Source organism: Dendrobates tinctorius, unplaced genomic scaffold (assembly GCF_039654945.1).
Source record: "Dendrobates tinctorius isolate UK_male_01 unplaced genomic scaffold, ASM3965494v1 ptg000258l, whole genome shotgun sequence".
In the NCBI taxonomy this organism is placed as follows: domain Eukaryota; kingdom Metazoa; phylum Chordata; class Amphibia; order Anura; family Dendrobatidae; genus Dendrobates; species Dendrobates tinctorius.
This window is the reverse complement of record NW_027361925.1, coordinates 701,652-773,740: the sequence shown is the minus strand read 5'-3', so window position 1 is coordinate 773,740 and position 72,089 is coordinate 701,652. Positions and strand designations below refer to the sequence as shown.

General features: G+C 45.1%; 1 protein-coding gene across 1 annotated transcript; it reads left to right on the top strand.

Moving 5' to 3' along the window:
* The first annotated feature begins 29,141 nt into the window (after positions 1-29,141).
* LOC141069311 (uncharacterized) lies at positions 29,142-45,086 on the top strand. The gene is made up of 4 exons (XM_073558764.1): positions 29,142-29,304; positions 36,052-37,196; positions 41,658-41,855; positions 44,345-45,086. Exons 2-4 carry the CDS (start codon positions 36,065-36,067, stop codon positions 44,515-44,517), a joined length of 1,503 nt encoding a protein of 500 aa, XP_073414865.1. The 5' UTR covers positions 29,142-29,304; positions 36,052-36,064; the 3' UTR covers positions 44,518-45,086.
* The last annotated feature ends 27,003 nt before the right edge of the window (positions 45,087-72,089 follow it).

Sequence of the window (72,089 nt, the reverse complement as noted above, 5' to 3'; positions counted from 1 at the left end):
CCTCCGAAATGCCGCCAAAGAGGGTAAAGAAAAGTATGGGTCAGATGTCAGATCCTTCGTAGAAAAGGACTTCTACGTAGACAACTGTTTGAAGTCCACACCGACAAATGAGGATGTAATCAATCTATTAAAAAGGGCCCAAGAAATGCTCGCTCAGTCTAACCTAAGGTTACACAAGATTTCCTCCAACAGCCGAGAGTTAATGGAAGCCTTTCCCTCTCAAGACTATTCCAGAGATCTAAAGGACCTAGACCTAAGCATCGACTCTCTTCCCATGCAGCGGAGTCTTGGATTGCTTTGGGATCTGAAGACAGATGCCTTCACCTTCCAGATCAGTAAAGACGAGAAACCCTTCATGCGCAGAGGAGTTCTCTCTTTTGTGAATAGTCTATACGACCCCCTGGGATTCATAGATCCAGTAACTAACCAAGGAAAAATGATGCTAAGAGACTTCACCCAAGACACTTCTGATTGGGACGATCCACTTCCAGCAGAAAAAGACCCGTGGGAAGAGTGGAGGAGTTCTTTTGAGGCCTTGACTGACCTTCGAGTGAAACGACTATGCTCCTGTGCCGTCCACAGAAGTCAAGACACAAAGACTTTGTATCTTCTGTGACACATCAGTCAAAGCGATTGCAGCAGTAGCATACCTCAAAACCATACACATGAACGAACAGATCCTCATCCGATTTGTAATGAGCCGGACTAAACTGGCACCACTCCGTGAAAACACGATACCCAGACTGGAACTCTGCGCTGCTGTCCTCGCAATTGAGTTGGCCAAGCTTATCTCAGGTGCGATGAATCTTGAGTCCAAAGATGCAGAGTTCTACACCGATGGCAAGGTGGTACTGGGATACATCTGCAATGAAACGTGACGCTTTTATGTCTACGTCAGCAACCGGGTACTGAGAATAAGAAGATCCACCTGCCCTAATCAGTGGCACTATGTGCCTACTCACCTCAATCCTGCAGACCATGCGACTAGGTTAATTTAACCCCTTAACGACCGCCGATACGCCTTTTAACTGCGGTAATTAAGGGTACTAAAACCACAGCGCCGTTAATTCACGGCGCTGTGATTTAAGTGAATAGCGCCCCCCAGTGTCGGATTTTCTCCGGGGTCTCGGCTGCCAGGGGTAGCCGAGACCCCAGAGAACATGAATCAGTCGGTTTTTACCGACCCCCGCTTTTGCGATCGCCGAGGAGATCATTTGCATATTCCCAGTGCCTTCTGGGATAAGTGAAGAGTCTCCGCGAGCTCAACGATCACTGGGTTTTGGCCGTTGCAGCTGAAAAGAGGAAATCAGAAAACCAGGGGAAGAGTCTTGAGGAGATCATTTGCATATTCCCAGTGCCTTCTGGGATAAGTGAAGAGTCTCCGCGAGCTCAACGATCACTGGGTTTTGGCCGTTGCAGCTGAATTTTGGCTCATCTTTCATCGTTTTTAAGAAATCTCAAGATGGAAGAGGCCAGGAGCCATTTGGTGAGCTGCATTTCTTGCTACATGTTCACAGATTTACCAGTGGAAAAGCCAAACTTCACATGCCACAAATGCAAGCTTGTGACCCTGTTGGAGGAAAAGTTGCAAAATCTCGAAGAGAGGTTAGCTACGTTGAAGATCATTAAGGAAGGTGAAAAGTTCTTGGACAGAGCAGAATTATCTCTTCATGTTACAGAAAGAGAAGAAATTCAAAGTGCACCTGAAGAAACAGAGGAATGGAGACATGTGACCCAGAGAAGCAGGAGGATCAGGAGGCAGTCAGCACCCATACTGCTCAGAAACCAGTACCAGGCTCTCACGCAGGAAAATGATGAAGAAATACATCAGGATAAGACTTTGCCAACAAACAGCAACCTTGTACGCCTTCAGAGTCCTCCTGGATGGAGAAAGAAAAATGTTGTGAAGAAGAAACGGAGAGTGGTGGTCATGGGGGATTCCCTGTTGAGAGGAACAGAGGCCGCTATCTGCAGACCGGATATAACTTCAAGAGAAATGTGCTGTCTTCCAGGTGCAAAAATTAAAGATGTGTCTGACAGGATATCAGGACTCTTCAGACCTACAGATGACTACCCATTCCTGCTACTACATGTGGGGACAAATGACACCGCAAGAAATGACCTGGAAACCATCTGCAGAGACTTTGAAGACTTAGGCAAGAAAGTGAAAGAACTGGGAGCGCAGGTGGTCTTCTCTTCCATCCTCCCAGTGGATGGCCATGGAACAAGGAGGTGGAATAAGATTCTGCAGGTGAACAACTGGCTACGTCGATGGTGCCGTCAGCAACGATTTGGATTTCTGGATCACGGAGTGAACTACTTATACGATGGACTACTTGCTAGAGATGGGGTGCACCTTACGAAGACTGGAAAGCATGTATTTGGAAGTCGCCTTGCTACACTTGTAAGGAGAGCTTTAAACTAGAACAACATGGGAAGGGAAGCAAAAGACCAGAAAAAGCCTTACACCTGACAAATGCTATTGAGAACTTTGCTATTAGAAGTGGAAAGGAAGAACAAAGACGAAAGAATCTAATTAATAAAAATATTGGAGAAAGAGAAACCAATCACAAACTAAAATGTTTCTATACTAATGCACAAAGCATGGGCAACAAACAAGGAGAATTGGAACTACTAACACAGGAAAAGAAATATGATGTCATTGGAATCACTGAAACTTGGTGGGACAATACACATGATTGGAATACAAGACTAGATGGATACAACTTATTTGCAAGAAACAGACTTGATAAACGAGGAGGGGGTGTCGCATTGTATGTTAGAAACGCGTATATCTGCACAGAGATTGAAGCTTCAGAGACTGGGAGTTCTGTGGAAACTGTTTGGGTAAGAATACAAGGACAGAACAATGGAAAGGACACCATTGTAGGCATTTACTACAGGCCGCCTGTGCAAGCTGAAGCTATGGATGAACTCTTTATGCATCAAATGGCCAAGTTCTCCAAAAAATATGACATAGTTGTCATGGGAGATTTCAACTATCCAGACATTTGTTGGGAATCTCTCTCAGGCAAAACTAACAGGTCAAGGAAATTCTTATCCTCTCTTGCTGACAACTTTATCTTCCAAAAGGTAAGGGAGAAAACAAGGGGAACTGCTACCTTGGATCTAATCCTTATAAACAGGGAGGAAATGGTTGAGGAGGTAAAAGTGGCTGGGACCCTAGGAGGTAGCGACCATGCTATTTTAGAATTTTGGATAACTAGAGGCGGAAGACCTGTGAAGACTCAGACGTCAAGGTTAGATTTCAGAAAGGCAGATTTTAAGGGATTCAGAAAGAGAATTGGAGGGATCCAATGGCTGGATATCCTTAAAGACAAAAATGTCCAGGAAGGATGGGAAATCTTAAAAAATGAAATTCTCAAAGCACAGTTGTTAACAATTCCGAAAAGAGGGAAGAATAGGAAGCATTTAAGGAAACCAGGATGGATGAACACAGAACTTAAGCACATGCTAAAAAGGAAGAAAAAAATGTTTATAAAATGGAAAGAGGGAGGCATATCTAAAGAAGAATATAATGCTGTCTGCAGAACCTGCAGGGCACAAATCAGATTATCTAAAGCTGAAAATGAATTGAGGCTTGCAAGAGATGTCAAAAGCAATAATAAAGGATTTTGGGGATATGTCAAAAGTAAAAGAAAAGTCAAAGATGCTATAGGATTTTTACAGGATGAAAATGATGAAACAGTAAGACAGGATGTTGAGAAGGCTGAACTTTTAAATTCCTATTTTGCATCTGTTTTCTCTCAGAAAGGAAATGTAACATCAACTGTTATTCACTGTCCTATTAAGGGAATAGAAGAATCCAGGATATCTATAAACAGAAAGATAGTGAGGAAACACTTAGCTAACCTAAATGAATTCAAGTCTCCAGGTCCAGATGAATTACACCCCAGAGTACTGAAGGAGATAGCAGAAGAAATTTTTGAACCCCTCTCCATAATCTTTGAAAATTCTTGGAGAACAGGAGAAGTGCCAGAAGACTGGAGAAGAGCAAATGTTTTTCCTATCTTCAAAAAGGGGAAGAAGGTGGACCCAGGCAACTATAGGCCAGTGAGTCTGACTTCTATACCAGGAAAGATCTTTGAACAAATTATTAAACAACATGTATGTCAATACCTGGATAAGAATGAAGTGATTAAACAGAGTCAGCATGGGTTTGTAACTAATAAGTCATGTCAGACTAACTTAATTTCCTTCTATGACGGTATCACTGATTGGGTGGATCAAGGAAATGCTGTAGATATAGTATATCTTGACTTCAGCAAAGCATTTGACAAAGTCTCTCATACAATCCTTATTGAAAAAATGACTAAGTATGGAATGGACAAGGCAACTGTTAGGTGGATTCATAACTGGCTTAGTGATCGGACCCAAAGAGTGGTCGTAAATGGCTGCACATCCAGTTGGAAGAATGTCTCAAGTGGGGTACCACAGGGCTCTGTCCTGGGCCCTGTATTGTTCAACATCTTTATCAACGATTTAGATGAAGGAATTGAGGGTAAACTGATTAAATTTGCTGATGACACAAAGCTAGGAGGGATGGCTAATACTAGAGAAGAGAGAGAGGATTCAAAAAGATTTAAATAAACTGGAGAAGTGGGCAGCAACTAACAGAATGGTTTTTAACAGGGAGAAATGCAAAGTACTACATCTGGGCAATAAAAATGAAAAAAGCATATATAGAATGGGAGGAATAGGGCTAAGTGACAGCACATGTGAAAAAGACTTGGGTATACTAATAGATCACAGACTGAATATGAGTCAACAGTGTGATGCAGCAGCAAAAAAGGCAAATGCAATTCTAGGATGTATTAACAGAAGCATACAGTCTAGATCACGTGAAGTCATTATTTCTCTCTACTCCTCTTTGGTCAGACCTCATCTGGAATATTGTGTCCAGTTTTGGGCACCACATTTTAAAAAAGACATCAACAAACTGGAGCAAGTTCAGAAAAGAGCGACCAGAATGGTGACCGGTCTGCAAACCCTGTCTTATGAGGAAAGGTTGCAGAATTTGGGAATGTTTAGTTTGCAAAAGAGAAGACTGAGAGGAGACTTAATAGCTGTCTACAAATATCTAAAGGGCTGTCACATTGTAGAAGGATCAACTTTATTCTCATTTGCACAAGGAAAGACTAGAAGCAATGGGATGAAACTGAATGGGAGGAGACACAGATTAGATATTAGAAAAAACTTTTTGACAGTTAGAGTGATCAATGCGTGGAACAGGCTGCCACGAGAAGTGGTGAGTTCTCCTTCAATGGAAGTCTTCAAACAGAGGCTGGACAGACATCTGACTGGGTTGATTTAGAGAATCCTGCTTTGAGCAGGGGTTGGACCAGATGGCCCAGGAGGTCCCTTCCAACTCTACTATTCTATGATTCTATGATTCTATGACCGCAAAAAAAAAAAAAGCCGCGATTTTACATTTAATTTCTCTCTCCTCTCATGTGATCGCACATCAGAGGAGAAAGAAATAGGGTCCCCAATCCCCCCCCGGTACCTCTCCGTGGCCCTCCGTCCCCTCCCGGTGGTCCCACGTCCCGCCGGTATCCTCCGATGGGCGCCGCCATCTTGAAAATGGCGGGCGCATGCGCAGTGCGCCCGCCGGGAATCTGCCGGCTCCGGCTGGCAGATTCCATTCATTATTTTGATCACTATGATAAACGATCATAGTGATCAAAATAAAAAAAATAGTACATAACCCCCCCGTTTATCACTCCCTTATATAGGCCAATATAATGAAATAAAGAAAATATTTTTTTTTTCAGTTTTCCATTAGGGTTAGGTTTGGGCTAGGGTTAGGGCTAGGGTAGGGTTAGGGTTGGGCTAGGGTAATGTTAGGGTTGGGCTAGGGTTAGGGTTGGGCTAGGGTTAGGGTTGGGCTAGGGTTAGGGCTAGGGTTAGGGTTAGGCTAGGGTTAGGGTTGTGCTAGGGCTAGGGTTAGGGCTCGGGTCACGGCTAGCGTTAGAATTAGGGTTAGGGCGAACTAGGATTAGGGTTAGAATTAGGATTAGGGTTGGGATTAGGGTTAGGGTTGGGATTAGGGTTAGGGGTGTGTTGGGGTTAGGGTTGGAGCAAGAATTGAGGGGTTTCCACTATTTGCCAACTTTGGGGGTCTAAAAATTGGGGTCTAAAAAATCACTTTTGTGGAAATAAAAAAAGACTTTTTATTTTCACGGCTCTGCGTTTATAAACGTTTGTGAAGCGCTTGGGGGTTCAAAGTGCTCACCACACATCTAGATAAGTTCCTTAGGGGGTCTAATTTCCAAAATGGGGTCACTTGTGGGGGGTTTCCACTGTTTAGGCCCATCAGGGGCTCTGCAAGCGCAACATGATGCCCGCAGACCATTCCATCAAAGTCTGGATTCCAAAATGGCACTCCTTCCCTCCCACATATGGGGTATCGGCGTACTCAGGACAAATCGCATAACAACTGTGCGGGTATGATTTCTCCTGTTACCCTTGTAAAAATTTGGGGGCGAAAAGATCATTTTTGTGGAAAAAAAATGGATTTTTTATTTTCACGGCTCTACGTTATAAACTTCTGTGAAGCACTTGAAGGTTCAAAGTGCTCACCACACATCTAGATAAGTTCCTTAATGGGTCTAGTTTCCAAAATGGGGTCACTTGTTGGAGGTTTCCACTGTTTAGGCACATTAAGGGCTCTCCGAACGCAACATGGCATCCGATCTCAATTCCAGCCAATTCTGCGTTGAAAAAGTCAAACGGCGCTCCATCCCTTGCGAGCTCTGCCGTGTGCTGAAAAAGTGGTTTACCCCCACATATGGGGTATCGGCGTATTCAGGAGAAATTGTACAACAAATTTTGTGGTTGATTTTCTCTTTTAACCCTTGTGAAAATAAAAAAAAAATGGTTCTGAAGTAAATTTTTTGCAAAAAAAAGTTAAATGTTAATTTTTTCCTTCCACATTGCTTTAGTTCCTGTGAAGCACTTAAAGGGTTAATAAACTTCTTGAATGTGGTTTTGAGCACCTTGAGGGGTCTAGTGTTTAGAATGGTGCCACTTTTTGGTATTTTCTGTCATGTACACCCCTCAAAATGACTTTAAATATGATGTGGTCCCTAAAAAAAATGGTTTTGTAAATTTTGTTGTAAAAATGAGAAATCGCTGGTCAACTTTTAACCCTTATAACTTCCTAACCAAAAAAAATTTTGCTTCCAAAATTGTGCTGATGTAAAGTAGACATGTGGGAAATGTTATTTAGTAAGAAATTTGTGTGACACATCTCTCTGATTTAAGGGCATAAAAATTTAAAGTTTTAAAATTGCAAAATTTTCTAAATTTTCGCCATATTTCCGTTTTTTTCATAAATAAACACAAGACTTATCGAAGAAATTTTACCACTAACATGAAGTACAATATGTCACGAAAAAACAATCTTAGAATCAGTGGGATCCATTAAAGCGTTCCAGAGTTATAACCTCATAAAGGGACAGTGGTCAGAATTGTAAAAATTGGCCTGGTCATTAAGCTGCAAACTGGCTCTGTCGCTAAGGGGTTAATAAAGTTCATTATCTTCCTCTGCCCTCTTGTGGAAAAATAAAGTATTGCACAGGTTCAAATAAGAGGAAAATACATGTCCCTTTCTTCTACATCAGAATTTCCCCCATATATTACCCCCCATCCCCCTAATTTCCCAATTTTTTCTTGTATATTTCCCCATTCTCACCTTACCTATTCCTATTATAATATAAATCAATAAAAATATTTGAAAACAACAGAATTTCAATTCTAGTAATAACATAAGTAGCACAGAGAAGGCCCATGTGAGGTCGGCCTCAGAGGGAAAGAGGGGATTATGGTCGACTCAAATACGATCCTCCGCAGATCTATCTATGTATTACATGCCCCCATATGGAAGACGCCTTGTAGGCGAAACGGCGCTGTCGGGGTGGTAGCACGGGCGCATAATGCAACATATCTGCATTAATGTAAGTTATCTGCTTTCATGTGCACTTTGCAGCAGGCAGGTTGTTCATTAACTACTTAGTTTTCATTCTTATTGGCACTTTGTAAGCTATACTATATGGGTCTTTAGTATGCGGCATATTTAAAATGTCATGATCATATTCCCTTTTACTGAATCTTTTGAGTTATATTCCAGTCACTTGACTTTAATGTTATTTATTAGGTTCTTATATGATTATAGCACTTTACATTTTTTTGCATCTTTTTTGCACATCTTTTGTCCTGGAACCAAAACAATATTTCTTTCTGCCAGGATATACTGTATGACTATACCAAATGTACTTTAGACATTTGATAGCTGCTTAAAGCCCATATTGTCCGATTTGCCCCTCTGCTACCTTTTAAATGAGTTTTCCGTTATATGCAAAAAAAAAAAATTGGCACATAATTTTTAATTGTATTATTTAATAAAATATTTGATATTTTAAATGTCTTGAGTTGTTGCCTCATTTTCTCCTTTAACTGTTTGGGGATTTTGTATTAATCGACTATGTAAGAGGTTAGGCTACATATTTGTAGGATTTTGTGAAACATACAGTATATATAATACATGCAAAGTGAAAGAAAATAGGGAAAAAACACATATATAGATATGATGCAGATGTACAGAAAATAAACACACACATATATAGATACACACACATATATATGTATATATATATACAAACACACATATATATAGATACACACACATATATATATATATATATATATATGTATATATATACAAACACTCATATATAGATAGATACAGACATATATCAATAGATACACATACTGTATATCTATAGATAGATGCGAAAACATATACCGCTCTGGCAAAAATTAAGAGACTAATGCTACATTTTTTAGCTTGTCTTATTTTTCTCTTTATAGGTATATTTGTGAGTAAAATGTAAATTGCTCTTTTATTCTATAAACTCCACACGTTTTCGAATTTCCAAGCACTAAATTTTGTATTTATTTTCAGAAAATGAGAAATGGTCAAAATAACAAAACAATGCAGTGCTTGCAGGCCTCAAATAAAGCTAAGAAAACAAGTTCATAATCATTTAGAAACAACAATACTAATGTTTTAACTCATGAAGAGTTCAGAAATCAATATTTTCTGGAATAACCATGATTTTTAATCACAGCTTTCATGCGTCTTGGCATGCTTTCCACCAGTCTCTCACACTGCTTTTGGGTGACCTTATACCACTCCTGGTACAAAAATTGAAGCAGTTCTTTGATGGCTTGTGACTATCCATCTTCCTCTTGATTACATTCCAGAGGTTTTCAATGGGGTTCAGGTCTGGACATTGAGCTGACCATGACAGGAATTTGGGGATTTACTGTGGTGATCCTTTATCCACACATTGATTGACCTAGCTGTGTGGCATGGCGCATTGTCCTGCTGGAAAAACCAGTCCTCAGAGTTGGGGAACATTGCCTGAGAAGAAGAAATCAACTGTTTTTTCCAGGATAACCTTGTATGCGGCTTAATTCATACGTCCTTCGCAAAGATTACCCTGCCTAATTCCAGCTTTGCTGAAGCATCCCCAGATCATCACCGATCCTCCAATAAATTTCACAGTGGGTCCAAGACACTGCGGCTTGAACACCTCTCCAGGTCTCCATCTAACTATTAGATGACCAGGTGTTGGGCAAAGATGAAAATTAGACTCGTCAGAGAAGATTACCTTACTCCAGCCCATCCTTATGATGTTTGGCAAACTTCAGCCTGGCTTTCCTTTGCTTCTCTTTGATGAAAGGTTTTTTTCTAGCTTTTCATGACTTGAGCCCTGCCTGTAGGAGCCTGTTACGAACTGTTCTTGCCGTGCACTTCACCCCAGCTGCCATTTCTTTTGTTGGTCACTAGATGTCATCCTGTTGTTGCTGAGTGACATTTGAATAAGATGACGGTCATCCTGGTCAGTGGAGAGTCATTTTCGCCCTCTGCCGGTCTGTAGCTTTGTTGTCCCCAATGTCTGCTGCTTGACCTTGCTGTAATGGACTGCCATCTCAGAAATTTTAAGGATGGAGGCAACATGACGCTCACTGTATCCCTCGGCTAGTAAAGCCAGAATTGAGCCCTTCATTTTCTCACTAAAGACTTTTGTTTTCAACTCCTTTGGCATGGTTAAAAGTTATTTTTTCATTCCTATTACTTTTGGGATATTACTAGCACTTGTTTTGCGATCCAGCTTGTCCTATTGCAAGAGGATTGTGAACACCACAGCAGGGTTTTTTATACTTTCCTTCATTAAATAAGATTTGGATCAGGCGATCACCTAATCAGAAGCACATTAAGTAGAATGAGGTGTACTCTGGTTGGAATTCAAGTGACACTGGAATGGAATGGCTGTCAGACATGTAGAGAAGCTGATTTTTATAAAACAGTGCAGTGGTCTCTTAATTTTTTCCAGAGCTGTATATATAGATACACACACACACACATACACACATATATAGATACACAATGTGAGGGGTTGTCACGCTTGGTAGAAGCCTTCAGGTAGACTCAGGAGCATGTGCACTTGAAAACACCTGTGGGTTTATTACATGCCAGACTATATCTATATATATATACACTCACTGGCCACTTTATTAGGTACACCTGTCCAACTGTGTGTTAAGACTTAATTTCTAATCAGCCAATCACATGGCGGCAACTCAGTGCATTTAGGCATGTAGACATGGTCAAGACAATCTCCTGCAGTTCAAACCGAGCATCAGTATGGGGAAGAAAGGTGATTTGAGTGCCTTTGAACGTGGCATGATTGTTGGTGCCAGAAGGGCTGGTCTGAGAATTTCAGAAACTGCTGATCTACTGGGATCTTCACGCACAACCATCTCTAGGGTTTACAGAGAATGGTCCGAAAAAGAAAAAAAATCCAGTGAGCGGCAGTTCTGTGGCCGGAAATGCCATGTTGATGCCAGAGGTCAGAGGAGAATGGGCAGACTGGTTCGAGCTGATAGAAAGGCAACAGTGACTCAAATTGCCACCCGTTACAACCAAGGTAGGCAGAAGAGCATCTCTGAACGCACAGTGCGTCGAACTTTGAGGCAGATGGGCTACAGCAGCAGAAGACCACACTGGGTACCACTCCTCTCAGCTAAGAACAGGAAACTGAGGCTACAATTTGCACAAGCTCATCGAAATTGGACAGTAGAAGATTGGAAAAACGTTGCCTGGTCTGATGAGTCTCGATTTCTGCTGCGACATTCGGATGGTAGGGTCAGAATTTGGCGTAAACAACATGAAAGCATGGATCCATCCTGCCTTGTATCAACGGTTCAGGCTGGTGGTAGTGGTGTCATGGTGTGGGGAATTTTTTCTGGGCACTCTTTGGGCCCCTTGGTACCAATTGAGCATCGTTGCAACGCCACAGCCTACCTGAGTATTGTTGCTGACCATGTCCATCCCTTTATGACCACAATGTACCCAACATCTGATGGCTACTTTCAGCAGGATAATGCGCCATGTCATAAAGCTCGAATCATCTCAGATTGGTTTCTTGAACATGACAATGAGTTTACTGTACTCAAATGGCCTCCTCAGTCACCAGATCTCAATCCAATAGAGCATCTTTGGGATGTGGTGGAACGGGAGATTCGCATCAGGGATGTGCAGCCGACAAATCTGCGCCAACTGTGTGATGCCATCATGTCAATATGGTCCAAAATCTCTGAGGAATGCTTCCAGCACCTTGTTGAATCTCTGCCACGAAGAATTGAGGCAGTTCTGAAGGCAAAAGGGGGTCCAACCCCTTACTAGCATGGTGTACCTAATAAAGTGGCCAGTGAGTGTATATCTATATCTATATACAGTATCTATATAGATATATATATAAAGCTGCGTGTATAGCCCCGCCCACGCTGCATTGCCACACTCACTCTAATATCCCACATCATCCCGTCAGAGCCATCGGACTACTACCCCTAATATCCCACATCATCCCGTCAGCCAGAGCCACTGGATTACTACCCCTAATATCCCACATCATCCCGTCACCCAGAGCCACCGGACTACTACCCCTAATATTCCACATAATCCCGTCAGAGCCTCCGGACTACTACCCCTAATATTCCACATCATCTCGTGAGAGCCACGGGACTACTACCCCTAATATCCCACATCATTCCATCAGCCAGAGCCACTGGACTACTATCACTAATATCCCACATCATCCCATCAGAGCCACCGGACTACAACTCCTAATTTCACACATCACCCTGTCATCCAGAGCCACAGGACTACTACCCCTAATATCCCACATCACCCTGTCAGCCAGAGCCACCAGACAACTACCCCTAATATCCCACATCATCCCATCATAGCCACCGGACTACTACCACTAATATCCCACGTCAGCCAGAGCCACCGGACTACTACCTCTAATATCCCACATCATCCCGTCAGAGCCACCGGACTACTACCCCTAATATCCCAAATCATCCCATCAGAGCCACCGGATTACTACCACTAGTATCCCATTCGTGCAGTTAGACACTGGACTACTACCATTAATATCCCACATTATCCCGTCAGTCAGAGCCACCGGACTACTACCACTAATATCCCACATCATCCCATCAGAGCCACCAGACAACTACCCCTAATATCCCACATCATCCCATCATAGCCACCGGACTACTACCACTAATATCCCACGTCAGCCAGAGCCACCGGACTACTACCCCTAATATCCCACATCATCCCGTCAGAGCCACTGAACTACTACCCCTAATATCCCAAATCATCCCATCAGAGCCACCGGATTACTACCACTAGTATCCCATTCATGCAGTTAGACACTGGACTACTACCATTAATATCCCACATCATCCCGTCAGTCAGAGCCACCGGACTACTACCACTAATATCCCACATCATCCCGTCAGAGCCACCGGACTACTATCCCTAATATCCCACATCATCTCGTCAGACAGAGCCACCGGACTACTACCCCTAATATCCCACATCATCTCGTCAGCCAGAGCCACCAGACTACTACCCCTAATATCCCACATCATCTCGTCAGCCAGAGCCACCGGACTACTACCCCTAATATCCCATATCATCTCGTCAGCCAGAGCCACCGGATTACTAGCCCTAATATCCCACATCATCCCATCAGCCAGAGCCACCGGACTACTACCAATAATATTCCACATCATCCCGTCAGAGCCACCGGACTACTACCCCTAATATCCCACATCATCCCGTCAGCCAGAGCCACCGGACTACTACCCCTAATATTCCACATCATCCCGTCAGAGCCACCGGACTACTACCCCTAATATCCCACATCATCCCGTCAGCCAGAGCCACCGGACTACTACTCCTAATATCCCACATCATCCCGTCAGCCAGAGCCACAGGTGTTATGATTGGGTCACCGAGGAGGAAAGCAAGACCAAGCTAAGTGTCACGGCCCCTGGCCCTGCCGTCTCGGCCCCCGGGCCCCCTGCCACGCTCCCCGTCAGGTCTCCCAGCGCACGCGGCCATACTTACCGCGTCCGGCAGCCGCGCTCCTCCCAGTCCCGACGTCTGCTTCTCTGTGCGGCCCGCGGCTGGTGACGTCACCGCGGGCCTCGCGCATGCGCCGTAGGCCGCGGTCGGCTCTCCCCATCTGACCCGGCCTCCGGCGGCGCCCTGCCCTGATAGCGCTGCCGGGCCAATGGGAGCGCAGCGGCTGCTATATCAGGTCGTCCTCCCTTAATGGAGGCGCCTGACCGCTGTTGTTCATTCAGCACTTTTGGGTCCATGCGCTCGCCTGTCATCAGGCTCCTTGAGCTAATCTATCTTGTCTCCTCCAGTTCCAGTCCTGTGTCCGTTCCTGTTCCAGTCCTGTGTCCGTTCCTGTTCCAGTCCTGTGTCCGTTCCTGTTCCAGTCCTGTGTCCGCACCTGTTCCAGTCCTGTGTCCGTTCCTGTTCCAGTCCTGTGTCCGTACCTGTTCCAGTCGTGTGTCCGCACCTGCTCCAGTCCTGTGGTCGTACCAGTTCCAGTCCTGTGTCCGTTCCTGCTCCAGCCCTGTGTCCGCACCTGCTCCAGTCCTATGGTCGTACCGGTTCCAGTCCTGTGTCCGTTCCTGCTCCAGCCCTGTGTCCGCACCTGCTCCAGTCCTGTGGTCGTACCGGTTCCAGTCCTAAGTCCACACCTGCTCCAATTCCGGGATCGCACCTGTCCTAGTCCTGGGTCCGTACCAGCTCCAGTCCTGTGTCTGTACCTGTTCCGGCCCAGTCTCCGTACCTGCTCCAGCACAGCCTACCCGACTCCGTACCTGCTGTCCATCACAAGCCGTACCAACCCGGGCTCCAGCTCGCGGTCCAGCTCCAGTCCAGTCTACCGGATCTATTCCGAGCCGCCCCTCTTGGTTCCGGCTACCGTGGCATTCGAACCCCCGGACCTGCGCCTAACGGTCCCTGTATATGGGTCGGCCACACCTGGTTGCTCGTTCGGGGTCCCTCGGTGCTACGGTCCAGAGAGTCCACTCCGGAGAACTCCGCTCTGCCTAGTGCGGTGTCCCGAGTAACAGTGCGGTCAGGCCATGGATCCCGCCGGAATTTCTGCTCCCGGTCAAAAGGAGTTGCTCTTTTTACGGGAGAACCAGGGGCGCATCATGTCGGTCATGAAGTCCATGGAGTCCCGTCTGTCCACCCTTCAGGCAGCCGATCCCGGGAATGCCGCTCAGCTGGCTGGTCTCCAGCAGGAGTTGAGCCAGCAGCGGGACGCTCAGTCCCATATTTTGTCCTATATGGCCTCAGTAGACAGTCGCCTGGGAGATCTCCAGTCCGCCGCCGCAGCCTCAGCCGTCCTCCCTAATCCCGCTCCGTTTCCCTCTCCTCACTTGGCTAAACCACCCCGGTACAGTGGGGACCCCAAACAGTGTAGGGGGTTCCTAAACCAGTGTGGCTTGCATTTCGAGCTCCAGCCTCACCAGTATCCCTCCGATAGAGCCAAGGTGGCCTTTATCATGTCCCATCTGGAGGGAGAGGCCTTGTCCTGGCTAAATCCACTCTGGGAGAGGGACGATCCCATAGTCTCTAGTATTCCGGTTTTTCTGGACACGTTTCGTAAGGTGTTCGATGAGCCTGGACGAATAGCCTTGCTTACGGAATCACTCTTCAACCTTCACCAGGGTTCCCTTACTGTCGGTCAGTACGCCATTCGGTTCCGCACCATGTCCTCAGAGTTAGGATGGAATAACGCGGCATTGGTCGGGGCCTTTTGGCGGGGGTTGTCGGGCAGAATTAAGGATGAGTTAGCGGGGCGGGATACTCCTACCACCCTCGAGGACCTCATCTCCCTGGCCACTCGAATTGACCTCCGGTTTCAGGAGCGCGCCCGGGAATCAGCGAGGGACAGGAGACCCATTCGGCCTGCTCCGACCGCTAGTCGGCCCTTTAGCCCACGCTCGCCCGGTCCTGTACATCCTCCGCCTCCCGAGCCTATGCAGGTAGATCGGGTCCGGATAACTGAGAGACGTCAGAGGGAGAGACGGGAACAGGGTCTCTGTCTATATTGTGGAAACGCATCCCACTTCATCCGCTCTTGTCCTGAGAGACCGGGAAACTCTTCCACCTAGGCCAGGTAAGAGAGGTCGTCCTAGGTGATTATGAATCCTCTCAGCCCCTTACACTTTCTGTTCTTTTACTTTCAGGGGAGAGGCGTGGATCCGAGGTGGCTTATGTGGATTCGGGCTCAGCAGGCAACTTCATCCGGCGTGAAGTGGTGGATAAGTATCGCATTCCCGTGGTCACCCTGAAGAACCCCCGGCTTCTCGCTTCCGTTGACGGCAGACCGCTACAGGAATCCATCACTGCGGTCACGAAGTTGTCTTGCAAGTCGGCGCTCTCCACCGAGAAAAAGTGGCCTTCTACGTATTGCCCGACCTGTCTCATGCCATCCTTCTTGGCCTCCCGTGGCTACGGACACACCAGCCGGTACTCAACTGGTCGACCGGGGAGGTCTTACGCTGGGGAGATCCTTGTCATGGTTGCTGTCTGAACCCCATTCATCCGGTCGTTCCCACCCGCCCACCTCAGGAGCTCTCGGGACTCCCCTCAGCCTATTGGGCTTATGCCGACGTGTTCGACAAGAAGGAGTCGGAGGTTCTCCCACCACATCGGTCCTTCGATTGCCCAATCGAGTTAATTCCTGGTTCTACTCCTCCTAGGGGCAGGATATATCCCCTGTCTCCTGCGGAATCCGCAGCCATGTCTGAATACGTCGCGGAGAACCTCGCCAAGGGATTCATTCGGAAGTCTTCGTCTCCTGCGGTCGCCGGGTTCTTCTTTGTCAAAAAGAAGGACGGTTCTCTGCGCCCTTATATCAACTATAGAGGATTGAACAGCATCACTATCAAGAACCGGTACCCGCTCCCTCTTATCCCAGAGTTGTTTGACCGTCTCAGAGGGGCCCGCATCTTCTCCAAATTGGACCTCAGGGGGGCGTACAACCTCATCCGCATCCGTGCCGGCGATGAATGGAAGACCGCCTTTAACACCCGTGACGGCCATTACGAGTACTTGGTGATGCCCTTCGGTCTGTGCAATTCCCCTGCGGTGTTCCAGGAGTTCGTCAATGAAATCTTTCGGGACCACCTGTACTCCTGTGTCGTAGTATACCTGGATGACATCCTGGTCTTCTCCCCAGATCTTCCATCTCACAGGAGGACCGTCCGCCTTGTTCTTCAGCGTCTTCGGGAGAATCATTTATATGCCAAAATGGAGAAGTGCCCGTTCGAGCAGACCTCACTGCCTTTTCTGGGTTACATCGTCTCTGATGCCGGACTGCAGATGGATCCTGAAAAACTCTCCGCCATTCTCAAGTGGCCTCGTCCAGTTGGCTTAAGAGCCATCCAACGTTTTTTGGGGTTTGCCAACTACTATCGGCAATTCATTCCGCATTTTTCCACACTCTCCAAGCCGATCTCTGCCCTTACCCGTAAGGGGATCCCTACTAATTCTTGGACACCCAAAGCCGAAGAGGCCTTCCAGTCGCTAAAACAAGCGTTTTCCACGGCTCCCGTTTTGATCCGTCCAGAGAGCGACAAACCTTTTGTGCTGGAGGTGGACGCTTCCTCGACTGGCGCCGGGGCTGTCTTATCCCAGAGAACTGGTTCGGGCCGCCTACGTCCCTGTGGTTTCTTCTCCAGAGCCTTCTCCCCAGCTGAGTGTAACTACTCGATTGGCGACCGCGAGTTATTGGCCATCAAACTGGCATTGGAGGAGTGGTGTCACCTTCTGGAGGGAGCTGTCCATCCATTTGTTGTTTATTCTGACCACAAGAATCTAGCCTACCTCCAGTCCGCCCAGAGACTCAATCCTCGACAGGCTAGATGGTCCCTGTTTTTTGCTCGTTTTGATTTCGAGCTGCACTTTCGCCCCGGAGACAGGAACACTAAAGCCGATGCCCTATCCAGGGTCTTTCAGCCGTGTGAATCTGGGGAGGAACCATCCCATGTTATCGAGCCCACGAAGATAATCACAGTGGCTCCGCTGACACTGCTGTCTCCACCCCCGGGCAAAACTCTTGTGCCAGAGAACGTCAGGAGGAGAGTTCTTCTGTGGGGTCATTCCTCCAAAGTGGCTGGCCATGCCGGAATTAGGAAAACCCTGGCCCTCATAACACGGTATTACAGGTGGTCCACTCTTCGTCAGGATGTGGCGGACTTCGTCGCCTCCTGTTCTTCTTGTGCAAGGAATAAGACACCTCGTCGTTCTCCTTTTGGCCTGCTGCTTCCGTTACCGATACCGAAGTCTCCTTGGGAAAGTATCGCCATGGATTTTATCACGGATCTGCCCCGCTCGTCTGGCTGTACGGTGATCCTTGTGGACCGCTTTTCTAAGATGGCGCATTTCCTTCCGTTAAGTGGCCTTCCTTCCGCACCTGCTTTAGCCAAGATCTTCGTTCATCAGATTTTTAGATTACACGGCCTTCCTCAACGAATTGTGTCAGATCGTGGAGTACAGTTTACGGCTAAATTTTGGAGGGCGCTTTGCAAGCTTCTGGACATATCCTTGGATTTCTCATCTGCCTATCATCCGCAGACCAATGGGCAAGTGGAACGAACTAACCAGACGTTGACTGCATACCTTCGGCATTTCTCCAACGCCCATCAAGATGACTGGGTTGAGCTGCTTCCATGGGCGGAGCTCGCCTATAATAATCATGCCGGCGAGTCCTCTACCAAATCACCTTTTTTCGTAGTATTTGGAAAACATCCTAACATACCTCTTCCTGTCACCCCAGCCTCCGAGGTACCGGCAGCCAATTCCCAGTTCCAGGAATTCTCTGAGATCTGGTCCGAGACCAACGCAGCCCTCAAGAGAGCCAGCGAGCGAATGAAGAGACACCCAGACAAGAGAAGGCTGGACCCCCCACCGTTTCACATTGGGGATAAGGTCTGGCTTTCGTCCAAGTACATCCGACTGAAACTACCCTCTTACAAGCTGGGCCCCCGGTACATTGGTCCTTTTGAGATCCTGAAACGAGTCAACGAAGTCGCCTACAGGTTGAGGTTGCCTGCTTCGCTCCGTATCCCGAACACCTTCCACGTCTCTCTCCTGAAACCTGTGGTCCTAAATCGGTTTCATCCGGCTCCTGCTCCAGCTCCTCTCCCGGTGGGTTCGGATGACACCTTCGAGGTAAGGGATATTCTTGCCATGAGAAGAGTTAGAGGGAGAACCTTTTTCCTTGTTGACTGGGAGGGTTTTGGTCCTGAGGAGAGATCCTGGGAGCCCCGGGAGAACATCAACGCTCCCCGCATTCTCAGGAGATTTTTTGCCAACCGCAGTAGGGGGCGGCGTGAGGGGGAGGCTACTGTCACGGCCCCTGGCCCTGCCGTCTCGGCCCCCTGCCACGCTCCCCGTCAGGTCTCCCAGCGCGCGCGGCCATACTTACCGCGTCCGGCAGCTGCGCTCCTCCCAGCCCTGACGTCGGCTTCCTTCTCTGTGCGGCCCGCGGCTGGTGACGTCACCGCGGACCTCGCGCATGCGCAGTAGGCCGCGGTCGGCTCTCCCCATCTGACCCGGCCTCCGGCGGCGCCCTGCCCTGATAGCGCTGCCGGGCCAATGGGAGCGCAGCGGCTGCTATATCAGGTCGTCCTCCCTTAATGGAGGTGCCTGACCGCTGTTGTTCATTCAGCACTTTTGGGTCCGTGCGCTCGCCTGTCATCAGGCTCCTTGCGCTAATCTATCTTGTCTCCTCCAGTTCCAGTCCTGTGTCCGTTCCTGTTCCAGTCCTGTGTCCGTTCCTGTTCCAGTCCTGTGTCCGCTCCTGTTCCAGTCCTATGGTCGTACCGGTTCCAGTCCTGTGTCCATTCCTGCTCCAGCCCTGTGTCCGCACCTGCTCCAGTCCTGTGGTCGTACCGGTTCCAGTCCTAAGTCCACACCTGAGAAAACAAAAACACAAATATCCTGAACTAAAAAGTAAAAAATATACTGCAAATAATGCATAAAGGTAATAATAATAAGGGTATTTAGTAAACATAATTTTGATCAAAATAATGTATAAGCCATCCCGCCATGTCACGGCAACCCTTGTGGGACAGTCCCTACTCTAGTATTTAAAACCTTTTCACTTGCCAAGTGGCGTGAATGTGAATAAGAGTCGAGCGGCTGAACCACTAGTAACAGCTTAGGCCAGACTGCAAAACAAAAACACAAATATCCTAAACTAAAAAGTAAAAAATAGGTTTTAAATACTAGAGTAGGGACTGTCCCACAAGGGTTGCCGTGACGTGGCGGGATGGCTTGTACATTATTTTGATCAAAATTATGTTTACTAAATACCCTTATTATTATTATTACCTTTATGCATTATTTGCAGTATATTTTTTACTTTTTAGTTCAGGATATTTGTGTTTTTGTTTTGTTTTCTCTGGTTAATGGTCATGTGTTAATATGCACTTACATTGTGCATACACATTTACTTACTTTTCTCAGTTCAGATTTGTTTTTTACTAAGTCCACACCTGCTCCAGTTCCGGGATCGCGAAAACCAAAAGCAAAACACAAAACAAATATCCTGGAATAAAAAAGTAAAAAAATATATTGCAAAAATTGCATGAAGGTAGTAATAATAGTAATAATAAGGGTATTTAGTTAACATAATTTTGATCAAAATAATGTAGAAGCCATCCCGCCACGTCACGGCAACCCTTGTGGGACAGTCCTTTTTTTTACTTTTTTATTCCAGGATATTTGTTTTGTGTTTTGCTTTTGGTTTTCTCTGTGTAAAGGTCATGTGTTCATATGCAATTACATTTTGCATGCACATTAATTTACTTTTAATGCTCAGACCCAGTTTCTCAGTTCCAGGATCGCACCTGTCCTAGTCCTGGGTCCGTACCAGCTCCAGTCCTGGGTCTGTACCTGTTCCGGCCCAGTCTCCGTACCTGCTCCAGCACAGCCTACCCGACTCCGTACCTGCTGTCCATCACAAGCCGTACCAACTCGGGTTCCAGCTCGCGGTCCAGCTCCAGTCCAGTCTACCGGATCTATTGCGAGCCGCCCCTCTTGGTTCCGGCTACCGTGGCATTCGAACCCCCGGACCTGCGCCTAACGGTCCCTGTATAGGGGTCGGCCACACCTGGTTGATAGTTCGGGGTCCCTCAGTGCCACGGTCCAGATGGTCCACTCCGGAGAACTCCGCTCTGCCTAGCGCGGTGTCCCGAGTAACACTAAGCCACAGAAAACCAGAGAGGTTGGTAACTAAGCGGATTGCAGACCCCTGTGTTAGGAGTGGTGTAACGCACTAAATAAAATTATAAATAAAGTGCGTTCACCGCTCGGGGTCCACCGTGCGGTAGATGGTAAGACCGCTGCTAGGTGGTGACAGAAGGTATCTGGCGGTAGAGTGCACAGGGTTCAGACTTCACCCAGATGCACTGAACAAGCTCTGTTGCACACACAGAGCTGCAAGCATACACAAGCTCTGTTACACTCACAGAGCTGCAAGCATATACACATGTGTAATAACGCTGAGTCAGTTTAAATGTCACAGGAGCTCAGCGACACAGACGCGGTATCTGGTCACAGGAGTGGCCCTAGCTGACGGCACCAACTCCGTCTAGACCTACCGTGGACGTCTGGAAAATAGGGCGTTGCACGTGTGAACGCACCTAGTGCTGCAACTGCAGAGCGGCGATAACTAAGCCGCTGAAGAAAAACCACTGTCAAGCAGGCGCAAGCTGACGCTAGCTGCTGAGCGCTGGAGCAAAGGCGCTCTGGCGCTAGTACTGGCTCTAACTCAAACTCTCACACATTCGTAATAACCAAGGAATGGGGGTTTCAAATGAGTCATTCACCAGTCCATGCATCCATCAACAAACACACAGCAGCAAGTATGAATATACTAGCGCATGGCGGAACAGCCATGCGTGCTTATTATAGCGTACGGGACCTGCCGGAAATCTCCAGTACTCCAATAGGAGCCAATTGGATTCAGAGCATGACCTGAGCACCTGACTCCCGAACTCCAATAGGAGCTCGTCCTGTGAGCATGCTCAGAAGCTGGCACAAAGGACTTAGCCTCTGGAGATAAATGTGAGGACCTGGGTTTCTGAATAGGTATGGCAGAACTCAGATTCCTAACATGGCCCCCCCTCCCTGAGCCTTCCGACCCACAAGCCTGTGCCCCACAGTGGCGTAGGTCTTTGACTCGTCCGAAGGCGAGGCTGGTGTCCTGGTAGGTGGCACGATAACCCGGGACACGTGGAAGGCATCGGTGGAGGCAAGATCACCAGGTCTAAGAAGGGACACCTGGGAGATGGCAGGAGCGGGAGTGACAGTGGGACGCCACCGTGTGTTGACGGTCGTCACCACACTCTGCCTAGGAAGGCTATGCCGAGCACATGAGGTGCATGCCTGAATGTACCTCTTAACGTCCCGAGCCCTGTGTGGCCACCAATACGCACCAGCCAACAGCTTCGTGGTTTGCATATATCCACGATGGTTGTGCGCATTGGACACGTGTGCCCACGCGAGAATCTTAGGCCGGAGATGAGGAGGGACGTCGTCCGGCACGGAATCTGAGCATTGCGGGGCGCTGTCTTCCTGGGAAGCAGCGTGTAAACGGTGACAACCGCAAACAGACTCCTGAGCTGAAGGTGTATTAAATGTGGCACGAGACACCTCCATGGGCTCTGGGGGTAGAACCTCTGGTTCAGGCAATTCGAGACGCAGAAAAAATTCGGGAGCCGGAGTACCTCTCCGTTTGGAGTCGGCACACTCAAATCTGCGCTCAGAAAAAAACGGAGGTCAATGCGTGAGGAGATCGATATTAACTCCTCCAGGCTAGTAGGGATCTCTCTTGTAGAGAGAGCATCCTTGACATGCTCCGCTAATCCCCTCCAAAATACAGGGATGAGGGCCCTATCAGATCACTCCAACTCGGACGCCAGTGTCAGAAAACGTACGGCATACTGGCTCACCAAGAGGGATCCCTGAGTGAGTGCGAGTAGTTGTAGAGAGGTGTCGTGCGTGACCCGAGGACACCTGCTTGATAGCCATAAGCATGTGAGCTGCGGTCCGAATATCGGGATCGCCACGCTCCCACAAAGGCGTAGCCCATTCCAGAGCCTTACCCGACAGTAGGGATATAATAAATGCCACCTTGGCCCATTCCGAAGGGAATTGTTCAGCCAGCAGCTCCAGATGGATTGAGCACTGGCTGATAAAACCCCTACAGGAGGTGCCATCGCCGGAAAACTTATCGGGCAACGGGAGGCGGGTAACTGTCGGCGCAAGGGTGGACACGGACAGACGCGCTACCGCATCAGTTAAACCCTGGACAGCAGCATCAGTGACTTGAGCAGCAGAGAGAGACTTCTCAAGAGCGGCCACCCGGTCGCCAAGCTGCTTAATGCATTGCAGGAGCTGTTGCTGCTCTGCCATCATAGCCAGACCCTGGCACTAGTATAATGTTAGGAGTGGTGGAACGCACTAAATAAAATTATAAATAAAGTGCGTTCACCTCTCGGGGTCCACCGTGCGGTAGATGGTAAGACCGCTGCTAGGTGGTGGCAGAAGGTATCTGGCGGTAGAGTGCACAGGGTTCAGACTTCACCCAGATGCACTGAACAAGCTCTGTTGCACTCACAGAGCTGCAAGCATGCACAAGCTCTGTTGCACACACAGAGCTGCAAGCATACACAAGCTCTGTTGCACACACAGAGCTGCAAGCATACACAAGCTCTGTTGCACACACAGAGCTGCAAGCATACACAAGCTCTGTTGCACACACAGAGCTGCAAGCATACACAAGCTCTGTTGCACACAGAGCTGCAAGCATACACAAGCTCTGTTGCACACACAGAGCTGCAAGCATACACAAGCTCTGATACACTCACAGAGCTGCAAGCATATACACATGTGTAATAACGCTGAGTCTGTTTAAATGTCACAGGAGCTCAGCGACACAGACGCGGTATCTGGTCACAGGAGTGGCCCTAGCTGACGGCACCAACTCCGTCTAGACCTACCGTGGATGTCTGGAAAATAGGGCGTTGCACGTGTGAACGCACCTAGTGCTGCAACTGCAGCGCGGCGATAACTAAGCCGCTGAAGAAACGCCGCTGTCAAGCAGGCGCAAGCTGACGCTAGCTGCTGAGCGCTGGAGCAAAGGCGCGCTGGCGCTAGTACTGGCTCTCACACTCAAACTCTCACACATTCGTAATAACCAAGGAATGGGGGTTTCAAATGAGTCATTCACCAGTCCATGCATCCATCAACAAACATACAGCAGCAAGTATGACTATACTAGCGCATGGCGGAACAGCCATGCACGCTTTTTATAGCGTACGGGACCTGCCGGAAATCTCCAGAACTCCAATAGGAGCCAATAGGATTCAGAACAGGACCTGAGCACCTGACTCCCGAACTCCAATAGGAGCTCGTCCTGTGAGCATGCTCAGAAGCTGGCACAAAGGACTTAGCCACTGGAGATAAATGTGAGGACCTGGGTTTCTGCATAGGTATGGCAGAACTCAGATTCCTAACACCCTGATCCTATCCACATAACTAGCAGTAGCCGTGGAGCGTACCTACGATGATCCTAGATGCCTCGACACAGCCGGAGAGCTAAATAAGCCAAAAGCAAAAAAGGGGAAATCTAAACTGCCCCAGAGCAGACCCCAAAGGAATAGATAGCCCCCAAACATATATTGTAAGTGAGACAAGATGAAAACACAAACGCAGGTTGGAAAATTGACTGAGCAAACAATGGGGCCCACAATAACTAGACAGGACAGGAAAGGAAAGACTCTGTCTGCAATCATGCAAAAAGCCCTGCAAAAAATGTCCAACACGTCTGATAGAAAAATACTGAAGTCGCACGACTTCGCCCACTATATCAGCACTCTGGTATATTCTGAAAGCAGAGCAAAAAGAGGCCAATCTAATAAGGGACAAAAACAAACTGGCACAAGCAGTAACATATGGATGGAGATTCAGCACAGCCCCAGCCGAAGCTGGCTGACCACACAAAACTGAAATAGACAAAACCAGATCAAATGTGAACAATAGTGAAAGAACACTTAGCTGAGCATGCGGGGACTTAGCTGGAAGCTAAGACCTCAGGAGGCAGGAAAAAATCACCAGCAGGGATAGAGGGAGTCGGCTGTCTTAAATCCAGTCAGAAACTCCAGATCTCCAATCGTCCTCCTCATTATCAGGTGGCAAGCCTCTGTTAATCAGATCAGCTCCATTACCTCCAGTAACCACCAGAGGGCTAGTAACCAGAGGTAGACCAGAAAGCGAATTCACGACACACAGGATTACTACCCCTAATATCCCACATCATCCCGTCAGCCAGAGCCATCGGACTACTACCCCTAATATTCCACATCATCCCGTCAGAGCCATTGGACTACTACCACTAATATCCCACATCATCCCGTCAGCCAGAGCCACCGGACTACTACCCCTAATATCCCACATCATCTCGTCAGCCAGAGCCACCGTATTACTACCCCTAATATCCCACATCATCCTGTCAGCGAGAGCCACCTGACTACTACCCCTAATATTCCACATCATCCCGTCAGAGCCACAGGACTACTAACACTAATATCCCACATCATCCCGTCAGCCAGAGCCACCGGACTACTACCCCTAATATTCCACATCATCCTGTTAGAGCCACCGGACTACTACCCCTAATATTCCACATCATCCTGTCAGAGCCACCGGACTACTACCACTAATATCCCACATCATCCCGTCAGCCATAGCCACTGGACTACTACCCCTAATATCCCACATCATCCTGTCAGAGCCACCGGACTACTACCACTAATATCCCACATCATCCCGTCAGCCATAGCCACTGGACTACTACCCCTAATATCCCACATCATCCCGTCATAGCCACCGGACTACTACCACTAATATCCCACATCAGCCAGAGCCACCGGACTACTACCCCTAATATCCCAAATCATCCCATCAGAGCGACTGGATTAGTACCACTAATATCCCACTTCATCCCATCAGCCAGAGCCACCGAACTATTACCAGTAATATCCCGCATCATCCCTTCAGAGCCCCCAGACTACTAGACCTAATTTCCTACATCATCCCGTCAGCCAGAGCCACCGGACTACTACCCCTAATATTCCACATCATCCTGTCAGAGCCACTGGACTACTACCCCTAATATCCCACATCATCCCGTCGGAGCGGCCGGACTACTACCACTAATATCCCACATCATCCCATCAGCCAGAGCCACCGGACTACTACCCCTAATATCCCACATCATCCCGTCGGAGCGGCCGGACTACTACCACTAATATCCCACATCATCCCATCAGCCAGAGCCACCGGACTACTACCACTAATATCCCACATAATCCAGTCATAGCCACCGGACTACTACCACTAATATCCCACGTCAGCCAGAGCCACCGGACTACTACCCCTAATATCCCAAATCATCCCATCAGAGCGACTGGACTAGTACCACTAATATCCCACTTCATCCCATCAGCCAGAGCCACCGAACTATTACCAGTAATATCCCACATTATCCCGTCAGAGCCCCCAGACTACTAGACCTAATTTCCTACATCATCCCGTCAGCCAGAGCCACCGGACTACTACCCCTAATATCCCACATCATCCCGTCAGAGCCCCCAGACTACTAGACCTAATTTCCTACATCCCGTCAGCCAGAGCCACCAGACTACTACCCCTAATATCCCACATCATCCCATCAGCCAGAGCCACCGGACTACTACCACTAATATTCCACATCATCCCGTCAGCCAGAGCCACCGGACTACTACCCCTAAAATCCCACATCATCCCATCAGCCAGAGCCACCGGACTACTACCCCTAATATCCCACATCATCCCATCAGCCAGAGCCACTGGACTACTACCACTAATATTCCACATCATCCCGTCAGCCAGAGCCACCGGACTACTACCCCTAATATCCCACATCATCCCATCAGCCAGAGCCACCGGACTACTACCCCTAATATCCCACAACATCTCATCCTGTCAGCCAGAGCCACCGGACTACTACCCCTAATATCCCACATCATCCCGTCAGCTAGAGCCACCGTATTACTACCCCTAATATCCCGCATCATCCCGTCAGCCAGAGCCACCGGACTACTACCCCTAATATCCCACATCATCCCGTCAGCCAGAGCCACCGGACTACTATCCCTAATATCCCACATCATCCCGTCAGCCAGAGCCACCGGACTACTATCCCTAATATCCCACATCATCTCGTCAGCCAGAGCTACCGGACTACTATCCCTAATATCCCACATCATCTCATCCTGTCAGCCAGAGCCACCGGACTACTATCCCTAATATCCCACATCATCTCGTCAGCCAGAGCCACCGGACTACTACCCCTAATATCCCACAACATCTCATCCTGTCAGCCAGAGCCACCGGACTACTACCCCTAATATCCCACATCATCCCGTCAGCTAGAGCCACCGTATTACTACCCCTAATATCCCGCATCATCCCGTCAGCCAGAGCTACCGGACTACTACCCCTAATATCCCACATCATCCCGTCAGCCAGAGCCACCGGACTACTACCCCTAATATCCCACATCATCTCGTCAGCTAGAGCCACCGGACTACTACCCCTAATATCCCACATCATCCCGTCAGCCAGAGCCACCGGACTACTATCCCTAATATCCCACATCATCCCATCAGCCAGAGCCACCGAACTACTATCCCTAATATCCCACATCATCTCGTCAGCTAGAGCCACCGGACTACTACCCCTAATATCCCACACCATCCTGTCAGCCAGAGCCACCGGACTACTACCACTAATATCCCACATCATCCCGTCAGCCAGAGCCACCGGACTACTACCCCTAATATCCCACATCATCCCATCAGCCAGAGCCACCGGACTACTACTCCTAATATCCCACATCATCCCATCAGCCAGAGCCACTGGACTACTACCCCTAATATCCCACATCATCCCATCAGCCAGAGCCACCGGACTACTACCCCTAATATCCCACATCATCCCGTCAGCCAGAGCCACCAGACTACTACCCCTAATATCCCACATCATCCCATCAGCCAGAGCCACCGGACTACTACCACTAATATCCCACATCATCCCATCAGCCAGAGCCACCAGACTACTACCCCTAATATCCCACATCATCTCGTCAGCTAGAGCCACCGGACTACTACCCCTAATATCCCACATCATCCCGTCAGCCAGAGCCACCGGACTACTATCCCTAATATCCCACATCATCCCGTCAGCCAGAGCCACCGAACTACTATCCCTAATATCCCACATCATCTCGTCAGCTAGAGCCACCGGACTACTACCCCTAATATCCCACACCATCCTGTCAGCCAGAGCCACCGGACTACTACCACTAATATCCCACATCATCCCGTCAGCCAGAGCCACCGGACTACTACCCCTAATATCCCACATCATCCCATCAGCCAGAGCCACCAGACTACTACCCCTAATATCCCACATCATCCCATCAGCCAGAGCCACCGGACTACTACCCCTAATATCCCACATCATCCCATCAGCCAGAGCCACCGGACTACTACCCCTAATATCCCACATCATCCCGTCAGCCAGAGCCACCAGACTACTACCCCTAATATCCCACATCATCCCATCAGCCAGAGCCACCGGACTACTACCACTAATATCCCACATCATCCCATCAGCCAGAGCCACCAGACTACTACCCCTAATATCCCACATCATCCCATCAGCCAGAGCCACCAGACTACTACCACTGTCACCCCATTTTTGGCCTCTGAGCTGCAGCCACCGCCATCAGGGGCTTATCTACAGCATTCTGTAGATAAGCCCCTGATGAAACCTGAAAGATAAGAAAAACAAGTTAGATTATACTCACCCGGGGGTCCGGTCCGGTGCGGTGGGTGTCGCGGTCCGGCGCCTCCCATCTTCTAGAGATGACTTCCTCCTTCTTACTTCTGCCGCGGCTCCTGCGCAGGCGTACTTTCTCTGCCCTCAGTAGGAGGCGCCGGACCGCGACACCCACCGCACCGGACCGGACCCCCGGGTGAGTATAATCTAACTTGTTTTTCTTATCTTTCAGGTTTCATCGGGGGCTTATCTACAGCATTACAGAATGCTGTAGATAAGTCCATGATGGCGGTGGCTGCAGCTCAGAGGCCAAAAATGGGGTGGCAGATTCCCTTTAAACAGCTCTGGTGAAATGAAAGATGCTTAGTGATTGGGTGGGGCTATGTGGATTGGGTGTGGCCAATACAAACATACATTCATTTTTACATATAGAAATAAGTCACAGTGTTAAAAACAAAACACAGGCCTCCATATGAGGCTGAAGTTGGTTACTTATTGCTCAGTTTGACGAATAAGAAACCAACTTCAGCTCCAAATAAGAAACTGACAAACAAGACACCAACTTTATCCTCGTATAACTAACATCACAAATCAGGAGAGAAGCTAAATAATGAGCCACCATGTAAACTGCTGTAACCATGGCAACAAATATGGCGGCTACAGCTAGCATTAAATTACTGTCCACGGCAGCCAGTCACAGTACCTGTATCATTTTTTAACCTCCACTGGGGAAATAAAAATGGGATATGATTGGCTTCGGCTGGTAAGCCCGCCTCTTACTGCACCGAACGAGTCTGCGAGACCTGAAAACTCCGTTACCCTGGAAACCGCCCAGAGCACGATAACAACAGCGCCGCCCAGAAGTGACGTGACCCGAGGCGGAGCACGGCGATGTGACCTGAGGAGTGCGGGACGCCGCGGCACAGGTATGACCGTGGAGGTGACTGCATACCGGGCGTCAGGGAGACGAGGCCGACATGTAATGCCGGGCCCACTTATGTGAGCACTGGCCCTAGAGCCTCACACGGCAGTGTCCGGAAATCAGACTGCAGAGGGCGCTGTGCTGCCGTCATATCCCGAGCAGGAGGGAATCCTCACAGTGTGACGTCACCATGTGTATGACGTCACTATACAAGCACAAGGAGTAAACCGCTTCCGGCCTGCAGCCGCTCAGCCCTTTCTGCACATTCCACCCACTTAAGTGTGAAGGGTGAAATCCCTGATAAATTCTGCAGGAAATCGACCGGATTCAAGTTAGTCTGCAGTTCGACTTTAGCGATTAGCTTTTCATCTATGGTGCACCAAATCATGAAGAAATTAAATCTAGTGGAAATCGTCACAAAATCCGTGTATTCATTTACATGTGGATTATGCCCTAGGTTTACAGTGAAAGTTCCACACTTTGTAGCAGCCGGTCCCGGGTCCTGAGCTCCAGTCAGTGTGTAGCAGCCGGTCCCGGGTCCTGAGCGCCAGTCGGTGTGTAGCAGCCGGTCCCGGGTCCTGAGCTCCAGTCAGTGTGTAGCAGCCGGTCCCGGGTCCTGAGCTCCAGTCAGTGTGTAGCAGCCGGTCCCGGGTCCTGAGCGCCAGTCAGTGTGTAGCAGCCGGTCCCGGGTCCTGAGCGCCAGTCAGTGTGTAGCATGTAGCGGACGGGTCCTGAGCGCCAGTCAGTGTGTAGCAGCCGGTCCCGGGTCCTGAGCGCCAGTCGGTGTGTAGCGGAGGGTCTCGGGTCCTGAGCTCCAGACGGTGTGTAGCGGAGGGTCTCGGGTCCTGAGCTCCAGACGGTGTGTAGCGGAGGGTCTCGGGTCCTGAGCTCCAGACGGTGTGTAGCGGAGGGTCTCAGGTCCTGAGCTCCAGACGGTGTGTAGCGGAGGGTCTCAGGTCCTGAGCTCCAGACGGTGTGTAGCGGAGGGTCTCAGGTCCTGAGCTCCAAACGGTGTGTAGCGGAGGGTCTCAGGTCCTGAGCTCCAAACGGTGTGTAGCGGAGGGTCTCAGGTCCTGAGCTCCAGACGGTGTGTAGCGGAGGGTCTCAGGTCCTGAGCTCCAGACGGTGTGTAGCAGACGGTCCCGGGTCCTGAGCTCCAGTCGGTGTGTAACAGCCGTTGTTGGGTCCTATAATGGTCCATAGACTGCCACTTTGACCTGGCTGAAGCATCAGACCCTAGTCCTTCCATGACACCCCAGCCACAAAAACTTCAAACGTGGCTTAGGTTACATCCCCAAGGTAAATTTTTGATGCTGCAGATTTTCTGCACTCATTAAGTAAAATGTTATTTGCATTTTTGCAAAAATATGCAGTATAAAAAAAATTAACAAAAACTCATTCATGTAGTGGGAATGTAGCCTTATTGTTCCATCTCTCTTGGAATCAGTCAAATGGTTGGACAGATGGCTCACATTCACCCCTTAAACATTTAAACATTTGTTAAATTTGTATGAAGAAGGTCACTGAACTGCAGTGCATTGAATAGTGTCTTTCAATACTACCATTTGTCCTGCAAAACATAAGTCTTTGTACGGCAGTGTAGATGGGGAAAATAAAAAAGTAATGGCTCCTGGAAGCAGGGGAAGAAATAACGAAAGCGCAAACCTGAAATACATCTTCATCCTCTAAAAAGAATCTGTCATGTGATTTTTATTTTTTTTTTGGGGGGTGGCTTGGGTCGCCCTTCCTGAACATGTAACTTTTATTGTTGTAGCTTCTTTGGTTTTCTTGCTGTAAGCATCGGAGAATTTACAGGTGCGCCTGCCTGTCAAACATATGTACACATGTGGTCAAAATTGTTGGTACCCCTCGTTTAATTACAGAAAAAGCCACATTGGTCACAGAAATAACCTGAATCTAACAAAAGTAATAAATAAAAAATCTATAAAAATGAACAAATGAAAGTCAGGCATTGCTTTTCAACCATGCTTCCACAGAATTTAAAAAAAAAAAAAAATAATAAAATTCATGAAATAGGCCTGGACAGAAATGATGGTACCCCTGAAAATAATGTGACAAAAGGGACATGTTAAATCAAGGTGTGTCCACTAATTAGCATCATAGGTGTCTACAATCTTGGAATCAGTGAGTGGGCCTGTATACAGAGATACAGATACCTACTGTGCTGTTTGGTGACATGTTGTGTATCACAATCAACATGGACCAGAGGAAGCGAAGGAAAGAGTTGTCTCAGGAGATTAGAAAGAAAATTATAGACAAGCATGTTAAAGGTAAAAGTTATAAGACCATCTCCAAGCAGCTTGATGTTCCTGTGACTGCAGTTGCACATATTATTCAGAAATGTAAGCTCCATGGGACTGTAGCCAACCTCCCTGGACATGGCCGCAGGAGGAAAACTGGTGACAAATCAAAGAGACAGATAATACGAATGGTAACAAAAGAGCCCAGAAAAGCTTCTAAACAGATTAAAGGTGAACTTCAAGCTCAAGGAACATCCGTGTCATATCGCACCATCCGTCGTTGAATGAGCCAAAGTGGACTTCATGGGAGATGACCAAGGAGGACACCGTTGTTGAAAAAAAAATCATAAAAAAGCCAGACTGAAATTTGCCAAACTACATGCTGACAAGCCACAAAGCTTCTGGGAGAATGTACTATGGACAGATGAGATAAAAATTGAACTTTTTGGCAAGGCACATCAGCACTATTTTCACAGACTGAAAAATGAAGCATATCAAGAAAAGAACACTGTCCCTACTGTGAAACATGGAGGAGGTTCTGTTATGTTCTGGGGCTGATTTGCTTGCATTTGGCACAGGGTGTCTAGAATCTGTGCAGGGTACAATTAAATTTCAAGACTATCAAGGGATTCTAGAGAGAAATGTGCTGCCCAGTGTCAGAAAGCTTGGTCTCAGTCGCAGGTCATGGGTCTTGCAACAGGATAATGACCCAAAACACACAGCTAAAAACATCCAAGAATGGCTAAGAGGAAAACATTGGACTATTCTGAAGTGGGCTTCTGTGAGCCCTGACCTAAATCTTATTGAGCATCTTTGGAAAGAGCTGAAACATGCCATCTGGAAAAGGCAACCTTCAAACACGAGACAACTGGAGCAGTTTGCTCTTGAGGAGTGGGCCAAAATACCTGTCGAGTGGTGCAGAAGTCTCATTGACAGTCACAGGAATCGTTTGATTGCAGTGATTGCTTCCAAAGGTTGTGCAACAAAATATTAAGTTTAGGGTACCATCGTTTCTGTCCAGGCCTATTTCATGAGTTTTTCTGTGGAAGCATGGTTGAAAAGCAATGTCTGACTTTAAGGCTATGTGCACACGTAACGGAACTCTCGCGGAAATTACCGCGAGAGTTCCGGAATTCCATTCCGCGGGAAAATTGCATTTTAAATTCCCACCGATTTTTCCCGCGGAAAAACTAGTGATTTGCAAGCGTAATTAGCTTGCAGAATGCTAGCGTTTTCCAAGCGATCTGTAGCATCGCTTGGAGAACTGATTGACAGGTTGGTCACACTCGTCAAACATAATGTTTGACAAGTGTGACCAACTTTTTACTACTGAGGCCGCCTATGCAGCATCAGTAGTAAAAGATAGAATGTAAAAAAAAAAAAAAAAAAAAAATGGTGTTATTCTTACCTTCCGACGTCCCGTGCAGCCGTTCCCAGTAATCCTTTGCGAAAATGCCCGTGATGGCGTCCGTTCTCGCGGGATCGCGATGTCTCGCGAATGACCACGAGACTTTGCGATCCCGCGAGAACGGACGTCATCGCGGGCATTTTCGCAAAGGATTACTGGGAACAAGAGCGTGGAGAGAAGCGGGAAGGCTGCGCGGGACTTCGGAAGGTGAGAATAACAATATTTTTTATTTTAAATTCTGTTTTTTACAGGGATATGGTACCCAAAGCCTGGAGGACAGTCTCCTCTCCTCCAGACCGTGGGTACCATCCGCAATTGTTCTGCTTACTTTCCGCATGTTGTACACAGCCACATGCGGGAAGTAAGCGGAACAATGCATTCCTATGGGTGTGGGATCGCCGCGATTCCGCAAAATTAATGAGCATGCTGCGGTTTTTACCGCAAAGCGATTCCGCCGCGGTAAAAACCGCAGCATTAGCACAGCATTGCGGAATCCCATAGGAATGCATGGGATGCTTATTTTTCGCGTTTTCGCTGCAAAATCGCGCGGTTAAAATTGCCGCGGAAACACGAAAAAAACACCACGTGTGAACTCAGCCTTATTTGTTAATTTTCATAGATTTTTTATTTATTTTGTCAGATTCAAGTTATTTCTGTGACCATTGTGGGTTTTCTGTCATTAAACGAGGGGTACCAACAATTTTGACCACATGTGTATATCCAAAATTAATATGTACTGCTCCCCACACCTATATTCTCTCCCACTCCTCTGTGCCAGTATCAGCAATAGTAAAAATCCACCATCCGCAGCTATTCATCCACCATCTACCTGCTGCCTGAGTCGGAAGCTGCAATAGGCTATATGTCTGCAGGTACCACACAGTATATAGGGGGGACACATGGATGGCACCATTGTGCACACACAGGGGACCACACTATGTAGAGGATCGCTGCATAGGTGTCGGGTTAGGGCAGCTGTATCTGTCATCTGGTGGATGCCGATAGTAAAAATCTGCCTATCGTTGACTCTGACGCAGAGGGGTGGGCGAGATTATTGCCGTGTGGAGCAGTGCATATTCATTTTGTATTTACATATGCTTGACCACCAGGAGCGCAGCTGTAAATTCTGAAACTGTACAGTGCCCCCCTGTGACATCACCATGCAAACATAAACTGTACAGTGCCCCCCTGTGACATCACCATGCAAACATAAACTGTACAGTGCCCCCCTGTGACATCACCATGCAAACATAAACTGTACAGTGCCCCTCTGTGACATCACCATGCAAACATAAACTGTACAGTGCCCCCCTGTGACATCACCATGCAAACATAAACTGTACAGTGCCCCCCTGTGACATCACCATGCAAACATAAACTGTACAGTGCCCCCCTGTGACATCACCATGCAAACATAAACTGTACAGTGCCCCCCTGTGACATCACCATGCAAACATAAACTGTACAGTGCCCCTCTGTGACATCACCATGCAAACATGAAATGTATTATGTAGCAGTGTTAAATCTGAACACAAAATCTGCTGTATTACATGGGTAAATTAATATGTCAAACCAGAGCTGGAATTGTAAAATGCTGAATTCAATATTAGACTTGAAAAGGTCTTCGAGATCTATTGAAGTTCCCCTGTCAGCAGGATTGTGCACAGTAACCTACAGACAGTGTCAGATCGGCACCGTTATACTGATTACAATGATACCTGGTGATGAAATCTGTCTTGAGGTTGTTGTGTAATAATTATTTTCAGTTAATGAAATGCTCGTGCTGGGGGGGGGGCTGTTGGCGAAGCTGTGGGGGGTCTTTATGTGATGCTCTGCTTACATATTCATCTGTATGGCTAATGACATGTCACTGATCCCTCACTGACCTGTCCTCTATTTTACATCCTGAATATAATATGTATTGGGGGGGGGGGAATATCACATTCAAAGGCAGGCGGTGGCACCTGCGTTGCAGCATGATCACATCTATAATATGCATTAAATTATTTTACTTAGTGATATACATTTATTCTGGGGGAAAGAATTCTGTCTCAAAATGGAACCAGCTGCCCCTACACCATAGAATCCATCAGCAATCTGATAGATGCTACTGCTCTGAAACCACTGGTGCCATTTTGCTGGCGGGAAATGAAACTTTGTCTCCACCAAGATGGCGTAGGCGCCATTTTGAGATGGATTTTTTTTTTTTTTTTTTTATTCAGAATAAATGTATATCTCTAATTAAAATCATTTAATGTATATTATAGGTGTGATCATGCTGCAGCGTAGGTGCCGCCGCCTGCCTGCTAAATGTGATTTTTTTTTTTTTTTTTTATTTATTTTTTTTCCGCACATATTATATTCAATATGTAAAATAGGGGGCAGGTCAGTAAGGTATCAGGGCCCTTTCAGAAGCCATACTGATGAATACCTAATCAGAGCACCACATGAAGACTTTTCTGAAAGTTTCTGAAGTTTGGTCTTACCGCATTTAGCGGTTCTTTTGTTTGTGTTTGTGTTTTTGTACATGTGCATTTTTTAAAATGGACTAAGTCCCTTTTTAATCAAATTAAAATAAAGTTTATTAGTTTTAATTTCTAGTATTTGTCTAGCTTGCTGGTGAAGATATTATTTCTAGCTAGTAGATCATTTGCTGTAAACCACCACATGAAGACCCCTACAGGCCGCCCCAGAGCACGAGCATATCATTAACTGAAAAATGAATATAAAGATTACACAACAACCACAAGACGGATTTCATCACCAGGTATCAGTGCAATCAGTATAACTGCGCCGACCTGACACTGCCTGTAGTTACTGAGCGCAATTCAGTGACACGTTCCCTTTAATGTATTCAGTTTGCATTGTGAAGTCTGGTGACATCCACTTTCAATAATTACAAGAAATTGCCTTTACATTTTCCACTATGTGACTTGTCATGTCGTTGGCAGGGGATTTATTTCTGAATGCCATTTTTTGCCGTTTTGTAATCAGACATTAGATCGAGGTCCTCGCTGGCAGGATTTTCCACTTAGACTACATATGTTTAGATCTTTTCACAGTGTTTTTTTATTGTATATAGGTGTGGACTCATCATGGAGAATTATGAGAAAATATTGAAAATTGGGCAAGGTGCCACAGCAGAAGTGTTCCTCATGAGAAATAAACACAATAAGAAGATATACGCAGTGAAGAAGATCAAATTAGATGCATCCAAACGACTGAGAACCAAGGCGTGTGTACTACAAGAAGCCACCATCCTACGTAAACTTCTACACCCAAACATTGTAGTGTGCCATGAGCACTTCTGTGATTCAGACGAGGAACATGTTTTTATTGTCCAGGACTATTGTGATGGAGGAACCCTGGATGATCACATCAAACAGGGGAAAGGAGTTTTCTACTCAGAAGCTGTCATCATGGACTGGTTTCTTCAGTTGACGATGGCTATTCAGTACATCCATTCCATGAAAATCCTTCACAGAGATATCAAGACTTCAAATGTCTTTCTTACCAAAAAGGGCATGATTCGTCTTGGGGATTTTGGCATTTCCAAGGTAATGAACAGCACCTTGGATATGGCAAGCACATGTGTGGGCACACCTTACTACCTCAGTCCAGAGCTGTGCCAAGATATTCCATACAGCTCGAAATCTGACATTTGGGCCCTCGGTTGTTTACTTTATGAAATGTGTGCCCTAAAACCAGCATTTGATGCAACCAATTTAATAAGCCTCTTTTACAAGATTGTCAAATGTGACTATCCTCCACTGCCAGACTGCTACTCAGCCGAGTTACAATCATTGGTAAAAAACATTTTAGATAAGTGTCCAGAATCGCGGCCTAGTGCAAACAGCATACTGAGCTTTGAGTTTGTTCAGGAACATCTTAAACAATTTATCCAAAAACACGAATTTCACCTGTACAGACAGAGCTTGGAACAGAAACGCAATCGGGAGGTCTATCCTCTAGAAAATCGGAGCAAAACCTCATTGGCATGTCATGGGGTAAACAAATCGGAGGCACGGTGTAAATCTGTCCCACCCACCTCCTATAAGCCAGATGTTGGTTCATGTGAGTTGTGGGATCACGATGAGTTATCGGGTACCGGGGATAGGTCGGATTATTCAGAGGACTTTGATAAAGACAGTAGTTCTTCCATAGAAGAGGATCTTGAGGGTGAAACTTGCCTTCTGCATCAGAATGATGACATTCCAGAGGAGATCGGTAAGTCCGGCAACAGACGAATGGGATGGTGTCTGTAATTGGCAATCCAAAGCTCGGACTATTCCTACTGTCCATCTAAGACTATAGAGTAATGCATAAGTTATTGCTTGTGGTAAGGTAGTGAGGATCAGCGGTAAATGCAGGGCTTCTAGTGCTATATGGGTTATGATGTGAAGAGGAAAGATAACTAACTGTCATTTAATTTCTCAGCACAAGTAATATAAATACTTTAGAAAGCTTTCAGACTGTTTTTTAATCCCAAATACCACTCGTGACTGTGATCCTGTGATGTACTGTGCATTTCAGCAGGCCTACATCTGCAGTGGAAACCCTCATTTTTGTTGTGTGGGTCCGCTGAGTACATGGAATAATTCACTTCTTAGACCGAGTGTGTTAAATGGCACAATCACAGATTGACAGCAGCATTTAAGGCGTTAACAGCATTAATTGAAGCTTGGCACCAATTTCTGCTGTTTGAGGCATTTGCCGTGTGTGAACCAGCGTCAGCTCCCGAGCTCTCACCGCACACCAATACTGTGTCCAAAATGGATATATCTGTCAAGGAGTGTAAAGGGAATAAGAACAAGGTCCGTTTATTCTCCGCTAATGATCCGGTACGGACTGTGTAAAATATAACCCTTTATTGAAGTTTGTGTGTGGTATGACGCTGGTAAATATCTGGATTCAATTGTCAATCAATGGCCTAGTTAGTTAGAAGAAGGGGATAAACAGATGAGCAGGTGCTCCTCATCTCACACCTTTGCCTGGGGGAAAAAACCCATATGTGGAATCGGATCGAAATATGCTCTCCGGTAAGGGGTGTGATAATGTGAGCAGTAGTCCATTTAAGCCCATAGATGGAGGTCATAATAAGGAACACTTGGTTTTCACATTATGGTTTTATCGTATTTTGGTGTTTTTTGTTTGTACTCCCTAAATCACACAGATTTTTACTGCCAATTGCCACAGTTTTGTGATGTGATTATTGGCAATGTGGTTTTTACTGGTGAAACAGTTTGAAAATGTGGTTTTCTCTGTGCTGACATTCCCACCATCATCATGGGCGACCTTACTATCCCCACTAACACCTGTCAGTCGGCAGCCTCCAAGCTTCTGTCCCTTGCTTCATCCTTTGGTCTTACCCAGTGGTCTTCCGTAGCCACCCACGCAGACGGACGTACACTAGACGTCATTTAGGCTGGTTTCACATTTGCGTATCTGTACACAGCGTTTGATCCACATAGATCCGCATGCGTCATGCGTACATATATTTAACATGGTGTGCGCAGGAACATATGTTCACTTGCGGATGCGTATGCATGCGTTGTTTGGCGGTGTGCACTGAACACAACATGTTGCATTTTGTGAGGCGTCAAATATGCGCAGCCATACTGTCTATGGGAACACATTGGTACGCAAGGAAATGCGTACGCATGCGTTCAATACGTACATCTGTACAAGGGTCTACATACAGAATTTCCATGAGACGCCCATTGGGCGTGGCTTGTGGCAAGGAAATTCTGGAAAAGCATTGTCCTATCGAACGCAGCGGTTTTTTGGCGTCATGCGTAAGCTGATGTGGATAACAAACGCTGCGTTAGCAGACGATACGCTGTGCACATATACGCACATGTGAACTTAGCCTTACTCACTTTCTCATCGCTGCTCCCCCATGTTTAGAAACTATTCCCCCTTTCCCACAGAAACCTTGTACACCTACATATTCACACACTCTGACTTTATTCTACCGCTGTCCTCCATATCTTCACCCCATGACACAGACAGTGCCACAGTTTTCTACACCACACTGGCATCAGCTATTGACTGGGTCACCATTCTCATGCATGGTGAAGTGCGATGAATCAATAGACAACCCCTGCGGTGCTGGAAGAAGACACACTCGCAAAAAGACTTCACCGCATTCTAAACAGCAATGTTCATATTCATATCGTCCCTCACCTCTGCTAAACAGGTCTATCTCACAACCCTTGTATTTCACAGCCCCAAACAGTTATTTAACACATTTAACTCCCTCCTCCGCCCTCTTCTCCCTCCTCCGACCTTCCTCACCTCAGCAGAAGCCATCGCTGCACATTTAAAAAATATGGTCCACCAAACAAGGCAAGTCTTTACTGGCCGTCCACCTCAAGCCTTATGTATAAAAGCCCACTTGCCCACCCCCATAACCTTCCTCACCACCATCACTGAAGGAGTGCTCTCTTATCTCCTTTCCAAATCGCTACTCACCACTTATGCACTTGATTCTGTTCCATCCCACATCCTCCCCAACCTCACCACCACGCTTATTTTGACCCTAACCCATGTTTTCAACCCATCTCTAACCTTTGGTACCTTACCTGCTGCTTTCAAACATGCCATGATCAAACCTATCCTGAGAAAGCCAAACTCTTCGAACAGCATGTCCATGCTGAACTTTCTTCCAATCTCTCATATAACTCACTCTTTGACAATTTACAATCTGGCTTCCGTCCTCACCACTCTACCGAAACCACCCTGACCAAAATTACGAACGACTTACAGCCAAAGCTAAAAGACAATTCTCTATACTCCTCCTTCTAGATCTGTCCTCTGCCTTTGATACAGTTGACCACTCCCTCCTATTACAAATCCTCTCCTACCTTGGCGCCAAAGACCTTGCCCTCTCCTGGATCTCCTCATACCTATCCAACTGCACATTTAGCGTCTTCCACTCCCACGCTCCCTCCATATCCCACTCTTCTTTGTTGGTGTCCCTCATGGCTGTTCTGGGACCCCTACGCTTCTCAATCTATACCTTTGACCTGGGACAGCTCAAAGCCCCATGACGTCCAGTACTATCTATACTCTCATGATGCTTATATCTGCCTCTCTGGCACCGATGTCACATCTCTGCTGTCCAGAATCCCAGTGTCTATTAGCCATATCCTTTTTCTTCTCATCATGCTTCCCAAAACTCAATGTGGACAAAACAGTACTCCTCATCTTTCCATCATCTCGCCTAACTACCCTACCTGATCAATCTATCACAATAAATGATATTACACTTTCCTCTGTACTACAAGTCTGCTGTTTTGAAGTAACCCTCGCACATCCAAGCTCTTGCTGCCTCCAGCTCCAAAATATTTCCAGAATCTGTCCTTTCCCCTCAACCATGAATCTGCTAAAATGTTAGTGCCGCTCTCATCTCCTGCCTTGACTACTGCAATATCCTCCTCTGTGGCCTCCCTGCTAAAACTCGCACCTTTCCAGTCCATCCTTAGCTCTGCAGCACAACTAATCCACCGCTCGCCTCGCTTCTCCCCTCTGTAAATCCCTTCGTTGGCTCCCTATTCCCCAATGTTTCCAGTTCAAACTATTAACAATGACCTACAAAGCAGTCCATAATCTGTCTCCTCTCTTTCTCCAAACTAATCTCCTGTTACCTTCCAACACATAAACTCAGATCCTCCCAAGACCACTATCTCTCCTCCTCACCTATACGTTCCTCACCCAATCGCCTCCAAGACTTCTCCCAAGCATTACTCATACTTTGGAATTCTGTGCCTCAAAACGCCTGATTATCTATCTGTCAGTTTCAGAACTGTATCTCTTCAAGATGTGTTTTGTATGTACAGCATTATGTAATCAATGGTGCTCTAAAAATAAATAATAATTAAAAAAAATATATTGTAAAACTGCCACAATTGGTGGCAAAAACTCGTGATTTATGACAAGCACACAAAAACATGAAACAATTGCGATTAAAACATGTCCTGTATAAATTCAGTCTTGTACAAGAAGAAGAGCAGTATCGCACATCCCACATTGTCTTCTACTGCTGCTCCCTTCTTTCCCTTATGATGCTTGACTACAGAAGCTGAGTAATCCCTTCACCTGCCTATATCAGCCTGGCTCATGATCATAAGCTAGGTGCTGTTTTTAAAGCAGTGATTCTTATCTTTAAAACAATAAATGGATCACTCTTCCTGCTATCATCTCTCTGAGAACACCATATAAAATGGCTGGGACAGAGAGCTGTAGACAGACGTGTAGCTCTCATTTTAATTTGGGCTGGATGTTGGCAAACGCCAACGTTTTTAAAATGAGATTCTTAGCTGTGACCAAGCCTGAGCAATGGACATTGGTAACCAGGATCATGTATCTCAGCCTCGCCATGACCTATAAGATACTTTTTTAACACAGGAGATATTAGGGAGGTTGACCAAGATTCTTTTTGTAAATGACCACAAATCAGGTATTGTTAAAATAACAAAATCCTAGTGCAATGATGACGTGTCAGCCATGGATGACTGCAGCTATTTACTTGCCTCAACGTGTCATCGACAGCACGTGACCACTGAGATTGACGGCAGCAGTCATGGATGGTTCTCAGTCTAGAAATCATTGATCACAGAAGAAAGCACAAGAGCATACTCGGTCTGTTACCAGTCAGTAAATGACATGTTCTTTGCACCCAACAAGGTTCCAATGATGAAGAGGTGCCCGATTACCCTGATGATTTTGAGGAGGTTGAAGGAACCACTCTGGAGATGGTTGTGAGTCACGCCAGGTCAGCAATGGATGTATCTGCTGATAATGAAACCTTCCAAGATGAAAAGAAAGATGAAGATACAAACTCACTGACAGAAACGCTGAAGACAATACGTCAGCAGTACATAGGTATGAGAGAACATTTTATACTCCAGGCATCAGTCAGCCATTATATATCTGCTGGAGAATCATGTGATCTAAAACATTGTTCTGTATGGTGCAGAGTATTATAACACTCACAGATGACTTAAGGGGTTGTCCAGGACTAGCATAGTGATGAGCTGGAAGCCGGATAGGGCGTCAGTAGATCAGAATACTCAACGTTAAAGTTGCACCACTAAGTAGAAGGTTGTGGAATTATTGGAATCACAGGATGGATAGAGAGGAAAGACATGGAAAGGAGTAAAGGCCCCCAAACACATTAAAGGCTGTTGTATCTGCAGAATCAGCCCACAGTATAATGTGTTTTGGGGGCCTTGTGACTGTACTACAAACAGGTGACACCAAAGGAGTGAAGGAGCCATCCAGTTGAGTTTTAACAGCAGATCCTTTTGGTCTCCCTGACTATAAGCTTTTGCCAGAGGGATTGTAGTTAAAAATAAAAAATAACTTGTTCCTGTGTATGGGGGACTTGGAGAAGATAGCTATCAGCTGAACAATCATTTTTTACTGACCACTAGCTACTAGGTTCATAAGACTATAGACTTTTATTGCATGCTTAAAAACTATGCAAGTGTTTGAAAATGAAACTGATTCAGGTATCACATTCCCGAAAATTGATGCAAGCATGAGAAAAGTTTAGGAGTCAGGAATGGGAGTTTGGGTTGGATGAGTATACATCATGAAAAATGGCTCCACATGATGCTGTATACTGTATAGTGGCCCCACATGATGCTGCATACAGTATAATGGCCCCACATGATGTTGCATACAGTATAATAGCCCCACATGCTGCTGCATGTAGTATAATGGCCCCACATGCTGCTGCATGCAGTATAATGGCCCCACATGCTGCTGCATGTAGTATAATGGCCCCACATGCTGCTGCATGCAGTATAATGGCCCCACATGCTGCTGCATGCAGTATAATGGCCCCACATGCTGCTGCATGTAGTATAATGGCCCCACATGCTGCTGCATGCAGTATAATGGCCCCACATGCTGCTGCATGCAGTATAATGGCCCCACATGCTGCTGCATGCAGTATAATAGCCCCACATGCTGCTGCATGTAGTATAATAGCCCCACATGCTGCTGCATGTAGTATAATGGCCCCACATGCTGCTGCATGCAGTATAATGGCCCCACATGCTGCTGCATACAGTATAATGGCCCCACATGCTGCTGCGTGCAGTATAATGGCCCCACATGCTGCTGCGTGCAGTATAATGGCCCCACATGCTGCTGCGTGCAGTATAATGGCCCCACATGCTGCTGCGTGCAGTATAATGGCCCCACATGCTGCTGCGTGCAGTATAATGGCCCCACATGCTGCTGCGTGCAGTATAATGGCCCCACATGCTGCTGCGTGCAGTATAATGGCCCCACATGCTGCTGCGTGCAGTATAATGGCCCCACATGCTGCTGCGTGCAGTATAATGGCCCCACATGCTGCTGCGTGCAGTATAATGGCCCCACATGCTGCTGCGTGCAGTATAATGGCCCCACATGCTGCTGCGTGCAGTATAATGGCCCCACATGCTGCTGCGTGCAGTATAATGGCCCCACATGCTGCTGCGTGCAGTATAATGGCCCCACATGCTGCTGCGTGCAGTATAATGGCCCCACATGCTGCTGCGTGCAGTAAAATGGCCCCACATGCTGCTGCGTGCAGTAAAATGGCCACACATTTAAAAAAAAAAAAAAACTCACCTCTGGCTGTTCCAATGCTGATTTGGTCTATTCATATATTAGGGTCTTACCTGTGGGCACATGCACCATCTCCTCAGCACTATCACTGCCACCACTCAGCCCACACACCATCCCCCTTATCACTAGTGCTGCCAACCTCGCCCTCCTTCCTCAGCACGCACGCGACCTGATGGGAGGGCGTGTGTGCAGAGGAGATGGCGAGCAGGCTGATCAGAGTGATGATAACACCTAAAGTATTTGGTAATATATGGGTATACTCTGTTGAACCACCATAAAGAAAACCTAAGGCCTTTTTTTCAAAATTTTTTTGCTACAATAGAGTAAATATATGTAGATAAATATAACTGACAGCACCTAGAACAAGGTAGGTTTTGAAAAACGATACAGATAATCTCAGAAAAAGAAGGGAATATCCGATATAAGGCCTCTTGAATACCAATAAAAACAATATTTTTATTTGACAAAAATATATAAAAGTAGTCCTATTGCAATAGAGGGCTACAAAGACGACATAATTAATAGTATATTACAAGAAACAAAACCAGGACTAGTGCTGAGGAGAAGGCGCACGTGCCCACCGGGAAGCCTTTGCATGCCCCATCTGGCACGTGTGCCATAGGTTCGCTACCACTGTTCTAGAGCAGTGTTGCAGCACTGAGGAGAGCTTTGTAATTCTAAGTTCTGGTCTATTTATTGCAGAGAATGATGATCTGTTCACCTCATTGCTGTGTCTCGCCTTTGCCTAGGTAATGTGGGAAAGACTCTGTACGATGAAATCTCCAACCATTTCCTGAAAGGACTAAAGCCAGAAGATCTCCAGCCGCAGTTTGAGCACAGAATTGGCCCAGAAAGACTGGAAACTTGCTATATTCTCTTCAATATGGACCAGGACTCTTCTACGGAGACATCTGCATGTTAAATACATAGTGTGAAAACATCAGAAATCTCTATCCACAGAAGCCATCATTACTAATGACCCGGTATACTTCTCCACTGAGATTTCAATATGGAGATCCTAAAAATGATAACCGGATATATTGTTGTTTTATTACCGGATCTGCACATTTGCCTTAACTTTCATGACCTGCCATTTAGGATCTGATGTACAGCCAGAGGCACACACCGCTGCTTTGTGTGGGTCTGATCGCCTATGACAGGCTGTGACATTATTGGCGGTCCTACATGAAGCATGGATTATGTCATTATAAAGCTGAAGATATATTGTTGTTATGTTTGTTATACTAAAATTTCAAATTTTAAGGGGCAGTAAACTAATATAAGTAGTCGACTGTTATTTTCTGTTTCTATTTCTGAATGCTAAAGCTTTATTTCCTTATTGTAACCACCAGGCCTCCATGATGATCGCAAGTGCGGCCGTCGTTCATAGTTGGTGTCTGTTTACATGTAACCTGTCTGGACCATGTTACTAATAACACTAGTGCTGTGGCTGTATAGGTACAACATTAAAGAAACTATACTTTGTAGTAATCCTGTATCCCAAAAACTGAGAAATCGAACTTTGAAGATCTATACAAATTACCTGGGAACTGCATAGAAAGTGTGCTGAAGCACATCCATCCTCCAGTGCTTTTCTAGGCACATTTTCCTGAAAGGTTGGGAGACTTGCAAAATACTGTATGTAAAAAATGTTAAAACGAAGTAGTGTCATGTCTGAAAACATAAGGCTCGTTTTGCACGAGAACACAAACACAGCAAACAGGGGTCCTTGTAGAAATGTGCATTTGTGACCGACTCTTACAGTATGGGAGCTGTGGACACACATGCGTCCTTCACCTTCCATGCACAGATGACATTCCGCCAGCCTTGACTAATGAAAAGCCACGCCAGAAATAAGGAGCTTCATGAGCCTTTTGTCCAGTCGCCATGTACCACTGACCTAGATGCTGGACTTGAGTCCAGCCAATCTATCCTCTCATCTCTAGTCCCAAGCGTTCCTGATATAGCCCTGCAGTCCTGGGTTAGTCTACTGAATCTCCCTTACTGCCAGCGTCCCTCTGACATCTCCTGCTAGGGTACAAAGAAATGGTAAATGTAGCTTGGGGATGTGGCTAATGGCATGGTCAAAATGTGCACCCTTTTCTGTTCTGTAAAGGTTGGGACTTATGCAAGAGAGCAAGCTACCAGTACTTGCCATTCCTAAAGTTGCTATCATACAACATGTCCTAGATAATTAGCTCAAACGGGACCTGTCAGCAGGATTGTGCTGCATAACCTACAGACAGTGTCGGGTGAGTGCTGTTATACTGATTAAAATTATTCTTGGTGATAAAATCCGTCTTGCGGTTGGTTGTTGTTGTTTAATCTTTATTTTCAGTTTTGTGTTAATGATATGCTCGTGTCCTAAGGCGGGGCTGAGGTATGTGGTGCTCTGATTAAATATTCATAATGCAGATTGCTGACAGGTCACTGCTCCCTCACTGACCTAAAAAACGAATCTGAACTGAGAAAAGTAAGTTAATGTGTATGCACAATATAAGTGCATATCAACACATGACCATTAACCAGAGAAAACAAAAAGCAAAAAAACAAAATTCCTGAACTAAATAGTAAAAAATAAACTGCAAATAATGCATAAAGGTAATAAGGGTATTTAGTAAACATAATTTTGATCAAAATAATGTACAAGCCATCGTGCCATGTCACGGCAACCCTTGTGGGACAGTCCTTACTCTAGTATTTAAAGTCTTTTCACTTGCCAAGTGACGTGAATGTGAACAAGGATCGAGCGGCTGAACCACTAGTAAAAGCATAAGCCAGACTGGATAGCTTTCCCAGCTCAGAAAGAGGGCGGTCACACCCATATATGCACTGAATGCACAATGAAATGAATAAAAAACAAATCTGAACTGCGAAAAGTAAGTTAATGTGTATGCACAATGTAAGTGCATATTAACAAATGACCATTAACCAGAGAAAACAGAAAGCAAAAAAACATTATTTTGATCAAAATTATGTTTGCTAAATACCCTTATTATTATTATTATTACCTTTTATGCATTATTTGCAGTTTATTTTTTACTTTTTAGTTCAGGAATTTTGTTTTTTTGCTTTCTGTTTTCTCTGGTTAATGGTCATGTGTTAATATGCACTTACATTGTGCATACACATTAACTTACTTTTCTCAGTTCAGATTCGTTTTTTATTCATTTTTGCATTCTGTGCATATATGGGTGTGACCGTCCTCTTTCTGAGTTGGGAAAACCATCCTGTCTGGCTTATGCTTTTACTAGTGGGTCAGCCACTCGATCCTTGTTCACGTCACTTGGCAAGTGAAAAGGTTTTAAATACTAGAGTAGGGACTGTCCCACAAGGGTTGCCGTGACGTGGCGGGATGGCTTGTGCATTATTTTGATCAAAATTATGTTTACTAAATACCCTTATTATTATTATTACCTTTATGCATTATTTGCAGTTTATTTTTCACTTTTTAGTTCAGGAATTTTGTTTTTTTGCTTTCTGTTTTCCCTCACTGACCTGCTAGTAGTTTGCATAATGAATATCTGTAAATACGTAAAAAAAAAAAAATTCTGCAGGCAGGTGCTGCCCATGGCACCTGCTCTGCAGCAAAATCACATGTTTTATGTGCTAATACCGTAATAAGTTTTATTCAAGTTATTCAGCTAGTGGAAAAAAAACACACCTCAATTTGAAAATGGCGCCCGCCGCACCTGCGTATTAGCTGCTATTGGTGTCTAACTGTGATCCGATAGCTGTTACTGAGCATGTGCTGGTGGCACCATCTTACTGGAGAAGAAAAAAAAAACTTGTCCTCTAAGATGGCGCCTCCCGAGCCTGCGCAATAGTAGCTCTCAGCTATCTCAGAGAGCTGCTACTGCGCATGCGCCGGCGGCGCCATCTTGGAGGACAAATTTTTTTTAAAGTTTTCGTACAATTACCATCGAAAGAGGATTGATTTCTTGGACATTTAAGCTGTGTGTCGGGTAGGATGGAACTATTGAGAAGGATCTTTTCCACAAAGAAACATCTGTGAATTGTTTGCTGCATGCATCCTCGGCACAGCTATTCAGTCATTAGAGCCATCCCAGTTGGCCAGTTTCTCAGGAACAGGCGGGTCTGTTCTACGCAGGCCTGCTTCGAGAGACAGTCCGCCATCCTTACTGAGAGATTCAATGCCAAGGGGTACAGTGGTCGGTGTATAAAGGCGGGCTACAGATGGGCTAAGTTCACTGGAAGGAATGATTTACTGATACAACCCAAAATAAAAACAAAATGATAATTTTGATATGAGCTTTATTTCCACCTCGAATTGTCGCTGGGATGGAATCCGTGAGATTCTTAAGACATTGGCCCATTTTGTGTACTGATGGTGTCTTGGCAGCGCACTTACCTTCATTCCCACACATGGTCCAACGGAGAAGCAAAAACCTTTGAGATCACCTTGTAAAAAGCTACTATGTGGCAAAACAAAATACAATCTTGAATTTAGGTGGTCCCAAACATGGTTGCTTCACTTGTGGTTCATGCCTGGCATGCCCCAACATCCTTAGATGTGGGACCTTTGTATCTTCTGATGGGAGCAGGGACTACACAAGCTGTCATTTTATCACTTGTAACACTATGTATATAATTTATTATGCTACGTGTCCCTGCCCGCATATTTACATTGATCTAAATTCTAGGGAGTTAAAAACTAGAGCTCGATAACATATACGAGACATTCTGGTAGCTAAGGAGGTCACTGAACCGTCTGAACTCCGGACCCTATCGAGGCATTTTTGGGACGGTAACCGGTCTGATCCAAGTGGCTTAAAGGGAATCTGTCACCCATTTTTTGTGATATGTAAAGATATCATTCAATTTAGTGTCACATAAGCATTATAGCTGTACTTTTGATACCCCCTGACTCCCCACCTTTGATGCATAAATACCGTTTTTAGCTCTCCTGCGGTGTATGTAAATCTCCGCTGTCTCGGCTTGCTGTATGTATTGTGACCTGTGAATGTCACAGATCCTGTAGAGTTGCCGTGTGTGCGCATTGAAATAGCCTCTCGCGCGTGCGCATTGGACATACTTGGACGTTCCAACATGACAACGATCCAAAGCACAAGGCCAAGTCGACCTGTCATTGGCTACAGCAGAACAAAGTGAAGGTTCTGGAGTGGCCATCTCATTCTCCTGACCTCAATATCATTGAGCCACTCTGGGGAGATCTCAAGCACGCAGTTCATGCTAGACAGCCCAGGAATTTACAGGAGATGGAGGATTTTTGCCAAGTAGAGTGTGCAGTAGTGATGAGCAAGTATACTCGTTACTCGAGATTTCCCGAGCCTGCTCGGGTGATCTCCGAGTATTTGGATGTGCTCGGAGATTTAGTTTCTGTTGCCATAATTGCATGATTTGTGGCTGCTGGACAGCCTGAATACATGAGGGGATTGCCTGTTTGTTAGGAAATCCCCTCATGTATTCAGGCTGTCTAGCAGCCGCAAATCATACAGCTACGGCGACAGAAACAAAATCTCTGAGCACATCCATATACTCGGAGATCACCTGATTATACTCGCTCATCACTAGTGGGCAGACTTTCCATTGATTGTCAGAGACATAATGAAGAAATTGTGCTCAAGTGCCTGATTAGCTCGTTCAGTTCGACCATTGGACTTTGGGTGGTAGGTACATTAAATTAATTTTTGTAGTAATTTTGTAAAAAAAGAAAAAAAAACCTTCAAAATTTGAAGTCAAACTTAGTTCCATAGACAGAAATAATATTTTCTTAAATACTTTTTAAACCCAGCATGTGTTTAATGAATGACTTATTTAAGGTTTGAGAGTTAGGCAACGCAGAGGAACAAAACGATAGTTTACTAAACCTATCAACCAACACCCAGATAAGTTTTCCCTTCTAAAGATGGAAGGTCATTAATGAAATCCTTGGAGCATTGGGTCCATGGACTAATAGAAGCAGGTAAAGAACCAAGGAGTCCTATGGGACAGACTGAGGGCATCTTGGCTCAGACACAAATTGCAGCTGTGAGCATATATGTCATACTACAAGTGGAAGAGTATTACAAATCTCAGGGAGTCCACCTGCAAAAACTTAATAATTGGGTCCCTGTAGGACTGACAGATGGAACTGAGTTTGAGTATTGTCCATGAGTAGATTTTAAGATCTACAGATGTCTTCAGTCACATCTAAAGTAACAGAGGACACAGCTATACCTTCAGCGACAGTAAGAGATTGTTCAGTGACATAACAGTGACTTTGCATCTTCAAAGAAGTGGTGCTATTCCTTCAAGGCCCACGTAATTGTCAATAATTCACGATTACTGATGCCATAATTCCTTTAGGCAGATAAAAACTTTAATGAAAAAAAGGTGCGTGGATTTAGTTGAGTGAGCGATGGGTACTTTGCGATAGCAGCACTCCAACTGCAACCTCAGAGAGAGTCATTGACCTCAATAATATAACAAAGTTGTCAATCGGGCAGAACCAAAACAGGGTTACACTAAAAATGTTCCTTTCACTCAGTGAAGGAACAGATTGACACATTATTCTGGTTAACCACTTCAGCCCGCTTCTTAGTCGTCAGTCAGTGGTTTGACAATCTTGGAAAACGTTTTAAACACATTTACCATAGTAGCTTTCAAACCCAAGAAAATGCTGCAAGGCCTTCAGAGATGCTTAATAAAATGTTTTATTTACAATTGGTGCATCAATGGGTGCAAAACATTTTCCTTCATTTGCTAATATTTTGAGTTATGTATGGGAGGAAATTTTTATTTTTTTCCACAACACAATACTTTCTTTAAACGTGATGTGGTGTGGTCGCTACATTGATGATATTTGGTCTAGCAATGTATAGACTGTAGCACACTTCATATAGTATATCCCTCCTAAGTAATGGAAGTTTACATACACATGAGAGAACAGACCATTTCTTTTTTGGATGTATGTGTTATATGAGATGTGGAATCTGGTACCTATCATATTAAGGTTGTAGAAATTCACAACCTGAGATTTGCCTCAGATTATCTGACAAACAAGAACCCCAACGCTGTAAAGTAACAGTGCTAACCACTGAACCACCATGCTTATTTTAATATATGTGACTTGTCCTATCTAGGATAGCCCAGCAGAAAGCGATTCAGGATTCGACCAATTCATAGGCCATTAACTCTTCCAATTCTTCCAATATCGCTAAACATTTTGATCTGGTCCATTTTGGAGTCCTTACTTGGTTTACCTTTCGTGCTATTGAAATAGTTAATAATCTGCTGTGTGGACGCAGCAGGAGGCATGCTTTACCTAAAGGGGTTGTCCAATACTTCAACAACATCTCATACCCCAAGCTTGGCCCCATAAAATAAAGCTTATAATCACCTCCTGCACATGCGCCTTTCCCACGGTGTGATGTCAGCACTCGCTCTCCCCAGGGCTCTTATGAAGTTGTTGTGACACGAGACCCTGGTGCCCAATCAGCTCTGGAGTCACTGTCTCCATATTCACACAAATTAAACATGAAGAGGAAGTCAGACATAAGCTGCAGACTTCATCTTCATGTTCAATTTGTCCGAAGGCGGACACAGTGATGGCAACAGTGATTAGGCATAACAACAGAACGGGAATCCCGGGGAGACTGAGTGCTGACAACGTGGGAACAACACAGGCACGGGAGGTGAGCATGGGCTTTTTTTATTTTATCAAGGCCAAGTGTGGGGTATGAGAACGGGTTGTCCGAGTAGTGGACAACTTGTTTTGTAGGGAAGCCTGTTGGATTTTAATGCCAAAGGTCTAAATTATATGTCAGATTTAATTTTGCATTATTTGCATTAACTATTCATGTTTTTTTTTTTACTCGTTTATTTTTAATTATGCATACACCTGAGATGGAGGGGTGCCCAATTATTAGGTCTATATCGGTTATATCCAAGCAAAAAAGGAAATATCCAGGGAGCGTAGAAGGAACAGTAGTAGATGTTTTTACAAAGAACTTCTCAATATTTAACCCCTTCACTACCAAGGGTGGTTTGCACGTTAACTACCGGGCCAATTTTTACAATTCTGACCACTGTACCTTTATGAGGTCATAACTCTGGAACGCTTTCATGGATCCCGGTGATTCTGACATTGTTTTCTCGTGACATATTGTACTTCATGTTAGTGGTAAAATTGCATTCAAATAACTTGCGTTTATTTGTGAAAAAAAACGGAAATTTGGCGAAAATTTTGAAAATTTCGCAATTTTCCAACTTTGAATTTTTATGCCCTTAAATCACAGCGATACGGCACACAAAAAACTTAATACATAACATTTCCCACATGTTTACTTTACATCAGCACAGTTTTGGAACCAAAATTTTTTTTTGTTAGGAAGTTATAAGGGTTAAAAATTGACCAGCGATTTCTCATTTTTGCAACACCATTTTATTTTTAGGGACCACTTCACACTTGAAGCCACTTTGAGGGGTCTATATGATAGAAAATACCCAAAAGTGACACCATTCTAAAAACTGCACCCCTTAAGGTGCTTAAAACCACATTCAAGAAGTTTATTAACCCTTTAGGTGCGTCACAGGAATTTTTTGAATATTAAAAAAAAAATGAACATTTAACTTTTTTTCACAAAAAAAATACTTCAGGTTCAATTTTCTTTATTTTACCAAGGGTAACAGGAGAAATTGGACTGCAAGACTTATTGTGCAATTTGTCCTGAGTACGCTGATACCTGATATGTGGGGGGGAACCACTGTTTCGGCGCATGGCAGAGCTCAGAATGGAAGGAGCGCCGTTTGACTTTTTCAATGCAAAATTGGCTGGAATTCAGATCGGACACCATGTCACGTTTGGCGAGCCCCTGATGTACCTAAACAGTGGAAGCCCCCCCAAGTGACCCCATTTTGGAAACTAGACCCCCCAAGGAACTTATCTAGATATGTGGTGAGAACTTTGAACCCACAAGGGCTTCACAGAAGTTTATAACGTACAGCGGTACAATTAAAAAATCATATTTTTTCCACAAAAATGATCTTTTCACCCCCAATTTTTATTTTTCCAAGGGTAACAGGACCCTAAAAGTTTATTGTGCAATTTGTCCTGAGTACGCTGATACCCCATATGTGGGTGTAAATGACTATTTGGGCGCATAGCAGAGCTCGGAAGGGAAGCAGCGCCATTTGATGTTTTTGGCTAGAATTGAGATCGGACACCATGTCGCGATTGGAAAACCCCTGATGTACCAAAACAGTGGAAACCCCCCACAAATGACACCATTTTGGAATCTAGACCCCCCAAGGAACTTATCTAGATGTGTGGTGAGAACTTTGAACCCCCAAGGGCTTCACAGAAGTTTATAACGTACAGCGGTACAATTAAAAAATCATATTTTTTCCACAAAAATGATCTTTTCACCCTCAATTCTTATTTTTCCAAAAGTAACAGGACCCTAAAAGATATTGTGCAATTTATCCTGAGTACGCTGATACCCCACATGTGGGGGTAAACCACTATTTGGGCGTATGGCAGAGCTCGGAAGGGAAGCAGCGCCATTTGACGTTTTTGGCTGGAATTGAGATCGGACACCATGTCGCGTTAGGAAAGCCCCTGATGTACCAAAACAGTAGAAACCCCCCACAAATGACACCATTTTGGAAACTAGACCCCCCAAGGAACTTATCTAGATGTGTGGTGAGCACTTTGAACCCCCCAGTGCTTCACTGAAGTTTATAACGTCCGGGCGTGAAAATAAAAAAATCGTATTTTTTCCACAAACATGATCTTTTAGTCCCCATTTTTTTATTTTCCCAAGGGTAACAGGAGAAATTGGACCCCAAAAGTTGTTGTCCAATTTGTCCTGAGTACGCTGATACCTCATATGTGGGAGAAAACTACTGTATGGGCACACGTCGGGGCTCGGAAGGGAAGTAGTGACGTTTTGGAATGCAGACTTTGATGGAATGGTCTGCGGGTGTCATGTTGCGTTTGGAGAGCCCCTGATGTACCTAAACAGTGGAAACCCCCCACAAGTGACCCCATTTTGGAAACTAGACCCCCTAATGAACTTATCTAGATGTGTGGTGAGCACTTTGAACCCCCCAGTGCTTCACAGAAGTTTATAACGACCGGGCGTGAAAATAAAAATATCGTATTTTTTCAACAAACATCATCTTTTAGTCCCCATTTTTTTTATTTTCCCAAGGGTAACAGGAGAAATTGGACCCCAAAAGTTGTTGTCCAATTTGTCCTGAGTACGCTGATACCTCATATGTGGGAGAAAACTACTGTATGGGCACACGTCGGGGCTCGGAAGGGAAGTAGTGACGTTTTGGAATGCAGACTTTGATGGATTGGTATGCGGGTGTCATATGCGTTTGGAGAGCCCCTGATGTACCTAAACTATTGAAACTCCCCACAAGTGACCCCATTTTGGAAACTAGACCCCCCACGGAGCTTATCTAGATGTGTGGAGAGCACTTTGAACCCCCAAGTGCTTCACAGAAGTTTATAACGCCTGGGCGTGAAAATAAAAAAAACATTTTTTTCCGCAAAATTATATTTTTGCCCCCAATTTTTTATTTTCCTAAGGGTAACAGGAGAAATTGGACCCCAAAAGTTGTTTTGTAATTTGTCCTGAGTAGGCTGATACCCTACATGTGGGGGTAAAACACTGTTTGGGCACATGGCAGAGCTTGGAAGGGAAGGAGCACCATTTGACTTTTTCAACGCAGAATTGGCTGGAATTGAGATCAGACGCCATGTTGCCTTTGGAGAGCACCTGATGTGCCCAAACAGTGGAAACCCCCAATTATAACTCCAACCCGAACCTCAACACACCCCTAACCCTAATCTGAGCCCTAGCCCTAACCCTAGCCCTAACCCTAGCCCTAACCCTAGCCCTAACCCTAGCGGGAAAATGGAAATAAATACATTTTCTTTTAGTTTTATTATTTTTCCCTAACTAAGGGGGTGATAACGGGGGGGTTTGATTTACGATTTATGGCGGTTTTTATGTTTGGCGGCTGTCGCACGCTAAAAGACGCTTTTTATTGTAAAAATAGTTTTTGCATCACCACATATTGTGAGCTATAATTTTTCCGTATTTTGACCCACCGAGTCATGTGAGGTCTTATTTTCTGCGGGACGAGTTGACGTTTTTATTGGTACCATTTTCGGGCACGTGACATTTTTTGATCGCTTTTTATTCTGATTTTTGGGACGCAGAATGAACAAAAACCAGCGTTTCATGAATTTCTTTTGGGGGGTGCGTTTACACCGTTCCGCGTGCGGTAAAATTGATAACGCGTTTTTATTCTTCGGGTCAGTACGGTTACAGCGATACCTCATTTAGGTCGTTTTTTTATGTTTTGTCGGTTTTTTGCAATGAAAACTATTTTATATAAAAAATAATTATTTTTGTATCGCTTTATTCTGCGAGCTATAACTTTTTTATTTTTTTGCGGATGATGCTGTATCGTGGATCGTTTTTTGCGGGACAAGATGATGTTTTCAGCGGTACCATGCATATTTATATGCGTCTTTTTGATCGCGCGTTATTGCACTTTTTGTTCGGTGGTATGATAATAAATCATTATTTTTTGCTTCGTTTTTTATTTTTATTTTTTAAGGGGTTCGCTAAAGGGGTTAACTAATGGGACAGTTTTATAGGGCAGGTCATTACAGACGCGGCGATACCAAATATGTGTACTTTTATTGTTTTTGTTTTTTTTTATTTTGAAAAAATGGATTTATTGGGGAATATTTTTTTTTTTTTACTGATTTATTTAGCGATTTTTTTTTAATTATTTTTAACACTTTTTTTTTTTTTTTTTTTTACCTTGTCCCAGGTGGGACATCACTGTCCTGTGACAGATCGCTGATCTGTCACATCACAGATCACTGTGACAGATCAGCGATCTGTCACAGGCACTGCTGCAGACTTCCTCATGCCTGCGCTTTGCAGGCAGTGAGGAAGTCAGCTCCCTGCAGGCCCCCGTCGCCATCTTGGATCCGGGGGCCTGTAGGGAAAGAGCCCCCCGCAGCAGCGCTGCACATTGCGCTGCCGTGGGGGGCTCAGGGAAGCACGGAGGGAGCCCCCTCCCTGCCGATGCTTCCCTTTAACCCCCGGTACACCGCGATCGCGTTTGATCGCGGTGTGCAAGGGGTTAACGTGTCGGGGGCGGTCCGTGACCACCCCTGACACATTGTGCCGGGTGTCAGCTATGATAATTAGCTGACACTCGGCCGCGATCAGCGGCGCTCACCACGTGGGCGCCGCTGATCGCGATGACGTAATATTCCGTCCATGGTAATTAGGTCCATGGTCACATGGACGGAATATTACGTCAATTGTAGGTAAGGGGTTAATGAATCCAAAAACGTCTACTACTGTTCCTTCTACGCTCGTTGGATATCTCCTTTTTTTGCTTGGACACAGCTGTGCTTAGTCTGGACTGAACTACTTCTGTGCTGAAGTGTCTGAAACGGCCATCACAGTGGTGAGCTGAAATTATACCTGGTTATGGTAAAAATTTTGAATGGGCAACACAGGGATAGTTAGGTTAATGCATTGAGGCGGTAGGCCAGTCTGAACAAATGTGTTTTTAGGGCACGCTTAAAACTGTGGGAATTGGGGATTAATCGTATTAACCTGGGTAGTGCATTCCAAAGAATTGGCACAGCATGTGAAAAGTCTTGGAAACGGGAGTGGGAGGTTCTGATTATTGAGGATGTTAACCTCAGGTCATTAGCAGAATGGAGGGCACAGGTAGGGTGGTAGGCTGAGACGAGGGAGGAGATGTAGGGTGGTGCTGAGTCATGGAGTGCTTTGTGGGTGAGGGTAATAACTGTGTGCTAGATTCTGGAGTGGATGTGCTAGTGTAATGCCTGGCACAAGGTAGAGGCATCGGTATAACGATTGGTCAGGAGTATGATCCTGGCTGCAGCATTCAAGACAGACTGGAGAGGGGAAAGTTTGGTAAGAGGGAGATTGATTAGTAGAGAGTTACAATAGTCCAGATGAGACTGAATAAGAGAAGAGTAAGAGTTTTTGCAGAGTTGAAAGTAAGAGAAGTGTTGTGAGTTCATTTTCCCCTCCGTCACTGAGGCCTGGTGAACTCCCTATTCTAGTGAAGGAAGGTAGTGAGCCTGATTATCAGGCACCTGGGACTAATGAAGATGATTGGCTGAGTGGAGTCACTGACTGGATTTAAGGCAGCCTACGCCCTTTCTGCCCTGCGGGTGATTTCTCTGTGGACTCTGGGACACCAGTCTGATTCCTGCTCTCCTAAAGCTAAGTTTTCTGTTTTGCCTTTTTGCATCTAAGATTTGTTTTTGTTTTGCTTGCTTTTTGGATTCTGCCACTCCCTGCTGGAGTGTGCAGTGTTCCTTGAGCTCTGTCTTCTGAAAGTACCTGAGTGCTGATTTAGTTTTGAAGCTTAGTTGCTTCAGGGCCATTTTTATATCAGCTTGTTAGCTTTTGTCTCTGATAGGGTTTTGGCAGATTGCAGACAGCAGCCTTCCTATCCGTTCCTATCTAGGTAGTTTTTGGGCCCCGTCTTTGCTCAGCCTGTCTTTCTGTCTGTGTAAGTGTTTTCATCTTGCTTCACCGTCATTATATGTGGGGGGCTGCCTATTGCTTTGGGGTCTGCTCTGGGGCAGTTAGATTTCCCTTTTCCTTCTTTAGGCCTATGTATCTCTCCGGCTGTGATCGAGGGGTCTAGGTCATCGTAGGAACCCCCCACAGCTACTGCTAGTTGTGTTGATAGGTTCAGGGGTCTGCAATCTGATAGTTGCCAACTTCTCTGGTTTTCAGGACTTAGCTAGCATTTCTGTTTTTGCCTCCTACGGTGACTCAATCATAACAGAGAAGGTCGAATTCTAGAAATGTTTTTGAGGTGCAGATAACAAGAGCGAGCCAGTGATCGGATATGGGGGGGGTGAATGAAAGCTCGGAATCAAGTATGACCCCAAGACAACTGGCATGTTGCTGTGGAGTAATGGTGGAATCACACACAGAAATGGCAATGTCAGGCATAGGTAGGTTAGTAGAGGGAGGAAACACGAGGAGTTCAGTTTTTGACAGGTTCAGTTTCAGATAGAGAAAGGACATGATGTTAAAGACAGCCGCAAGACAATCCCTGGTGTTTTCTAAAAAGGTAGGCGTGATATCAGGAGAATAAGTGTATAATTGGGTGTCATCAGCATAGAGATGGTACTGGAACCCAACTCTACTGATTATTTGTCCAATAGGGACAGTATACAAAGAGAAGAGGAGGGGGCCTAGAACCGATCCTTGAGGAACCCCAACAGTAAGGGGAAGATGAGAGGAGGAGAAACCAGCAAAAGATACAGTGAAGGAGAGGTCAGAGAGAGAGGAGGAGAACCAGGAGAGAATGGTGCCCTTGAGGCCAATGAAGCAGAGTATAGTGAGGAGGAGCTTGTGATCGACAGTGTTGAATGCTGCAGAGAGATCCAAGAGAATTAGCATGGAGTAGTTACCATTAGATTTAGCTATTAGTAGATCATTAGAGACTTTAGTGAGGGCAGTTTCAGTAGAGTGTAAAGAGCGGAAACTTGATTGTAGAGGGTCAAGAAAAGAGTTATCTGAGAGATAGTGGATAAGACGGGCATGGACCAGGCGTTCTAGGAGTTAGAGATGAAGGGAAGATTAGAGACAGGTCTATAGTTAGCAGCACAGTTTTGTTCGAGAGATGGTTTTTTTAAGTAATGGCTGTATGATGGCATGCTTAAATGAGGAGGGAAAGATGCCGGAAGAGAGAGAGAGGTTAAATATTTTTGTTAAGTGAGTGGTGACAGCAGGGGAAAGGGACTGGAGATGTGACGCAATGGGGTCACTGGTGCAAGTGGTAGGGCGAGAAGATGCAAGGAGCCTGATTACTTCTTCTGTGACTGGTTCAAAATCAGAGAGTGAGCTAGATGCAGTGGGGGAGGGAGGATGAGGTGATTGGCAGATAATTTCCTGTCGTCCTGTCGGATATGGTCAATTTTTTTCTTTGAAATAATTGGCCAGATCGCCATCGCGGAGATCCTTGGTTGGGGCCTGCACTCTTGGGTTGAGTAGGGAATGAAAAATGTCAATGAGACATTTCAGGCTATTGGATAGTGAGGTGATGAGGGTGTTGAAATAGGTTTGTTTGGAGAGGTGAAGGGCAGTGTTGTATGTTTTAAGCATATACTTATAATGGATGAAATCTTTGGGTAGATTGGATTTTATCCACAGATGTTTGGCGCACCTGGAGCACCGCTATAGGAAACGTGTGTGCAGTGTGTGCCAGGGTTGTCACCGTCTCTGCCGACTTGTTCTATGTATAGGAGGCACAGTTTCATCCAGGGCACTTTGAAGTGTTTCATTGTAATGCTTCAGTGCAGAATCAGGACATGAGAGGGAGGAGATAGGGCCCAATGATGACTTCATAAGTTTTGTCGTGTTAATGGCCTGTATGTTTCTATAAGTGTGGAAAGTGGGGGTGACCTGAGAAGGATGGCAGTTCTTGATAGAGAATGAAAGAAGGTTGTGGTCAGAGAACAGGACAGAGGAGTTTGCAAAATCAACCAGTGAGCAAAGCTGGGAGAAGACCAAGTTGAGGGAGTTTCCGTCTTCATACGTTGGAGAGTTAAGGCCGCGTCACACACAGCGATCTCGCTAGCGAGATCGCTGATTTTGTGACGCCACAGCGATCTCGCCAGTGAGATCGCTGTGTGTGACGGGAATCAGCAACTGGCCCCCCCCGCCGGGTATCGCTGATCATTCTCGATCGGCCTGGGCCATTTTTTGATCGCTGGTCTCCCGCTGGCCAGCGCGCATCACTGCGTGTGGCAGCGGGAGCCAACGATCAGCGAGGCTCCCATCGCTCTAAGCAGGCGCTGGGAGCTGGTCTCTGAGGTAAATATTGGGTAACTAAGCGGCGCGCATCACTTAGTTACCCGATGTGTACCTTAGAAGCCTGGGTGCTTACAGCTCCCGGTGCGAGCACGCAGGTTTCTAAGGTACAAATAGGGTAACAGAGTGACACTCGCCGCTTAGTAACCCGATATTTACCTTAGACTGGTCGTATCGTTGTCGGGATCTCTGGTGCATCTATGTGTGACGGGGCCTTTAGTAAGGTGCGAGAGGCCGAAAGAGGAGGTTAGAGATAAAAGGTGAGTGGCAGATGGTGAGAGGGGAAGAGCAAGGGGGATGTTGAAATCACCCATGATGAGGGTGGGGATTGCTGTGAACTCTCTTAATCCGAATTTTGAGGCAAAGCTCCCTCTGGTGGATACTGCTGGTAGTTTAGCTGGTCAATATGATGTTAACCCAACAGCTGCAGAAGATAATTGGAGGAGTGGGAGTAGTGACTGAGACTACATAAGCGAGCAGACTTCTCTCAGTGGCTGCCTGCCGGTGATACTCCTTTCTTTGCTTATTGAGGATTTCTGTCTGCTGCCTGAGCCTGCATTTTTCAGCTAAGTGTCATTTGCTAAACCCTTTGCATCTGATTTTGCCTTGCTGTCAGGGGTCAGCTTGCTCCCCCAGGGGCTGCTGGCTCCTGCCCTGTATTTTTGTATCTTGTGTTTGTTTGCTCAGTCTCCTCCTGTATTAGCCTGTTGCTAGCCGCCAGTTCACACCTGAGTGCTGATATAGTGGGGACGAGGTGTGTGCAAACCTCAGTATTTTTGTACATCAGTCGTGTTGGAATTGTTAGGGTTTTTGCGTGATTGCAGACAGTGCCTTTTCTGTCCTGTCCTACCTAGTCAGTGTGGTCCCCATCATTTGCTCAGTCTATTTTCTGTCTGTGTTTGTGCTTCATCTTGTCTCACCGACACTATATGTTTGGGGGCTGTCTATTCCTTTGGGGATCTGCTCCGGGGCAGTTTAGATTTCACCTTTCTGTCTTTAGGCTTAGTTAGTCCTCCGGCTGTGACGAAGCGTCTAGAGCAACATAGGAACGCTCCAAGGCTACTGCTAGTTGTGTTGTTAAGATCAGAGGTCTGCAGTCCGCTGAGCGACCAACCTCTCTGGTGTTCTGGTGGCATAACCTATTGCGCTCTCCTCCTCGGTGACCCATTCATAACAGAATCACCGGGCAAAAAAAAAAAGTGTCAGAATTTTTTATATATTTCTTCCTCTTTTTTTCTCTGGGGACGTAGGAGGATTTTTTCCTTAATGGAGACTAAGCAATTGTCCGATCGTGTTGAGCAGCTCGCTGCTGAAGTGCGGAGAATTTCTGCTTATCTCGCCTAATCATCTGTTGTAGAACCAAAGATCCCTACTCCTGATGTGTTTTCTGGGGATCGTTCTAAATTTCTAAACTTTAAGAATAATTGTAAACTATTTCTTGCTTTGAAGCCTAACTCCTCGGGGAGCTCAGTGCAGCAGGTTAAAATTGTCATTAAGCCGGTAAGCCTAACATCTGTTGTGGGTAAAATTTTTGAAGGGTTTCTAAGGGATACCATTATGGAATATCTCAATGTTAATAAATGTTTAACTCCACATCAACATGGATTTATGAAGGATCGCTCCTGTCAAACTGACCTGATCAGCTTCTATGAGGCTGTAAGCTCTCAAATGGACCAAGGAGAATCATTGGATGTCATTTATCTCGACTTCTCTAAAGCATTTGACACTGTCCCACATAAAAGATTGGTAAGTAAGATGAGAAAGCTTGGGCTAGGGGAAAATGTGTGTAGATGGGTAGGTAGCTGGCTTAGTGATAGAAAACAAAGAGTGGTTATTAATGGTGCATACTCAGATTGGGCCAGGGTTACTAGTGGGGTACCACAGGGTTCTGTAATGGGCCCCCTACTATTTAATATATTTATTAATGATCTAGTGGATGGCTTACACAGTAAAATATCAGTATTTGCAGATGATACAAAATTATGTAAGGTAGTTTACACAAAGGAGGACAGTTTGCAACTACAGACAGATTTGAGTAAATTGGAGAATTGGGCTGAAAAATGGCAAATGAGGTTTAACACAGATAAGTGTAAGGTTATGCACATGGGAAGGAGAAACAGATGCTACAATTACTTACTAAATGGGAAACTGCTGGGGAAATCAGACATGGAAAAAGACTTAGGCATCTTAGTCAATAAGAAGCTAAATTGGAGTGCCCAGTGTCAGGCAGCTGCCACCAAAGCACATAGGGTCATGGGATGCATTAGAAGAGGTCTGGGACACGAGATGAAAACATAATTCTCCCTCTGTACAAATCACTCGTCAGACCACACTTGGAGTATTGTGTGCAATTTTGGACGCCGGTGCTCAAGAAAGACATTACTGAACTTGAATGGGTTCAAAGGCGGGCTACTAAAATGATAAATGGAGTTGGTTCACTACAATACCCAGAAAGGTTATCAAAATTAGGTCTATTTACTCTAGAAAAGAGAAGACTTAGGGGAGACCTAATATATATGTACAAGTATATCAGAGGGCAATACAGAGATCTCTCCAATGAACTGTTTGCACCAAGGACTTTGACAAGAACAAGGGGGCATTCTCTTCGTTTGGAGGAAAGACAATTTCTGCACCAGCATAGAAGAGGGTTCTTCATTCTTCACGGTAAGAGCAGTGAGGCTCTGGAATTCTCTTCCTGAGGAAGTGGTGATGGCCAACTCACTGAATGAATTCAAGAAAGGAATGGATGCTTTTCTTGTGAGTAACAGTATAGAAGGCTACGAATAACATAATATTATAGGTAGATGGTTGACCCAGCTTAGGGGAAGGAATTTTTTTCCCTATGGAGAAAATTGGCTTCTACTCTGTGGGTTTTTTGCCTTCCCCAGGATCAACAATGCAGAACAGCTGCACTAAAAATAGGCTGAACTAGATGGACATAAGGTCTTCCTTCAGCCTTCAAAACTATGTTACTATGTTACTATGTTATTTCCCTGCTGTGCGGCGATCCCCAGAACTGGGCCTTTTCTCTGACACCTGGAGATCCTATTCTGGCTAATGTAGATGCGTTTTTTCAAGCCCTGGGGTTATTGTATGATGAGCCTAATGCTATTGATCAAGCTGAGAAAACCTTATTGGCATTGAACCAGGGTCAGGATTCTGCAGTTATATTGTCAAAAATTCCGAAAGTGGGCGGTCCTTACTAAATGGAATGATGATGCCCTAGCAGCTCTCTTTCGGAAAGGTCTGGCAGAATCCGTAAAGGATATTATGGTGGGATTCCCTGTCCCTTCTGGTCTTGACAACTCTATGTCGCTGGCCATTCAAGTTGATCGACGTTTACGAGAACGTAAAACTAGGCGTGAGGCGGTGCCGCCTTTTGAACAAACTTCTGAACCCATGCAGGATTTGTCTAGGGCGCAACGTCAAGAGTTTAGAAGGCGTAATAAGTTATGCTTCTTTTGTGGAGATGCTTCTCATGCTATTTCAGCCTGCCATAAATGAGAGAAACATTTTGCTCACTCATTTACGATGGGCAGTGTGCAGCCTAAGTTCCTTTTGGCTGTTACCTTGATCTGCTCCTTGTCCACATTTTCCGCTAAGGCATTTGAGGATTCAGGAGCAGCTTTGAATCTGATGGATTTTGACTTCGGTAAGCGTTGTGGTTTTCCTATGGTACCTCTGCGGACCCCTATTCCTTTGAGGGGTATTGATGCTACCCCTTTGACGGAGAATAAACCCCAGCTTTGGACCCAGGTGATTATGCGGGTTGCCCCAAACCACCAAGAGAATTGTAAATTTTTGGTGTTGCACAATTTACATTATATTATTGTACTAGGTTTTCCGTGGTTGCAGACCCATAATCCTGTGTTGGATTGGAAATCTGTGTCTGTGGTGAGTTGGGGTTGTCAATGTGCTCTTGGGGACACTCCTGTTTTCTCCACCTCTCCCCAGTATCAAGATGTTCCTGACTATTTGACTGATTTTTCCGATGTATTTAGTGAGAGTAAGTCTGCGTCTTTGCCTCCTCATAGGAGTTATGATTGCGCAATTGAGTTGATGCCCGGGAGTAAATTTCCCAAAGGTGAGCTTTTCAACTTATTTGTACCTGAACATGATGCTATGCGATCTTATATCAAGGAGTCATTAGAGAAGGGTCATATCAGACCATCCTCTTCACCTTTAGGTGCTGGGGTTTTTTTTGTGGCCAAGAAAGATGGCTCATTAAGGCCATGTATTGACTATCACTCCCTTAATAAGATCACTGTTAAATATCAGTACCCGTTGCCCCTGATTTCTGATTTATTTTCCAGGGTCAAAAGTGCTTGTTGGTTTACCAAACTTGACCTTAGGGGGGCATATAATCTTATTCGCATCAAGCACGGGGATGAATGGAAGACGGCTTTTAATACTCTGGAGGGACATTTTGAGTACCTGGTGATGCCTTTTGGGCTCACTAATGCCCCTTCCGTCTTCCAGTCTTTTATGAACGATATTTTCCGGGACTTTGTGGATAAGTTTTTGATCATTTATCTGGATGATATTTTGCTTTTTCCAGTGACTGGGATTCTCATGTGGAACATGTTCAGACTGTGTCCCAGATCTTGAGAGAAAATACTCTGTATGTTAAGGGATCGAAATGTCTCTTTGGTGTACAGAGGATTTCGTTTTTGGGATTCATTTTGTCCCCGGCTGCTATTGAAATGGACCCGGCCAAGGTATAGGCCATCTATGATTGGGGTCAGCCCAGGCTCTTCAGAAGTTTTTGGGTTTTTCTAATTTCTATCATAAATTTATAAGTAATTTTTCTGGTATTGTTAAACCACTGATGGATTTAACCAAAAAAGGAGCTGATGTGGTGAATTGGCCTAGTCTCGGCGTTTCAGGAGCTTAAGCAGAGATTCACGTCTGCTCTGGTTCTGCGGCAACCTGATGTTTCACTCCCATTTCAGGTGGAGGCAGAAGCTTCTGAGATTGGTGCAGGAGCCGTTTTGTCTCAAAGGGATCCGGTAACCTCTAAGATGAATCCCTGTGCCTTCTTTTCTGAAAAATTTTCCCCATCTGAACGTCACTATGACGTGGGGAATCGGGAGTTGTTGGCCATGAAGTGGGCATTTGAAGAGTGGAGACATTGGTTGGAGGGAGCTAGACATCAAGTAGTGGTCCTTACTGACCACAAGAATTTGATTTATCTTGAATCAGCCAAGCGCTTGAATGCTAGACAAGCTGCAGAGGTTGGACAAAATAATGGAAACACCTAACGTTTTGGCATTATAATCTTCGAACATGTTATAAACATGCAAACCGTGACATATGGTAATGTTTTGTATTGTATTTTTGTATCTTGTGTTTGTTTGCTCAGTCCCCTCCTGTATTAGCCTGTTGCTAGCCGCCAGTTCACACCTGAGTGCTGATATAGTGCGGGCGAGGTTTGTGCAAACCTCAGTCTTTTTGTACATCAGTCATTAGGGTTTTTGCGTGATTGCATTCAGTGCCTTTTCTGTTCTTTCCTATCTAGTCAGTGTGGCCCCTATCATTTGCTCTGTCTATTGTCTGTCTGTTTGTGCTTCATCTTGTCTCACCGACAATATATGTTTGGGGGCTGTCTATTCCTTTGGGGATCTGCTCCGGGGCAGTTTAGCTTTCACCTGTCTGTCTTTAGGCTTAATTAGTCATCCGGCTGTGACGAAGTGTCTAGGGCAGCGTAGGAACACTCCACGGCTTCTGCTAGTTGAGTTGTTAAGGTCAGGCGTCTGCAAACCGCTGAGCGACCAACCTCTCTGGTGTTCTGGTGGCATAGCCTATAGCGCTCTCCTCCTGGGTGACCCTTTCCTAACAGGGGATGTCACAGGAGAGAAAATGTGGAAGCCAGGTGGCAAAATGATCCAGGAACTGATGGGAGGGGCCCGGAGGACGATACATCACCGACACTCACATGGAGAAGGGGACATAGAGTCTGACAGCTTGGACCTCAAAAGAAGAGAAGACAAGTGAAGGTACTTGAGGGATAACCTGAAAGGTCCATTTGGGTGATAGGAGCAGACCAACGCCTCCACCTGCTCTGTTGCCGATCTTGGGGTATGAGAGAAGTGTAATCTACCATGTGAAAGAGCAGCAGCATCGGTGTTGTCTGACTGCTGGATTCAGGTTTCAGTAAGAGCCAGAAGGTTAAGAGAATCAGAAATGAAGAAGTTATGGATGAAGGGGAGTATATTACACACTGAGCAAGAATTCCAATGGGCACAATTAAAAGAGACAGAAGGCATGCAGGGAATATTAATTAGATTAGAGGGAGTTTCTGAATGTAGTAGTTGAGGGGTTTGACTTACTATAACATGGGGGGCCGGGGTTGGGAGAAATATCTCCTGCGACTAGGAGGAGGACAGAGTAACCAGATGGTTAAGTGATTTGTGAGTGTCTTGTGTGTTGGATGGTAGGACTGAATGGATCTCTGCTATTTAGCAATTTGAAAAGAGCGTGAGTGCTATACATAGGAGAGGAAAGGACAGAGGGGCCAATATGGATGGAGTGTAGAGAGTTAATACCAGGGCGGTGAATGTGTATAAATGCAGCGGCCAGGATATAAATTATACAAATGCATATGGTAAATATTTGTTGTAGTCCAAATGTACAGGGAATAGATTTATTTAATTGTCTTACCTGTCTACTGCCCTGCCTAACTGCCATGGTATAACTGCCATTATGCTGATAAAATGTATTTCGATTAAATGTACATAAATGCACCCCTGCATAAATGCTTCCCCAGGCTATGTCTCAATATATTGGAGGCTAGTTCTAAGACCTCTCACTATTTTACCTCGTTAGCAATGAATCAAACTAAGTTGAGACAGCAGGACACAATAAATGTAGTGAACAGATAAACAAGTGTCCAGGCCTTCATGGATCATTAACCACTTTGAAAAAGTTACTTGACCTCACAGCATAAGTGGATAAGCAGAGCAGCGTCGGACTGGCCCACCGGAGAACCGGTGGATTCTCCGGTGGGCCCTGGCACCTGCAGGCATACAGGGCCAGCAGTTGCCTAGGGCCCCTGCTGCTCCAGGGGCCCCCAGCCAGTGGTGTGTCGCACACCATGCAGCTGCTATGGGGGCCCCTGCCAGCGGAGCAGCAGCGGGAGTCAGGAGGCAGGAGCCCCAGTCCCCGCTGCTAAAGAGAAATGAATATTCACTGCGAAGCAGTGAATATCATTTCAGGTCTCCACACCCCCAGAGGCCCCGCCCCCAGCCCAGTAAGCCGCTCTGCAGACTACAGCTGTAAATCAGGGCCGGCGCCGCCCTCAGTCCTCTCTGCTCCTGGCTCACAGCCAGTGCGCGATGACGTCACTACATCGCGCACCCGCTGTGTGTCTGGCAGAGGGGGCAGCTCCTGACACTGAAGCCGGGATCAGTGTGGGAGCGAGGAGGAGAGGTGAGTATTGTGTTTTGTTTTTTTTTTTATATCTCTCTCGCTCTCTCTATCTGTCTCTCTCTCTATCTATCTATCTATCTATCTCTATATATCTCTCTCTCTTATATCTATCTACCTTTCTATCTCTATCTATTATCTATATCTATCTATTTCTATATCTATCTCTATCTATCGCTCTATCTTTATATCTATCTTTCTATCTCTACATCTATCTCTATATCTTTCTATATATATCTCTATATCTATCTATTATGTCTATCTATCTATCTCTATATCTATCTATCTTACTCTATCTATCTCTATATCTATTATCTCTATATTTATTATCTATCTAGCTACCATCTATATCTATCTATCTTTATCTATATATATATATCTCTATCTAATATCTATATCTATCTATCTCTATACCTATCTATCTATTTATCTATCCGTTATCTATCTCTATATCTTTTCTCTGTATCTATCTATCTCTATATCTATATCTCTCGCTATCTATCGCTCTATCTCTATATCTATCTCTATATCTATCTTTATATCTATATCTATATATCTATCTCTATCTCTATATCTATCTCTATATCTATTTCTCTCTATATCTATCTCTATATCTCTCTCTATAGCTATCTATATATCTCTATCTATCTCTATATCTATCTCTCTGTATATCTATCGCTCTATCTCTATATCTATCTTTCTATCTCTATATCTATATATCTATCTTTCTCTATCTATTTATCTCTATCTTTTCTCTGTATCTATCTCTCTCTATATCTATATCTATCTATCTCTATATATATCTATTATCTCTATATCTATATCTATTTCTCTCTATATCTCTCTCTATATCTATCTATCTATTTATCTCTATCTCTATATCTATCTCTCTGTATATCTATCTATCTTTCTATCTCTATATCTATCTCTATATCTATCTATCTTTCTCTATCTATCTATCTATTTATCTCTATCTATTTTCTATATCTATCTCTATCTATCTATCTATCGCTCTATCTCTATATCTATCTTTCTATCTCTACATCTATCTCTATATCTATCTTTCCATCTATCTCTATATCTATCCTTATCTATATCTATCTATTATGTCTATCTATCTAGCTATCTCTATTATCTATATCTACCTATCTCTATATCTTTCTATCTTACTCTATCTCTATATCTATCTGTTATCTCTATATTTATTACCTATCTTTATCTATCTATCTCTATATATTATCTATATCTATCTCTCTATCTATTTATCGATCTCTGTATCTATCTATCTCTATATCTATCTCTATCTCTATCTACCGCTCTCTCTATATCTATCTATCTTTATATCTATCTCTATCTCTATATCTATCTATTATCTCTATATCTATCTATCTATCTATCTATCTATCTATCTATCTCTATATCTATCTCTATATCTGTTTCTCTCTATATCTATCTCTATATCTCTCTCTCTATAGCTATCTATATATTATCTCTATATCCATCTATCTATCTCTATATCTATCTATCTCTATATCTATCTGTTATCTCTATATCCATATCTATCTCTATATCTATCTATCTCTATATCTATCTTTCTATCTAACACTATATCTCTATATCTATCTCTATATCTCATTATCTATCTCTATCTCTATCTCTCTCTTTATCTATCTATCTATCTATTGATCTATCCATCTATCTCTATATCTATCTCTATATCTATCTATTATATCTATCTATTATCTCTATTATCTATATCTATCCATCTATCTATCTAGCTATCTCTATCTATCTCTATATCTCTCTCTATATCTATCTATCTTTCTAACTCTATATCTATCTATCTCTATACATATCTCTATATCTAGCTATTATCTCTATATCTATCTCTATATCTATCTTTCTATATCTATCTGTCTCTATATCTATCTCTATATCTATCTATCTATCTCTATATCTATTATCTCTATATCTATCTATCTCTATATATATCTCTATATCTATTTTTATTTATAGCCATCTATCTATATATATTTATCTCTATATCTATCTATATATGTCTATATTATTATTATTATTATTATTATTATTATTATATCTGTATATCTCTATCTATTATCTATCTCTATCTATATATCTATCTCTCTATATCTTTCTATCTATAGCTATCTATCTCTATATCTATCTATCTATCTATCTATCTATCTATCCATTATCTATTTTCTATCTATCTCTATATCTAGCTACCTATCGATCTATCTATCTATATTTCTTTCTATATCTATCTTTATATCTATCTCTATCTATCTCTATGAATCTTTCTATCTATATCTATCCATTATCTACTTTCTATCCATTATCTACTATCTATCTCTATATCTATTTCTACATCTATCTTTCTATCTATATCTATCTAACTCTATATCTATATATCTATACATATATGATAATGCCCAGTATCAGAGAACGAGACAAGGCGGTGACCATGGTCCAAAAACGCCTTGTGCATGGATTACCACTCCATATGCTAATCTTAAAAAAGGAGAAAACGGAGTAACGGATACAAAATATATGCAAAAGTATAAATTTTATTAATACTCACATCAAGTGCTGACAAGTATACAAGTTGACTAAAATAGGGGGGATAAGCCCCAATGATACAACAATCAGGACAGACAAGGACAGGGTAAATAAAATGATACCAGTGCTCGAAATCTACATGGCACAACGTTCAGTCAGCCCATGGGCATTGCACATAACAGACATGTGTCTAATGGTAAAAGATAGTCAAATATGGCATACTCAATTAAATGTGTATTGTACATAGTTGTACATGTCTAGAGCGCAAAAAAAAAAAAAAAAAACATCCAGAGGGGTCAATGTGCAAGTCCAATGGACACTGAACATAAATGAATCGATGACATGTGGAAGGATTCTTACATAGTAAATAACATATGTATCAGCATATCAAAACTGCGCAATTGTGCCAGAGAGAACCCGGGAGACGACCCGCCCAGCGGTCCAAATGACCGAAGTGTGGAAACAAGTAAAGGCAGGCTGCTTACCGGGGAGCAGAGGAGGTGAAGGCCCATGCAACGACACCCGACGTACGTTTCACGCCCGCCACAGGCGCTTTATCAAGGCGGGTGTTATCCCTTGATAAAGCGCCTGTGGCGGGCGTGAAACGTACGTCGGGTGTCGTTGCATGGGCCTTCACCTCCTCTGCTCCCCGGTAAGCAGCCTGCCTTTACTTGTTTCCACACTTCGGTCATTTGGACCGCTGGGCGGGTCGTCTCCCGGGTTCTCTCTGGCACAATTGCGCAGTTTTGATATGCTGATACATATGTTATTTACTATGTAAGAATCCTTCCACATGTCATTGATTCATTTATGTTCAGTGTCCATTGGACTTGCACATTGACCCCTCTGGATGTTTTTTTTTTTTTTTTTTTTTGCGCTCTAGACATGTACAACTATGTACAATACACATTTAATTGAGTATGCCATATTTGACTATCTTTTACCATTAGACACATGTCTGTTATGTGCAATGCCCATGGGCTGACTGAACGTTGTGCCATGTAGATTTCGAGCACTGGTATCATTTTATTTACCCTGTCCTTGTCTGTCCTGATTGTTGTATCATTGGGGCTTATCCCCCCTATTTTAGTCAACTTGTATACTTGTCAGCACTTGATGTGAGTATTAATAAAATTTATACTTTTGCATATATTTTGTATCCGTTACTCCGTTTTCTCCTTTTTTAAGATCTATATATCTATATAGCATTATACCCTATGAGGGGGTGCATTATTCCCTATGAGGGGGGCAGTATTATACCCTATGAGGGGGCAGCATTATACCCTATGAGGAGGCAGCATTATACCCTATGAGGGGGCAGCATTATACCCTATGAGGAGGCAGCATTATACCCTATGAGGAGGCAGCATTATACCCTATGAGGAGGCAGCATTATACCCTATGAGGGGGTGCATTATTCCCTATGAGGGGGGCAGTATTATACCCTATGAGGGGGCAGCATTATACCCTATGAGGAGGCAGCATTATACCCTATGAGGAGGCAGCATTATACCCTATGAGGGGGTGCATTATTCCCTATGAGGGGGTGCATTATTCCCTATGAGGGGGGCAGTATTATACCCTATGAGGGGGCAGCATTATACCCTATGAGGAGGCAGCATTATACCCTATGAGGAGGCAGCATTATACCCTATGAGGGGGGCAGTATTATACCCTATGAGGAGGCAGCATTATACCCTATGAGGGGGTGCATTATTCCCTATGAGGGGGGCAGTATTATACCCTATGAGGGGGCAGCATTATACCCTATGAGGAGGCAGCATTATACCCTATGAGGAGGCAGCATTATACCCTATGAGGAGGCAGCATTATACCCTATGAGGGGGGCAGCGTTATACCCTATGAGGGGGCAGCATTATACCCTATGAGGGGGTGCATTATTCCCTATGAGGGGGTGCATTATTCCCTATGAGGGGGGCAGTATTATACCCTATGAGGGGGTGCATTATTCCCTATGAGGGGGGCAGTATTATACCCTATGAGGGGGCAGTATTATACCCTATGAGGGGGTGCATTATACCCGATGAGGGGGTGCATTATACCCTATGAGGGGGTGCATTATACCCTATGAGGGGGGCAGTATTATACCCTATGAGGGGGCAGTATTATACCCTATGAGGGGGGGGCAGCATTATACCCGATGAGGGGGTGCATTATACCCTATGAGGGGGTGCATTATACCCTATGAGGGGGTGCATTATACCCTATGAGGGGGGCTGCATTATATTCTATGAGATGGCTGCATTATATTCTATGAGGGGTCTACATTATATTCTATGAGGGGGCTGCTTTATATTCTATGAGGGGGCTACCACAACTCCTGCTACATAATTAAGACATGTACTACCTTATATTATACCCAGATATTAGCGTGTTTTACCACACAATTGGTGGTCTGGTATTTAACTCTATGTAGCTACATAGTGGGCCCCAAGAATGATTTTCTCTGGTGGGCCCAAGGTGTTCCAGTCCAACGCTGAAGCAGAGTAAGTTGAAATATCTATATACCATTATATATGCTTGCTAAGATGAATAATAATGGCTTGACACATGCAGTGCAGGAGATTGAATGAGTTAAATTATCATTTCT

Excerpts from the sequence above, each read along its gene's own strand:
- LOC141069311 (XM_073558764.1), top strand. The coding sequence starts at position 36,065 with ATGGAGAATTATGAGAAAATATTGAAAATTGGGCAAGGTGCCACAGCA. Across the intron at positions 37,197-41,657 it reads TGACATTCCAGAGGAGATCG|GTTCCAATGATGAAGAGGTG; the intron begins GTAAGTCCGGCA and ends GCACCCAACAAG. Across the intron at positions 41,856-44,344 it reads AATACGTCAGCAGTACATAG|GTAATGTGGGAAAGACTCTG; the intron begins GTATGAGAGAAC and ends GCCTTTGCCTAG.